This window comes from Ixodes scapularis, unplaced genomic scaffold, assembly GCF_016920785.2.
Source record: "Ixodes scapularis isolate PalLabHiFi unplaced genomic scaffold, ASM1692078v2 PGA_scaffold4__175_contigs__length_147842914, whole genome shotgun sequence".
Lineage (NCBI taxonomy): Eukaryota > Metazoa > Arthropoda > Arachnida > Ixodida > Ixodidae > Ixodes > Ixodes scapularis.
In genome coordinates this window covers 71,143,493-71,215,581 of record NW_024609879.1, presented here as the reverse complement: position 1 = coordinate 71,215,581, position 72,089 = coordinate 71,143,493, and the positions used below count along the sequence as shown (strand labels likewise).

General features: G+C 44.7%; 1 protein-coding gene across 1 annotated transcript; it reads right to left on the bottom strand.

Annotated features, from left to right (window-relative positions):
• Positions 1 to 15,729: 15,729 nt before the first annotated feature.
• LOC120846288 (venom metalloproteinase antarease-like TpachMP_A) lies at positions 15,730 to 54,811 on the bottom strand. Its single transcript, XM_040218001.1, has 9 exons — positions 54,766 to 54,811; positions 49,056 to 49,130; positions 46,653 to 46,774; positions 43,104 to 43,178; positions 42,893 to 43,038; positions 37,471 to 37,559; positions 37,249 to 37,360; positions 18,780 to 18,950; positions 15,730 to 15,799 (listed from the first exon to the last, which is right to left on the bottom strand). Exons 1-9 carry the CDS (start codon positions 54,809 to 54,811, stop codon positions 15,730 to 15,732), a joined length of 906 nt encoding a protein of 301 aa, XP_040073935.1.
• Between the last annotated feature and the right edge of the window lie 17,278 nt (positions 54,812 to 72,089).

Genomic DNA, 72,089 nt, shown 5'->3' with positions numbered 1-72,089 from the left:
ATCGAATAGTAATCAGCAAGGATACATTTCTACATTACCCTTTTTATGTATAAGGAGTATTCACTGGGCGCCATATTTGTGGGTGCTGTCTAGAGCGCATGCTCAGAACGAACCCCCTTTAATAGGCTGCTAAGACCGACCATTTTGACGGTGTGGAATGCACGTTGCAAAAGAACCTCAGAAGCTAGCTATTAGCACGCGGTCAGCAGTCGCCCACACAGCTATGGCCGCCAGTGAATACTTCCAATCGGAAGGAGCAGACACAAAAAAAACGACCTTACTCTTGCCGTACTGGTATTTTGGCCTTTTCATTTTTTTCCAAAAGACAATTGAAGAGTGGAACAAATTGTCGAAGGGTGTATTTTTGCCTAAAAAAAAAGAATGTCTGATGGTAAAATAGGTTTTTTGTGTTTGTGTACTTTTAGCATGAAGTGAGTTTTGCCTTACATTTTATTTTTATTTGTGATAAATAAAATACTTTTTGTGATAGTTTTGACAGCGAGAGAATTTATCTACACAACGTTCCCTGTAATAACGCCAAAACGAGATTGCAGGTTTCCATGTAAATAAATAAAAAAGCAAAGGCTTCTATCAGAAGTGCTCTGTACTATCGGGGAAAAATGAAATGCGAACAGAGGAGCGCCTGGCTCGCGGTACAGGCTGCGCCGCGTGGAAGTGAGCCTAGGAGCGAGGGTGCGTGGCCCACTCCGATGCGTTCACGCCCCTCCCTCTGCGCTCCCCAAGCTTCAGCAGTCCGCCCCTTAGTGCGCTGAAAGCTATCACCGCTATCTTTGCTGGCTCAGCGCGTGCGGTGCAAAGAAGCTCGCCGCACTCGCGGAGAAGGCAATGATAGCGGTGACAGCTTTCAGCGCACTGAAAGGCGCACTGCCGAAGCTGGGGGAGCGCCAATCGAGGGGCGTGAACACATCGAAGTAGGCCACGCATCCTCACCCCTAGGTTCACTTCCAGGCGGCGCAGCCTGTACCGCGAGTCACGCGCTCCTCTGTTCGCATTTCATTTTTCCCCGATAGTACATGCGCTTGAAAGGATGCGGATGTCCATATAAAGGCCTTTTTACTTATCGTCTGCTAAGCTCTGATGAATGTGAGGTCGCAAACGACTCTACATTCACCCTCTGCGATCCCTGTCTCATTGAATTACGTCGCAGTTCACTCCCTACAAACTTCAGGGATGTCCTCGACCCTTAACCACAAAAGGTTTCTTAAGAAAAATAAAGATTGGTATTAGAACGCGTTTGATGATTGCGCCAAGAATATCAACTGTCATTCCCGAAAACACGATAAAAGGTTTATCGTCGAGAACAACCTACAAAGGTAAAAAAATTTTTTTCCCCCGTCTCTCCCATGGAGTCCCATGGACTTCCACGTCTCAAGCGATGGGTGTCGGTGGAGCTCTGGAGCCCAACAAGCCAAGCCTCAATCTGTAATCCAGCAGACTACTATAGAAAAATTTAAACTAGCCCGTAGTATTTCCCGCACTTTTGACAAGACGGGATCTCGATCCGCGGCTTTGCGACTTCAAGAGAAAGACATTTGTAGTCATGTTTAAGCGTAAAATCTACTGCAGGCTTGGGCACTGTAAATTTTCTAGTTGACAGTGGCAGTCGACTCAGTACATCTGCATGGGCGAGGCTTTATTCAGGACGGTAGGACAAGCCGTAGCTGTAGCTTGCAAATTTCGAGGCCCCCTTTGGGTTCTTGGAGAGCACTGCGGGGGAATTTCTTTGTCACCTCGTAACAGTCCTAACATTGGCTTGTTGTGTGTGACTGCCTGAAATTGTCAACCACATAAGCATTGCTGAAAATTATTTATTACAAACATTCTGGCAAGGGCTTCTTTCTCAAGGTGGCTGTAGTTTTGTTCAGCCGCCATTAGCGACTTGATGAGAATGCAATGGGCTTCTCCTCGCCCGTTGAATTCCTGTGCTCCAGCGCAGCTCCAATCCCGTAGGGTGAAGCATCGCAGCTGAATACGAGGTACTTCACGGAGTCGTAATGCACGAGGACACTAGCAGAATTCAGCAGTTTCTTTTTTTGCGCGGAAGAACCTTTCCTTTTCGACCAATTGCAGCATGTTCCTTTTCTAAGCAAATGATGCAAAGGCTCTATCCAGCGCGCTTGAGAGTTTGGGCAGGTACCGTTTATAAAAGTTGATGAAGCCCAAAAAGCTCTGTAGCTCTTTCGTGTCTCGTAAACTTGGTGCCTTTACGATTGCATCTAGCGTATTTTGGAAAGGGTGAAGACCAGTGTGGTCGATCAAGTGCCCTTGGTCGGTTCTCCACCTTTGAAGTAAAAAAAACTCGCAGTTTTAAACTTCAACTTCACTGCTGAATCCGTCGTCACTGAAGTGCCTTTTCAAGGTTTCTCGTGTGTCCAAGCACTCCAATTCCGTTGTTTAGATGTCGTGAAAGTAGATGACCACGCGCTTTAGGTCGCCAAGCAGTTATTCCATTTCTCTTTGGAAAATTGAAGGCGCAGATGATACGCCAAGAGGTAGCCTGGTGTACTTAAACAATCATTTATGTGTGTTGAATGTTACATACTTTCTTGAGGCTGGAGATAGTATTATCTACTGGTATGCATCTTTGAGATCAAGTTTGCTGACTTGATGCCTCCGGACAGCTTTATCCACAGCTCTTCGACTCTCAGGATCGAATACGTCACTACTCAGGCTGCTGCATTTACGGTAACTTTGAAATCTCCGCAAAGTCCCACTCGACCATTTTTTAGCACCGATGCAATCGTTGTCGCCCAGTCTGACGTCTTCACTTGCTGCATAATTTCTTCCTGCTCAAGTCGTTCAAGCTCCTGGGTCACCAAATCTTGCAATGCAAAGGAAACTTGTCGCATTAAAAAAAAGCGTGGTGGTTATCCATTCCAAACACAGATCTTGGCTTCCGCATTGTCCAACAGCCCCTGTCCCTCAAACAGTATATCTGGGAAGTTGCTAAGGAGACCTTTCACCGTGGTGTTATTGATGTTGACAATGTCAGCAACTGGAATTCCCAATCCATTGGTCCATTTTTTTTTTCCTAGCAAGGTCGGGAAGGTTCTACTCACACGAACAGAGGAAGGAGAGCTTAAGGATTTTTCTACTTTACAGTGACCCCGGCTCATCCTTGAACAGGATTCAGGTGAACAGAGCATTCTCTCAGGGCGACATCCAAAGGAAAAGCTTGCACTTTTGGAAATTTCTCTCGGAAATGTCTTGCCTCCATTACGGAGACGCCGGTCCTAGTGTTTAGCTCTAAGCCAACGAATTTGCCATGAGCATGAGTTAAGAAAATCGGTGGGACATGTGCCGCTTTCAGATACCATATGTTGTACGTCAGTTGGTCATCTTAACAGTCCTGATTGTTGGGGTCATCGGAGCTGTAAACTAGAACTGCCGATGCAGCTTTCATTGGTCTTCGTCCTGATTAATCCTGGTTGTCCTGCTTGGCTTTCCTGTTTCTGTTGACGCAACTTGAGTTTCAACATGGCCTTTCTTTACCCACCGCAGCTGAGTGACAATTTTCTAGTATTTGTTGCATGTCATATTAGTATAACGGCATCTGGTCGAATTATCTGATATCTGCAGCGGAAGCATCGTGGCTTGGTAACCTGCGCTGACGTTCGGCATGTCTCGACAGCTGGTGTCGTTTTAGTTGGACCGGTAATTTGTTTGGAGTATTTTCTCGTAGCTTCTATGGCTAGGACAACTTTGATTGCTTCTCAGAAGTCACTTCCCATCATCTGAAACTCGGGACTGCATTATGTCATTATTGATTCCACAGACTAGCTGACAGCGAAGGATGTTGTTGAGGACAGCGTTGAAGTCGAAGGAATTTTTTTTTCGAAAGGACGCTATAAAATTGCTTACTGACTCTCTTCGCTGACGAATTTTTGAGTGGAACATGACGCGCTTGACTATTTGGAGGGCTTAGGAGCGTAACTTCCATTTGAAACCAGAATTATGGTCGTAAGGACAACCTCCCTAGGTCTCTAGTTCGGGGCCAGGAAATTCATGAAACGTTTGTAGCTTTGTTTGCCTCGATTTGAAAAAAATACAGTACGTTTTTTGCTTTCGTGAGGTATATTGGTAATAAAGTACTGCTCCAGTACCTCAACATACTCCTCCCATTCGGCTTGCTCTTTCTGGTTCCAGCGTAGGCATCGCTCGACCGCAGAAAATCCAGAAACACTTGCCTTCTCATATATATGTAATGCAATATATAAAATGCAATATATTATTGCATATCATTATATTGAGCACAAGGATCATTCTTATTCATTACATTCTTAATAATTATCTGCATGTATTAAAACATATGGTCAAATAATTACAAATTTAGAAAGAGTAAATCCGCACAAAATTCAAACTTAAAGAGTAAATCCGCACAAAATTCAAACTTCAAACAAAACTTACACCACTTATTAGGCATTAAAACTTGGGTTTGGATTTTTGGCCCATGCAAAATAAAACGTTAAAAGTGCGAACAAAACGGAGACAATGAAGATGCACATGAGACAGGACAGGCGCTTTAATCCCAACTGTTTTAATTCGAAAGCATTAAGTGCCTCATAGAGCGAGCCGACGTCATCAGTCTTGAAATCACACCAAGCGGCTCTTAAATCCTTCTCCAAGTCAAGCCAGCTCCCATTCGCCAGTTAGCCACGGCACCTTTTACACCGCTTCGATCCCATTGGCTAGCTCGCGTCGTCCAGGCTCCCATTCGCTGGACACGAACCGTCATACAGTGGCAAATTGTTGAAACTGACGCTGCACGTCAGTTTAAACGGCCGGCCACCTCATAGAGCTACGTCTCCGTCAGCGCCAGGTCAGCACCAGTCAGCCCGTCAACACGCGTTGAGCAAGAATGATGTGCATGCTTTCGCATTAACAACTCATCAGAAGTGCTTAGGTGTACCCCGATCCCTTTTTCAAATCATTATCGTCACCTATATACACTCAATATTTTCCTAATCCGCATCGCACCTAACCTCACACGCAGACACCCATCCAGAAACGCCATTTCACTGTAAAGCAGATAACCAGACGGAGCGCTCACACACTTTTCTTATCTCGTTTTTGTGTGGAACACCTCTATAATCTCTCTTTCCGTCTTATATTTTTTCCTATCTTAGAGAAATCGTAGTATTCAGGTCAGATTTGCTCGACATAGCCCACAATGGTCAGGAAGATACCCTGCCCCCCCCCCCCCACCCCTCCCCGGTTGTTGCGCGCACACAGATTAGGTTCACGTGCTCTATGATGGAAGCAGCACCCAGTCTCCCCAATGTAAGCCTTGCCACAACAAAACAGAATCTCGTAAACCAAGTTGTTTAGACAATCGATATATTGCACCGGGTGTTTCTCGGAACACTGAGCTTGACGAGGCAGAAAAAAATTATCGTGTTCGAAGAACCACGCGGTTCAATATACTGGTTCTGTAACCAACTTGTTGTACGAGATTCTCTTTAGTTGTGGCAATGTATGCATTGGGCAGACTGGGCGCTGCTTCAATGATAGAGCAGGTGAGGATAATCTGTGTGAGCGCAACAACGCGTTGAGGGAGGGTGGATCTTTCTGATCACTGTAGGCAATGTGGGAGGACACCTGACCTAAATTACATGACTTTTGTTTAAAAAAGGCAGACGATAAAATTAAAAGAGATTACAGAGGTGTTTTGTAGATGCTTTCAGGCAGCTGTGCATGGGAGCCGCCATAATTGACCTTCAGTTCTTGATTCCTCTTATTCCGTTCGCTTCACTTCATCATTGCCACAGCAGGGCTGGTTATTGCCACTTTAGATGCCACTGTGTCCTTCTCCCCAGCAAAGGCGCTTGTGGAGACATGTCAACGCCCGCTTCAGTGGCTCGGCATCTCGGTAAGAAAAGAGAAGGTCGGCTATGGCGGCTCAATCTGGCGGGCGCTGAAGCAGATAGGCTTCAGCGCGCGCCAGATTAATTTGAAGCAGATAGGCAGCTCCGTCTTCCTATTTGCTTCAAATTAAAAGGCGTTTTTGGATGGCTGTCTTCGAGTATGGCGATGAGTGTGATGCGGATTTGGAAATAATGCGTGTATATAGAGGTGACGATTCTGCAAATAAAAAACTAATTGAGAGTAAATCACCTGTCTTGCCGTGTGTGCATCTTTACTGTGCCCGTTTTGTTTCCGCTTTTAACCTTTAATTCACTTATTAGAAGGTGTTCCCGGGGAAATGCAACCGTGCTATTGGCTCGGGTAGAAAACAACGCATCGTGGATGCGTTCAAAGTGTCTGTTAATTTTTACAATATTAGGCTTAGGTGGAAGCAGACTTGCCTTCGTTACTTGAAAAATGTAATGGATTAGAATTACAAATTGCCGAACCTCAAATGTAATGGATTACCGTTACAAATTACTTTCGCTGAAGAGTACCGGATTACTTTACTTGTTACGTTATAAATTACTTTCACGTTACTTTTTCCGCACACTTATCTAGAAAACAATAGAAAAAAGTTTGAAGGTTTTTTTTCAGAAATGTTCTTCAGCACCATTTTTTTTAATTTTTCATACGCCCGTAATAGTAGTCCTTGTACAAATAAAACATTGTATTTAAGAGAAAGAGTCTAGGTGGACTCCATTCACCTGTAAGCCGACAAGGCACCAAAAGCTGCACCCAGACCCGCCATCCCGCTAGCTTACAGCCTCCGGAAATGAACCCTGGAAAGGTGCAGACAAAGGTAGCGGTGCGCATGCTCAGTAGCAGCGTCTGCCTCGGCTTCGAGATTCGGAGCTAAAGAAGCGGTCTACGAAATCTGTCTTTTGAGTCGGGTGTTTCGCCTGTTATTCGCAACGAAATAAAAAGGTAGTTATAACGCTACGATGCAAGGGCCCTAAAAAAGTCAAACATAAAGTTTGAGCCGAAAGTTCGTGGAGCCCGACGATTGGGCACCGGCGTAAAAAGCACAAAGTCATCGTCATGATAGACTAATCGGTGCGCTCTGTGAAGTTCGACCCCAACTTTGTGTTTGGCGAGTTTAGAGCTCTAGAACGCAGGTGTCGCAGCTTACCTTGATGTGTTTCCGTAGATTAGAGTTTGTAGTTCTTGCTGATGACAATGTGTGTGTTTTTGGCAAGCAAAGTGTGCACTGAAACTCTAGGTTTCGGTTCTCCTTATTGCTCTGAATTTTGAACATCTAATTAAGAGATGGCCATGGAGATGACGGACACTCCATGACCGAAAACTCAACCAGTCAGAGAAAAAGTGGCGGTTACGGATTATAGATCGTTCAACGGTTCTCACTTTCATATCAATATTCATGGAGGCCAGGAGAGGGAAGGGCATCGAGAGCGAGTGATGCGGTGGCCATCGGTCTCACAAAACAATAGAGGATCACACACGTTTACGCGATCTCTCTCTCTCTCTCTCTGTCAGCACTCCTTAGATAGTCTAACCCCCCCCCCTCCATTTCATGTTGACAATTCGCTGTAAAGTGAGCAGTGGACTCGACCGCCATGCCCAGACAAGTAAACCAAACGAAGTATCGTCCGTGCCCTCGAAAACGATGCTCTTAGCCTCGTGCTGGGAGCTTATGAGCCATGCCTCAAGAGCGTGTCAAACACAAAGAGCGCATGTCAAACACAAAGAGAATTCGACGCCCTGCGCGAGGCCACATCGTCTTTTAAGCGAGTTGTGAACCAGCGAATCGAATGGGTACAGACCCGCGTTTGATGTCGGTGCAGGTGGCGGGAGACATGGAAGAAGTTGGAAGGGGTGAAACGGTGTAAAAGACAAAAAACAAATGAACGCGAAGAGCTTTCTCCTGCCCGGGAGACGAAGAAAAACACGATCGAAGTCGATGGAGAGCCTACTCGGCGTTGCCTTACTTAATTTTTGGCTTTCGTATATTTGTACATGCCTTGCCTCTTTTTTTTTTAGTGGCTCTACTGTCCGGTCATACAAAAAAATCGTGTTTTCTTTTTGGCTATTCTCCCCTTCCTGACGTTTTCTATTGTGTTGAACTTGATCTCTTTATGCTGCTGATGGTTCTGCTCGTATTGCTCCAAGTACTGTATCGTGCTCATATTTTTTAAAAAGTAACGAGTAATTGAAGTAATACGTTACCAATATTTTGTCAAGGAGTCCCACTACAAATTACTTCCGAAAGAAAGTAACGTGGTAATTAAACAATTACTCAAAGAAGTAACGAATTACAAGTAATCCGTTACTTGTAACGGATTACTTTTAAGTTTGGGTGGAAGTCGGATAGTAGAAAAATGTCGTCTTCCTCAATTATATTTTTTGATCCCGGCAGCAGCTCGGACACTATGCCTAACAGGCTGTTGTATTTCTTTGTTCAGATTCTCCTGCTGCCATATGAAACGACAATCTTCAGATCTGGGAACGATCTTCACTGCAAGATCACCGTCGGCAGCGTGGGTGAAGATGTCAGCATGACCAAGGGAAACCCGTCATCCTTCTGCAACTTCACGACGGTCAGTCCCACGCTCGACTACGAGAATTCCTGGGGCGCTGGTGAACCACGTGGGACATCTACATCACCATCCAGGGCTGTAAAAGCAAGCCGCATCGGCGACCTTGTCAGTGGGCAGTTCGGCAGCAGCGCGGGCACTATGCCTAACAGGCTGTTGTATTTCTTTGTTCAGGTACAGTGCTAATCCCACTTGTCTATAACGCGGAGCGTGCGGCTTTCTCCGGGGAGCGCTAGACTGGTGGCATTCGCGAAAACTAACTTAGTCACGTCGCGCAACATGAAACGGCCCACTCCAGGGGTGTCCTGCCCACTCTATCAGCTGGCGGCGAACGCGGAAGGCTGCTCGCACGCTTTTTACAAACATCATTGCTCGAACAATAAACAAACTATAGCATGAAGGCGTATCAACGATGTCGTCATCAAAAAAAAAAAAAAATATATATATATTATAGATCACTTTACTTTTATCGCTTATCAAGCTGATAGAGCGGGCAGGACACCCCTCGAGCGGGCCGTTCCATGTTGCGCCACGTGACTAGCTTACTTTCCGCGAATGCCACCAGTCTAGCGCTCCCCGAAGAAAGCCGCTCGCTCGCGCGTTATACAGGGTGTCACAAAAGAAAATTTACACGGTATTTTTTACCGCAAAAATAAACTAGGCATCGCCGAACGCTCATTCTCCGCCCAAAGGTAGAACTAGACGTTACAACCATATGCCAAAGTTTCAGCCCGATCCGATAACTTAATCAAAAGTTATAACTGATTTTCTAAAAATCTCAATGCGAAAATGGAGCCCATTTTTGCCCGTTTTCGGTTTCTGTTGCCATAGTTCCCCATGCATCTCAAAACTCCGTTGGCCGCCATTTTCCCATTGAAATTTTCAGAAAATAGCTTATCACTCCTTTGTCAAACGGGTCGCTCGTTGGGCAAATGGGTCGCTGGTCTGGGCAAATGGGCGACTCGTTTGGGCAAAGTTGTCGCACGTTTGCTCAAACCGGTGACCATGTTGCAAACTGTACCGGTTTAATCAAACGGCTCTTAGGAGCCCGTTTGATACTGCGTAAAGATCGGCGGCGTGGACACGCCTAGCGTTTCATTCGTGGCAGCCAATGTTTCCGGAAGGCTGGGAGCGCCGGTTCATCGATTTCAGATCGTCCGCGTAATGCAAGTAACTATATTTATATTTCAATTGCGCTGATGTTCGCTTATATTGCAACTAAAAATAACACCTTTTTTGTTGCTGTTGTTTTACGTAAACGCGAGGCGTCGGTGAGCCGATATTTTTGACAGAACTTTAAAACTTTGTCCACCTTTGTTGCCTCGATTTACTTACTCAGCTCGAATCTCCCTCGCAGAAGACGCGACCGCGTGAAAGAATGTACGTCTGGACTCCGTTTAGCTTTAATTCAAGACGCAGCGAAGGTAGCACGCGTACACGCGGTTGCAAGAACATCGAGCATTGCGAGAGCACGCCCGCCGTTGCAGCAGTCAAACTAGTACTTTCTTCGCTCGGGCGCAAGCCGGGCTTCTGGCCGGCCCGGCGCCATTTCCAAGGTTCGAGCGTGCTAAAACGCGCGCGCGCGTTTTTTTTTTTTTTTTTTTTCGAGGTTACAAACACACATCTCATTGGAATGCCTGGGGAGAGGGAGAGGGGCCATCCCTGTAGTCCTCGCCCCCTCCCTCCTCTCTTGTCACCCGTCACGTGACCTGCAGCCGCGCGCGAGCTACACGCTGATAAGCACCGAGATCCGGAAGGGTGCGCCTAGCAGCCCCTTTTTTCTTTGTCTGCCTGTTGTCAGTTCCAGCTCGACCTTCGCGCGTCCACCTGCTTCGACCTGTCGCCTAACCCCGCGGTCTTATTAGGATGTCTCTCGACAACGTATTGGATGTGCCCGAAAGCTATCAGTGTTCGAAAAGTCCTACGCCTATATCGGCAACAAGCGATTCTTCAAAGAAGTCAGGAAATCTTGCGGTTTGGTTGGGTTCGGCAACTGACAGCTTGTGCGCCACATCGTGTTGAAACTTCCAAGAAGCCGTTCCCTCTCATTTGTGTTTGTGTGGTTGTCCTGCTTTGACCGTGTCGACAAATATCGCGGATTACATCTTTCAAGTCCGCTATTTTTATGGTAAGTGCACTGCAACCTTACTTCTTGGCAACGATTGACCGTTCTTCTGCTCGTACTCTTCCAGATTATCTATATAAGTATGCAGCGACTATTCTCGCGGCAGCCGGGCGAATAATTTCCCGAAAGTCTACCTTTATAGTCTAGAATTACCTCGGTTCTTGTTTGGTTTGCTATCTTCTCAGTTGTATAAAAGCTTAGAGTGCCTCTCACATTTCACAGATCGCTTGCACTTTTGTACTTGTCTACAGAAGACGTAATAAACTTTGAGGAGAATTGAAAACAATCTTTTTGTCTGTTTTCCTGTCCATTTGCAAGCACCTACGTGAGCACATTTGTTCTACGTGTTTCCTTCATGTTATAAATAAGTTTATGAGTTTCGGAACGTCTTAAATAAGTTTAAGATAACCAACCTACCAGACGATCCCCGTTTAGGGCTAGCGCATAATTTCCCGATTCAAAAAGCACGTTCAAACGTGTGGTCACGTGCAAGGTCGAACGGGCACCTGTATCAAACGGGCACCCGTTTCAAGCTGGCACCTGTATCAAATGGGTACCGTTTCGAGCGGGTACCGTTTCAAACGGCTACCCGTATCCCATAATCACGTTTGATCCAAACGGGTCGACAAGTTTGCACCCGTTTGATTTACCAGTTTGCCACCCGTTTGAATTTCAAATGGTATTTTTCAGTAGGGGTACCCGATGGATCAGTAGAAGCATGGGGTCAAGCTGAAGAAAAATTAAGAAAACTTTTATCGGACTGTTTTGATGGGGGGAAGGGGGGGAAGAACTGACTCATGGTCGGGTTTTACTATCAAGCGTGCTCATAAGCTGGGTCAGTTTGCCGCAAACAAGTGCAGGCCGATCATTGTGAAGTTTGCTTTTTTTAAAACAAAGGCACAAGTGCTGCAATTTAGGGAGACACTTGTTAATATAAGCGTTGGTGAGGATTTCTCTTTTACGACACGTTTGGCGCGGCAAAACTTAATTGAGTTTAGTGAATCGCAAGGTTCAACTTTCAAACTTAACTATGACAAATTGTTCATGAACGACAAGTGCTATATCTATGATCACGAACTGGGCCGCGTCTCGGAACTAGCCCGTCCGCATGCCTCTCTTGATGCAGAGCGTCACGTTTCAAAACCTGAGGGTACAACTACCTTTGATTAGCAGTTATTGAGGGGCAGTGGTCATCATGATGCTCTACGTAACGTGTCCGTCCTCTTTACAAACATACGAAGCCTAATAAAAAACCGTGATGAATTATGTTCCACGATCGATATTTGTGACGCCAGCATTGTTGTGCTGACCGAGACATGGCTTTTGGCAAAGATAAGAGACGCAGAGTTGTTTCTTGGTCAAAATCACTTTAATACGTTTCGCCATGATAGGGATGAACGAAGTGGCGGTGGTGTGTTAATCGGCGTTAGAGACTGCATCTCGTCATTCATCGTGGATACTAACAGATCTCTTGAAATCATTTTTGTTTGTGCTACCATTCAACACCAAAGGATAATTCTAGGATGCTGTTATCGCGCGCCTTCATGTTCAGCTGACTTCGCTGATAAATCGTATGACATATTGAATGCAGTTTTAACACGTTTTCCTACCACACCACTACTGCTATTAGGTGATTTTAACTTCCCAAACATTCTATGGGGATCGAGTTGTCCTTACAGTGTGTGTGCTAATTTTGTGGGTGTTGCATCCGAATTTCATTTGTCTCAGCTAGTCAACACGCCTACTAGAATAATGCCTACTACGTCAAATATTTTAGATCTCATTCTGACTACTGTGCCTAGTATGATTGGTCCAATCTCTTATCTTCCTGGTTTTAGCAATCACTCCCTGCTACATTTTGTGCTGACTATTCCTTTAAATTGTGCTAGTAATAAGAAGAAATTGTTTCTCGACTACAGCAAAGCGAAATTTGATTCTATTAACGATGATTTATGTTCTTTCTTAGATACACACTTTGAAAGGTTTTCGGAGCGCTCCGTTGAGACAAACTGGTCAATTTTTAAAGAAATGATTAACACACTTACTGAAAAGTATATTCCTTTAAAAACTATCATTGTTAATGCCAGTTCACCATGGTTTAACAGAGTACTCCTCAGACTTTCTAACAAAATGAAACGCCTATTCAGAGCCGCCCAAGGTACGCTCTGTCCTGTTCGCTGGCAGAAATACGCAGACGCTGCTGCGTGTTATCAGAATGCGATTAGTGATGCGAGGTCTAAGTTCTTTAACCAAGTCCTGCTATCTATGCTTCAAAATAACCCTCGTCAATTTTGGCATGTTATGTCCTGCCGTGATAGGCAGCCTGTTATTTCCCTTAAAGACGGTGATAACTCTGCTCAGGTCGATGAATCTTTATGTGCCTCTATTTTTAACGAAGTTTTCTCTAAATCTTTTTCTGACCCTATCAGCAACACTGATCCGTCTTTTGTGCAAGCAATTTTTCATTAATGGATCATGTCATCATTAATCCCGATGGTGTTGCAAAAATTACAAATGGCCTTAAGTTGTCTTCAGCTACTGGCACAGACGATATCAACTCCAAATTTCCCCCTCAAAGCAGCTAATCAGTACTCTTCCCTCATGCTCACGAGAATATTTCAACAGTCATTTGATATCGGGGTTTTACCAAGGGACTGGAAAATTGGGAAAGTAATTCCTCTCCAGAAGGCTCGTGACAAGCACTCCCCATACAACTACAGGCCTATCTCACTAACAAGCATTCCTTGTGAAGTTTTCGAGCACATCATATATACGCAACTTGTTAACTTCCTTGAATCTAACTCCTTCTTCACCTCAGCTCAACATGGGTATAGGAGAATGTTCTCATGTGAAACACAGCTACTGTCCATTACTAATAATTTTCATGTTGCTTTTTATCAGGGATCTCAGGTGGACTGCATATTTCTTGATTTTTCAAAAGCTTTCGATAAGGTATCCCATAGACTTTTACTCCATAAATTAAGCAAACTTAACATCGACCCTAACGTGTTTAATTGGCTGATAGCATTCTTAACGAATCGTTCACAATTTGTAACCTGTAACGGTATTAACTCTACCCTCACATCTGTTTCTTCTGGAGTACCTCAATGGTCTGTTTTAGGTAAATTACCTTTCCTGATTTACATTAACGACCTGCCCAATGTTGTATCCTCCTCTGTAAGACTATTTGCTGACGATTGTGCCATCTACCGTATAATGTCTAATGACTCGGATTCCCGACATTTACAGCATGATTTGGACTCTATTTTGAAATGGGGCGAGCTTTGGTCAATGGAACTTAACAATAAAAAATGTAAATTAATGCGCGTAACCCGTAAAGTTTCTTTTCCTACTACTTACAAACTCAATAACATACCATTATAACCTGTTGACTCTTACAAGTATCTGGGTGTAATCCTTAGCTCTGATCTTTCCTGGAATCTGCATGCTACTTACGTGACTAATAACGCTAACCGCGTGCTTGGTTATCTTAAACGGAACTTTTTTCTAGCCCGTTCATCCTTAGAGATTTTTTTTTATAAAACTCTAGTACGCTCTAAACTTGAATATGCAGCTTCCATCTGGGATCCCGATATGACCTACCTTAGTGACCTAACCGACCCCATTCAGAATAAATCCGCACGTTTTATACTAACTAATTATAACCGTACCACAGGTGTGACGTCACTGAAGAACATTTTACTTTTACCCAGCCTCGCACATCGCCGTAAAATTTCTATCATTTGTCTTTTTCACAAAATATTCCACCACAACACAGTATTCAGAAATCAGCTATTAACCCACCATCCTTCGTTTCAGCACGTCTAGATCATCAGCACAAAGTTGGAGTTCCATCTTGCCGTTATAACAAATATTTTAACTCGTTTATCCCGAGAGTCACAAAAGAATGGAACCAGTTACCTCCATCTCTTGCATCTATTGTTGATTGTGATCTTTGCGGCACAAGTGTTAGTAGCAATGTTCTTCCTATTACTTAACTCATGTTTCACTGTTGTTTCATGCTGTTTTTGTTTTGTTTGTTTTTCCCACTCCTCTTTGTAATGCCTCTGGCCCTAAAGGCAAAATAAATAAATAAATAAATAAATACGCATTATAATTTCGATCTTTATCGTTCTATCCCAGCTGCTCTCGTCACATTATCCGGAAGTTATTTACGCAGGCCTAAAATAGGATTTTTTTTTCTCAAAAAGCCAGGTAGATCGCCTGGCTTTATTGAAGGGGAAAACAGCAAAACAATAATTTATGACTCGGCGAATGCACCCAATTGGCACCCGCCTTATTGGAGAACGTTTAGAGCCTTAAGTGTCCTCTTTTCTTCTGGAATAAGTTTCGTAAACACGACGCACTCCGCAATATTAGTCTAGTCGCAAAATACCTAGGTTCTATTTGTCGGCAGTTAAATTCGACCCTTGTTTCCTTGGTGAAACTTGAGGATGTACCGCAAGGTATCATCGTAATCACCTAAATTTCTCGTAGCTATTGTAACGATGCGACTCAAGCGCGTGCCCACGGATTTACCGAGGACGACGAAGATGCGCGCGAAGGCGGCACGCCACCGGAACTTCTACTCTGTTCCAATACATCCAAGAATATCGCCTATGCCATAAGATTACAATATTATTCTGAATCTCCGCTAAACAAGCCACTCAATTGGCTGTGATTAGTTCTTTACCGGGAGCTCAGTGCGCAGCTTCTGCTAAAACCATTCGGGGCGAAACGTCGTCATTTTCGTGCAGCCTGAACCTGTTGCTTAACGCCGTCGGATTTGAGAAATTTGATTTCTTTGTGTGTGCGAATTTAAGTGGCCGTGCAACAGCGGCTCAAGAGTGGGGTCTAAACCGAAACGGTAACCTCGGGGGCGGCTGTCGCCGAACCGATCGAACTTGTATTTTATTGTGAGATATAACTGAGAGTCAGTTTACATATAAAATAGCGCCAAATTTTATGAATATTTAAGTTTAACAATCAATTCGAGTAATTCGGAAATGTAACAACACCTCTTTCACTGTTAGCGTTTTGGGGCTACAAAATGCAAACTTTCTGTTAGTTATTTTTCTTTCATTTTTTTAAGAATCTTTTTATTAGTGTGCTTTCTTGCAAATATTATTCCACGATTACGTTGTCCAAAAATCCGCTGCGTGGGGTGCTGTCGTAACATCCGGGTCCATGTTGCCTGTAATAAAGGGATAGTTTTATTTTAAATTGAACGTGCGTGTGGTGATAGGTATTTAGAGATGCCTCAAATATATATATAATGGCCACACTTCAGTAATAAAAAACCGCTCTTTACAAGTTTATATAAAATATATTTTCTTCCGCTGAAATTTTTAAGTCGGGTAAGCAAGCAGCAACCCAGTTGTTTGAGTTTTTGTATAGAAAGGTAATGTAACAAGAAAGATCAGAATCATTTTTTCTAATAAACTTAAAATGCACGGTCTTTTTGTTCTTGTCTGAACTAATCATTTTCGGCATTTTAATGCCAGAAATAAGCAATAACAAGCATCGTACCTTTGACGCTTTGGTGACATGCAAAGAACTTTGTACCTTCCGAATAATAAAATATATTGCTTACTAAATACTCCAAACCTACACTCCTATAAATGTGATATCGACTGGCACTACTTTCGTTTAATTTGAGTTATTTTCACGACAAAAAAAAATTCTAATTTTCATTAAAAAATAAAATTTAGCCAGCTTTTGAGAAAGGTTCATTAATAAAAAGCATTTTTATTTCTTCTTATTTTTTTGTTATTTCAATGATGTTAACTTTCTATTAACTTAATCAAACTTTCCCCTTGTTCTCATATTTCCTGTAGCTTTATGTTGTTTTTCGTACTGACATACTACCGTCTTGTCGATTTGGTTGCATTGTTTGATCGCTTGATCAAACATTAAACCCAAATAATAGAAGGGAAAAAAAGGTTTTCGCGCAAGTTGGTTTTACTGTAAGGCATTTAGGCTTGATATGCTACGGGCAGTGTAGTTGCAAGCGTTCGGCTTGGGAAGGGAAGGGGCGGTGGGAGCTGGCTTTGATGGGAGGCAGGAAGAGAAGAGGGTGTTGCGAACATTAGAAAAAAGGTCTGCTCTTTTTACACCATGGCTAAGCGTACTTTTGTTTTCCTTTAATTTCAATGCAGGCCTTCAAGTCAGGGGCAAATCCTATATGTACACTACTCGATAGAGAAAAAACACTACACACTGAAAACATACAAAATAAGTGATTCGCCAAAATGATATATATTGAAGCGAAATGAAGCACACAATTCACCGGACTCAAGTCTGCCCATTCAAGTGAAAGGGAAAAAAAAGCACGCGATTGCCAGTGAATTTAGCCGGATTAGCGGAGGGCTGGAGGCAGTCATTCAATTCTGATACTGGTACGTTCACAAATTCCTTTCCCCTCCCTAGCCCCTTCAAAGTCAGCTCCCGCCATCCCTTCACCTCCCAAACGCTTGCGACGCCACTGCCCTTGGAATGGGAACCTTACAAAAAAAAAAAAACCTAGCTTCAAGTAAATCCGACCAGCGAAACTACCGTTTCGTCGATTCGCACCCATTCTCCACTTCTCAAAAAAAAAAAAAAAAAAACTTTGATTAGGGCAATACAAAGTTAACATAATTGGGAATGTTAAAAATATACTAAATATACAAAAATGCTTTTAAAAACGCGGGCTCAAAAATAGCAAAAATATATTTTATATGAATAAAAATGTAGTTGTTTTCGTGAAAATGAATTTGCGTAAATTAGAACCGGTATATAGCGCATGTAAAAGACTGCAGGTTTACCGTATTTAGTAAACGACATGTGTGATTAATCCTAAGATACAAGGGTCCAAATATGTCACTAAAACCTGAAAAGTACGATGTTTGTCATTTTCGGTCTTGTACACGTTACTGGAAAAGAAGTAATCGCTTACTATAGCAATTACTTTTTGTTGAAAATATTCAGTTATATTACTTGATTACCCAATAAGAAGCGTAATTGAACGTTGCTTGAAAATATAACCGTTACTTTTCCGATTACTTCAGATTTTCAAAGGGAAGCATTTTTCGGCCGCTTTGAAATTGTGTCTTTCGTACCTTATATTCTTTGATAAGAATCATCGAATTGTAAACTACTCATCTTCCTAATCCTCCAATTTTGGTAAACCGTTCTCCTGTCGGAGACATGGTCTGAGGATTCATTGGTCGGAAACTTGTACATTCAAAGCGCGCCATTAAAAAAGGTAAGGGAAAAATAGGTACAGTTACGAGCAAATTTAGTACCTCTAAAGGTAATTTATTTAATTACCTCTAAAGGCCCACAGGGGTAGTACATAGAGAGGGGGTACAAAAAGCATCGTCATAGTCGTACAATGATGTAATTGTATGAACATATAAAAGGAAACATAATCACGCTAATACAGCTCAATAACGCGTTACATGATGCATGGGCACGCCCACCGGAATGTGATAAGCCCTAAGTGATTAAAAAGCAATAAAGAAGAAATATACAAGTGCTACCAAAAAGAGTGTACACAGAAAACCTTATAGAAAAGACTTAATAAGCGATGATGACACATACGATTACTGCCTTATAATTGCAAAGTAATCATTACCAGATTACTGTATATGGTAAAATTTTATTACTTATAATAAGTTGCATACAAGTTCAGTCATCGTGCTTTTGACCTTTGATAAAAAAAAGGGGGGGGGGGGGCTGCCGGCTTGGATTTTCTGAGACCCCTTTGACAAATCCATTTCGGGACCCGAGGCACAGGCCCACTTACAATATTACATCATCTATAGCCCCCCCCCCCCCCTCCCATTTCCACACTATGGTTCAATGTTGTGATGTTTTCAGTGGAGGAAGAGAGATAGAGTGAGAAGACAACATGGTTGGTGTTGTTATTTGCGTCCCCATGTTCTTTTATTGAGATATATTAGTATTTAAATAGTTATCAAATACTCAGTGGTCTATTAAGAATACTGGCCAAGTGTAAACATTACTGCTTATTGTTATTTTGAAACATCGGAATGCATTTATAACTTAATATCTCTATTAGCACTGAGTTGTTTTCGTTCAACTAATAGCAACACACTTGCGTTCTACAAACCCAAAAGATGAGCAAGGGAGTGTGGAGGATTCAAATTAATATGCGCAGGTTCACATACCTTATACCCATTATGAACGAGTTCGCAGAGCACTCGGACAGCCTTTCGCTGTTCTCCCCATCCGGCTTCCCCATAAGATAGCCTTCATTGTACGGGCACCATGATGCCCCATCACTTCCTTGAACATACTCCCAACCAGGAGGGCCTTGACCGTCTTCCACGGCGCCCATACTAGAAGGACAAAAATATAAATGTTTCTCATGAAGTCCGCGCACTGATGGAAACAAAGAAACAGATTATGAACGAGGCCGACTTCCAAACACAACAATCACAATGTTTATTATACATTTTTTGCTAAGTTATTTTGTTAAATTGCAGTTATGAGTCAGATGATAGCTTAAAATAAATTATATGTTTATCCGTTTGACTTATGGAACCCTGAAAAACTATGTAGCAGCCAGGCAGAAATAACATGAAAGGAGCAGGTTGTGAGTGTCGGGGCGTACTCCGTCCAGAGATAAGGCGTAACGCCTTTCAGACCAATGGCAGGGGCGAAGCGACCAGTTGGAAAGAGAGGAACAGGAGAGAGCTTTTTTTCGAAAGGATTCAATGTATGCACAGTTTCCGAAATAGTGTTAGCAACCTGCGTACGGCACTAGCGTCCGCTATATGTTCCTCCTGAGACCCTACTACTGTTAGAAAGAGAGAGCTATGCTTTGAACTGAGTAAAAAGAAAAAAAAAATGAATCTGAATTGAATATCCCAAGTTTTCTTTTGGGAGGAATCACTTGTCTCCCGGAACGAGAGGTGTACCTCGGTCCCGCGCCGACTCAACTAGCTCTTTTATTTAAATATTTATTTATTTATTTACCCTCAAAGTCCATAGTACATTTCAGAGAGGAGTGGACACACAAAAGGGATGGCAACGAAATCGATCTACGAAGGGGTCTGTTACTAAGTGTTTGTTTGAAAAAGAAACGTCAGTGATGGAGGCAATTGAAGCGGGAAGGCGGTTCCAATGTGTTGACGTGCGAGTTATGATTGACACACTGAATGCGTTAGATTTGGAACTTGGTATGCCAACGTTATGAACGTGATCGTAAACGAAAATCGTGCCATGAATGGCAGCGACGGCACGGACGGCGAAGGCACTGCACGACAGGGCAAGACAGCAAGACCGACGGTGTCCGAACCACCACGGGATGTTGAACCTCGACCGACGGGGGAGCCTGGAACCGGCGTGGTCGGTAGCGGTGAACTTTTACGCTGGCGGTAGGGCACCAAACTTCGCCGGTCGCAATAAAGAACCGCTCCAGTGCCCATCTCAACCACGTACGGCCTTTTATGCTGTGCCGGACTTAGAACAGTTGCCTACTGTCGATCCGGCTGCGTCCAGACGGGTGCCCCCCTGAAGCTCTGGAAGTTCTCGGTCCCGGTGACGGTTACTGAAGTTGGCAGGCTGCTTCTTGCAGTAGCTGGAATCCCTTGCAACCACGACGTCTCTCCTCAAACCAAGGAGCTGAAGCTGCTCCTCCGTCTTCGATAGCCGCCATCTGATTTGGCGTCGATCAGCAGTTGCATAGGGCTGAAGCTTGTGACGCCTGGCATGTCGCGACAGCCTAGGAATGCCAAGTAAGGGTCTTTCTCCTTATGGAAGAGGCTTTTGATGGTACGAAGCATCTTTTCTAACTCTCCATTTGACTGGGGGAACTTTGGGCTGCTGATTACGTGAGCGAAGCAGTACGACTTTGCGAACACAGCAAACTCCTGCGACGAAAACAGAGGGCCGTCATCAGATCACGCGGTCTTGGGAATTCCGTAGCGAGCAAACGTGCGTTTCAGATTCTCGATTACTTTTCCTGCAGGAATGTTTTCAAACTTCACCTTCTTTTGGTAGCGGGAGTAGTAGTCGACCAGCAGGATGAAGGTTTGGCTGTTTAAGTGGAAGCTAGGTCAACGCAAATGACTTCCTATGAATTGCCCAGGAAACTTATGCTGAAAAGGTATTCCGCCAAATCGACTCGGGATGACACACACCTCTCTGAGTTTGCCCACGAGTGAGTTGATACTGGCATATATCGGGGGCCACCAGACCAACGTAGCGATTGATCCCTTGATGATTGTCGTAAACCAATGCGGATATCATCGGGCGAAGCTAAGCTTGGATGACTGCCCTGGTTCTCTTTAGCAGGAGACCGTTGCAGACGGAATGTTCTTCTAGCACTAGTGCATATTAGGTCACATGAAACGGTAACTTCGCCTTCGAGGGCGTACCACCTTGACAAAGGAAAAATGAGAGCACTCCTTACGCCAGGCGACACTTCAGCCATATTGAGATCATCCAACGGGACAGGAAGCACATAAGAGAAGCCCTTCACGATTTCAGCTGCAAACAGCTTAAGGGAGTCCAACCCTCCAATCGCACGAGATGTCTTCCATGGAATCCGAGACAGCCTGACAGCCGTTGCTAGAAGCTTCCCAGGGACGTGAAGCATCCTGAGCTGGTCCCGCATGAGGTTCAGAAGCAACCGCTGAATCCGGGGTGGCCAGATGTCGAGCTCCATCTAGCCGAAAAGAAAGAGAAGAGGCCTGTGGTCCGTCTCGGCTTTAAACGAGATTTCCCCTCATGTTCTCGTCGAACCTCTGTCACCCACGTGGCCGCCAGAGCCCCCTTTTGTGTTTGGCAGTAACGCTGCTCCGTTACTGCCAGATCTTTCCATGCGGCGAAGGCAACAGGTCGTCGGTACCAGGTCGGCTAAGTCTAGAGTAATACTCCACACAGCCCGAGGAACTTGCATCTGAGGAGATGAAGGTTGAGTAGGACGGGTGGTATTCCAAGATGCAGTGGTCCGACGTGGGAATCTCCTTCAGGGCAATAAAAGCGGCGTCTTGCTCGGATGTTAAGGTACACTGTGCGTTCTTGCTGAGGAGTGCCCTGATTACCTCGATAACTTGGACCCCGTGGGGAAGAAAGCGGCCAGACCGGTTGCCCATGCCGAGAAGCCATCGCACCCCCGCGACACCCGTCGGTGGGTTCGTGTTCTTCAGCTCCCAGAACTTGCCGGGGTCAGGTATTGTCCCGTCAGCAGAGACGACGACACTAAGAAAGGACACAAGGAAGACGCCGAAGCGGCACTTGTCCTTATTGACAGTGACACCCACATTTAAGAGACGCGACAGGACTATCTGAGGCCCTGGTCATGCTATTTCATCAATCTGCCGAAGACACGGATGCTGTCAATCATGTTAAATGTTTCTTCGAGGCCTCCCAAGATCTGAGCTATCTGTCTTTGGAAGAACTCGCGGATTGACATGATGCCGAACGGGACCCGGCCGAATCAAAACCGGCCAAACGTTGTTATAAACGTGGTAAGCTCCGGCAAGCCTTCGGGCAGCTTCACCTGGTAAACACTGGACGATCCAACTTCGAGAATAGAGCAGTGTCAGACAAATTGATTTAGCTTCGTCACGTCGACACAAAGCCGAGAGCCTCCAGAGGGCGTCGGAGCCACGACCAGTACAGCACACTATGGAGCTGGATTGGAGACTCGCTGAATGAACCCTTCGCGTTTCAGCTGGCTCAGCTCCGTTCGCACAACCTATCGCAGGGGCATGGGTATTCGGCGTGGAACGCTGAGTGAAAAAGGCTCCGTATCAGGATGTAGCTTAGTCGTGTACTCTTCCATGAGCGTACCGAGGCCTTCGAAAAGACATTGCGGTGCCGGTATCTCTACGTCGTCCATAAACTTCACGACACCCAAGGCTTGGATGACTGGAATTCCCAGCAGTGGCACCGAGAGAGACTTGAAACATACAGACGCTGACACTTGCACTGGCCCCGCTAAACGAATGTGGCTATGAAGGAGCCCAAGATTTGCAGCGACTGGTCTCCCGGTCTTGTCAGCAAGTCGTCGACCGCGTCCAGTTGGAGGGGAAAGTTCGGAAATCCTTCCGATACGGTACACACCTCAGCGCCGGAGTCTACCTTGAACGTTTCAGTCTTTTTAGGGAGTTTTAGTAGACCGTGTTTCCCCTTCCGCGAACTCTCCGCTACGAAGAGACCGCCATTGCGCCTACGCGCCGATGGCCTTGGCTGTAGATTTCCGGGTAGCGGAGGGGCTTAGCGGAGGGGGAAACACGGTCTACTAAAACTCGCCATAGACCCTTTCTTGCTTACTCTCGTCCCCCCGCCGAGCCGCCTCAGTGGCTCCAAGGCGAAAACGCCGGCCTACGGATCCCCAGGTGGCGGGTTGGAGTCCCGACCGAGGTGCCCGCAATATGACGGAGGCTTATTGCGGAGAAGGCGCCGTGTAACCGAGCTTTCGGTTGCACGTCAAAAGATCCCCAGGTGGTCCAAATTAATCCTCAGTCCTCCGCTGGGGCGTGCCAGATGCCCGTCGTAGGTTTGGCACGTAAAACCCCCAAATTTGACTTTGACTTTTCGTCCCCCCGCCGCCAAGTAGGCATATCCGGTATGGGCTACAAAACATTATAAAACATTTCAACCTGCAAATGGTAAAAAAATAGAGCGGACACAAAATGAGAGTGTGTGACGATTACGCTTATATCCGAAATGCATTATATAGGCGTGGAGACGGCAGAGCGATGTTTTTGCCCATACTGAAAATGACGATATTTTAAGATGGCGGCGCCCTTGTGAAAAAGGTCTATTGTCGACTGTCACCTCAACGTGCTTGGCCTTCCCAGGTTTGAGGACTGCGTGAAGCTGTAGGATCGGCCATAATCTTGCTCTGCTACCGCTTGCGAGCGTGACAGACGTCCAGCGAAGCGGCCTTTCTTCTTGGAGTAGTTGCACAGCAACTGTTGAGCGGTACAGTTCGAACGCACGTAAACAGCTCGGTCGCAGTAATCGCAGAATCCACTTGGTCATCTGGAAGGATTGCAGACGCTGACGGATCTTCCGAAAGCTTTGTTCCCTTACACTGGCGCGACGGGCCACGACGAGACTTTGCTGCGTCATCGTTTATGTCTGCAACGTGTGCTTGACTTTAGCAAGTTTTTTTTTCCTTGGCATCTTTAGCCTGCTTCGCCTGCGCCCACGCTTCTTTTTGGCTGAGTTTAACGTTTCGGCAGAGCTGATAAGAGACGCGCCATCCCGAAGGACAGCAACCAATATGTCAAGGAGAAGACCCTCTGCGACGTCGGGCGACGGAAGGTTTGATCGTTTGACAAGCCGACACAGCTCAGCGTAGTGGCGGTATATTCTCTATCCTGGCTATTGACCCTTCTTGTTAAATCTTCAGGATTCGCAAACCTCATTGACGAGGCACACGAAGAGCACCGAAAAAGGCGTTACGACAAGGTCGTAGTCTGTCAGCGCCGCGTCCTCCAGGCCGAGAGGGCTGTGGAGGGGATCGGGCCTTTGTTCCCATGCTGCAGGGTCAGCACCTGTCAATCACGTTGCGCTTGGCGAAGACCCGAAGCGTACGAGCAGTCCACGAGAAGGTTGAGTCAGATAAGCCAGGGGGCTGTGTTCTCATAGTAAAAATGGTCTGACTGCTGGAGGGGAACGCTCACCCATGCAGTGGCGTAGCCAGGAATTTCTTCGGAGGGGGGGGGGGGGGGGGGGGGTCAAAATGCATGTGCATACCTATAGAGTCGGCTGAATTAAAGGGGGGGGGGGGGGCGGGCTAAGGCCGCATAACCCTCTTTCCTGGTTATGCCCCTGCACCTACGTCAATCTCGAGGCGGGCGAAATGGCCGAAGCTTCCTCGCCGTAGGTCGTGACCACGTAAAAATGCAGGTGTTTAAAACGGTTAAAAAAATGTTTTTTTTTAACAGTTTATATGGGACACGTGTGTCAAACATTAAGTTTTACGCGAAACACAAGAAAATGTAATTATGTCGTATTACACCTGAGACTGCGGTGGAAGAAATCGGAAGAACTTTCAGTACTTTTGAACGAACGCATTCGGTTCACGAGGGAAGGGGGAAGAGACAATGTATATGTATACTCTCTAAATCTTTTTTTTTTTTTTTTTATGTGCTGGTAATCACGGTTTCGAGATCACTTGGGTGTGTTTTCAAAAAAAAAAAGGTGTTCTCTTTGTGGTCTCTTTATGTCTGGGTGCGTCGCCACGGTTTAGAGGCCACCCGTGTGTGTGCGTTTTTTTTTGTTTTTTTTGTGTGTTCGCTTTGACGCGACTGTTAAGATAATTCGGGACATATCTCTCTCAAGGTCACTGCGATGTTCCGCAGTGTCCCATTGTTAAGTCTTCGTCTCATGTGTGGGTTGTTCTGTATCTTTTGCGCGTGTTCCATCCGGTTCGGAGTGTCTGCAACAAAGGAGTTTATCTGTATAGTGTGGTTGGGAAAAAGTTCCGTGGGTACTTAAAGGCTGTTTGAGAAATAAACCACTTAGCTGAGTTTGAGACGTTCTCTGTGTCTGTTCCTTCTACTGAAAGTTCTTCCGATTTCTTCCCCCAAAGTCTCAGGTGTAATTCGACATGATTAGCTACCACCAGCTCGCCTGCACACTCACCGTCTTTTCACAAAAAAAATGTAGGGCAATATATTGACGATGACAAATATATTTGAAATTCTGAGCGCAAAATCCGTGACGTAACGGAATGGTCATTTGCTCTTTCGACCTCAACGTGATGGTAATTCGCTCTTTCCACCTCAACATGAAGGGGAAGACGATCCACCTCACCTCAACACGCTCGAAATGCCGGGAGACAAAACAAGCGGAAAAGACGGGACTACCGTCTCGCGCCTTCAATATTGCTCTATTTTTTTTCTGTAAAATATTATTTTTGACACGCGATTCCAACTAGATTTCTTAGAAAAACATCTTTGTTCTTATCAGGGGATATGTAAAGGAAAACAGTTTTAAACTGCCTGGACGGTAAAAAAAAAGTGTCATAAAACAAATTTACACCGAAAAAAATATTTTTAAAACTATATTTATGGCGCGAAACTAATTTGTGGTCTGCGCCCGAAGGAGCCCCCATTAGTTACGCTGTAGTCTTGTGTGCCACCGCACTGCGCCGCCGCCGCCGCAAGTTACGTTGTAGCCGTCAGTGCCGCCGCTGAAGTAACCGGATCCCCCACTCTGCCGCCGCACGCTAAACGTGGCGCACCGCGGGCTGAACGCGTTTCTCCACGCCGCCGCCGTCATGCCTCATTCACACTTGCGAACCGGTGACCGGATCCGCGAGAATTTTGACGCCCGGCGACGAAAGCAGGCAGAATTTCTGGCGGAGAGGAAGATCGCTCTGGGACCAATTTTGAACGCCGGAAAAAAGTGTTTTCTTGCCGCTAGCTAATCAGAACGCAAGGGGGAAGTGGCGCTTGCTGACGTGTGATCCACGCTGACGAGCTGGCGGGGATGGCGACGAGAAGCGGGCTGGCAAGGAGGAGGTTTGGGAGCTCTTGTCTGTTCGAGAAATCGCGAGACGCTCGCGCCGCGCACTTCGATGGCGGCAAGAAATGTGAACGGCCCGATCTTTTCTCGGCGAGCGTATCCAGACGGCGGCGAGTGCGTATTTCGTAAGTGTGAACGAGCCATTAATTTCTTACCGACGCACCGGTCTATCACGTGGTGCATGCGCTCTTTCGGGGGCTACTTACGGAGTCTAAAAGTTGCCAATCTTCCCTTTTTGTGCACCTAAAGCGAGGAGTAATACGTAACTTTTATGATCCATAGGAAGCTTCTTAAAGAGGGCAAGCACCTCGTGAGTATAGAGGCCAGTCACGTGACTATTGGACAGGATATTCAACAACAGGGGCGCTTTGACGAGCTTCTTGTCCTCAAAGCCCTGCGTTTAGTAGCGCAGCATAACAAAGAAATTGAACCTCTCCTAGCACCGTCTGTGTACGAGCGCTTCGCTCTGACTACAAATTCGTTTCGCGCAGTATATATAGATCTAATTTTTTTTTCGTTGTAAATTTGTTGTATGACATTATTAATTTTCAGACTGTTTAAATAAAATCTGTTTTCCTTTTGCATACATGTCTTTTTTAAAAAGCTTTTTTTTTGTTCCGGAAAAATGCAATTTATTTTTGTAGATATCCTGCTTTGAATTGCTGGAATTTACATAAAACTCATGTAGGATAAAGAAAAGAATTGTGAAAAAACGGTTGCGTACCGCACACATTTACTTGGCGACGTACTACTTAATAACTTTACACTAAAAGAATTAAAAGTCGTCATTTTGAGTATAAATAAGAGCTTCAAAAAGTAGTCTTTATAAAATTGTAATATTTTTTTAGTCAACTTGGAGTTTGGTGTTTTACAACTCCCTGTAATGCCGAATTAGAGCGCAGCTCTTGAGGAGGAGTAGGGAAGGGTACTGAGGGGGGGGGGGGGTCACGTGACCTTGTGGGCAGGTCACGTTACCTCGTGGACGTGACCTCGTGGGAGGGTCACGTGACATCGTGGGGGTCACGTGACCTCGGGGGGTACGTGACCTCGGTGGGGGGGCACGTGACATGGGGGTGTCACATGACCTCGGGGTTACCGAAGGTACCCGAGGTCCTCCCGAAGAAACCCAAGGTCCTCCCGAGGTCTCGGGGGGGGGGGGGGGGAGAGGGGGGGGGGTCACAGTTATGCCGACGGCGCCGGCGACGCCGACGCCGCTCAAGCCGGAAACAGGCGCCTACGAGCTGCGCTCTCAAAAACAAAGCAATATAATGAATTAAGAGCCTAAGTAGGTTCTCCTGCTCCGCGGATTTTAATTTACAAATGTCTACTCATTCATACCGCGTGTGGTTATCCAACCAGTGGGAGGGACAGTGAGCATATGTTTAGACGTAATTACGTAGCCACTGACACCGTAAGAAACGCAGGCCTTATCGCTACGCAGTCAATGGGATTGCTGAATCAGCCAAACAAAACTCCGAAGAACGAGTGAGAAAGTAAAAAGAGCGAAATAATAAGCCGCGCCATGCATTTTTTGAACTATCGGAGACTATGCGGCGTGCAAGATCGTCTGCTCCTTGCGCACCTCGTGCGTTTGCTAACCTCCCAGACGCGCCCATGTGCTTTCGTTTTCCCCGGTCCGCAATCAATGATGGCCCACACTTGGCTTCCTCGTCATCGCGCCTTCCCCACGCCTTATCTATGTTGCCCTTTGATTGGCGTGCCCCTCCTTGCGTTCCGATGTGCCGAAGACGCTTTTTGAAACACTGGCCCTTCCTATAGTCTCCTATAGCTCCGGTTGTGTTTTAATGCGAAATCGTTATGCACCCGATTACGCGAAAATCCGGCGTCGTCGTAAGCGTGACCGCCGACGACGACGAGTAAAAACGCATGCAGAGTGCACATCGAATTTCTCAGCGAGGTTCCTGTTAACGAAGCAAATTAATGGCGTCGAAAAAACAAGATCTGTATATTTCGGTCTGGGTAGGAATTGAACCTGGGCCGCCGGGTTGCGAGAGGAGCACGTTTTCCCGTCGTCGGGGGCCTCCTGGGTTTGGCTGACTAAAGGTACCTGCGTCATTGCACACGTCGCGCCGCAGCCATCGTTCTTTCTGGAGCAAAATGGTCCGAATGTTTCCGGTCCGCAGGCAACGTATACGTAAACACACGCACGCACACACCGATGCATCTCACCGAATCACCAAATTAGTTCACCAAAGGGACTATAATGCCTTTCGCATTTTCACACGTAAGCACCCTACTGAAAAAAACGATTTGGCGCCAATATGAAAACAAACGGGTCCATACCGGTAACAGTTTAACCATACCGGTCACCAGTTTGTCAAAGGGGTCGCCCGTATGGCTCAAAGGGGTCCCCCGTATGAGCCATAACGGTCACCTATTTGGACAAACGGGTCACTCCTTTGGCAAACGGGTCACTCCTTTGGCAAACGGGTCGCTCGTCTGGGCAAATGGGTCGCCCGTCTGGGCAAATGGGCGACTCGTTTGGGCAAAGTTGTCGCACGTTTGCTCAAACCGGTGACCATGTAGCAAACTGCACCGGTTTAATCAAACGGCTCTCCGGAGCCCGTTTGATACTGAACGTACAGATCGGCGGCGTAGGCACGCCTAGCGTTTCAGCCGTGGCAGCCAATGTTTTCGGAAGGCTGGGAGCGCCGCCTCATCGATTTCAGATCGTCCGCGTAATGCAAGTAATTATATTTATATTTCAATTGCGCTGATGTTCGCTTATACTGCAACTAAAACTAACACTTTTTTTTTTACGTGAACGCGCGACGTTGGTGAGCCGATATTTTTAACAGAACTTTAAAGCTTTGTAAAACTTTGTTGCCGCAATTTACTTATTCAGCTCGAATCTGTCTCGCAGAAGACGCGACCGCGTGAAAGAATGTACGTCTAGACTCCGTTTCACTTTAATTCAAGACGCAGCGAAGGTAGAACGCATACACGCGGCTGCAAGAACATCGAGCATTGCGAGAGCACGTCCGCCGTTGCAGCAGTAAAACTACGAGCTCGCGCTGAGTACTTTCTTCGCTCGGGCGCAAACCGAACTTCTGGCCGCCCCGCCGCCATTTCCAAGATTCAAACGCGCTAAAATGCGCGCGCGTGTTTTATGTTTTTTTTTTTTCCGAGGTTACAAAAACGCATTTTTCTGGAATGCCTAGGGAGAGGGAGAGGGCTGTCCCTGTGGTTCTCGCCCCTCCCTCCTCTCTTGTCACCCGAAAAGCCGCGCGCGAGCTACACGCTGATAAGCATCGAGATCCGGAAGGGTGCGCCTAGCAGCCGCTTTTTTCTTTGTCTGCTTGTTGTCAGTTCTAGCTCGAACTTCGCGCGTCCACCTGCTTCGATCTGTCGCCTAACCCTGCGGTCTTAATAGGATGTCTCTCGACAACGTATTGGATGTGCACCGAAGCTATCAGTGTTCGAAAAGTCCTACGTCTATATCAGCAACAAGCAATTCTTCAAAGAAGTCAGGAATTCTTGCGGTTTGGTTGGGTTCGGCAAATGACAGCTTGTGCGCCACATCGTGTTGAAACTTCCAAGAAGCCGTTCCCTCTCATTTGTGTTTGTGTGGTTGTCCTGCTTTGACCGTGTCGACACATACCACGGATTACATCTTTCAAGTCCGCTATTTTTATGGTAAGTGCACTGCAACCTACTTCTTGGCAACGATTGACCGTTCTTCTACTCGTACTCTTCCAAATTATCTATATAATTATGCAGCCACTATTCTCGCGGCAGCCGGGCGAATAATTTCCCGAAAGTCTACCTTCATAGTCTAGAATTACCTCGGTTCTTGTTTGGTTTGCTATCTTCTCAGTTGTATAAAAGCTTAGAGTGCCTCTCACATTTCACAGATCGCTTGCACGTTTGTACTTGTCTACAGAAGACGTAATAAACTTTGAGGAGAATTGAAAACAATCTTTTGTGTCTGTTTTCCTGTTCATTTGCAAGCACCTACGTGAGTACATTTGTTCTACGTGTTTCCTCCATGTTATAAATAGTTTTATGAGTTTCGGAACGTCTTAAATAAGTTTAAGATAACCAACCTACCAGACGATCCCCGTTTAGGGATAGTGCATAATTTCCCGATTCGAATGGCACGTTCAAACGTGTGGTCACGTGCAAGGTCGAACGGGCACCTGTATCAAACGGGCACCGGTATCAAACGGGCACCTGTATCAAATGGGTACCGTTTCGAGCGAGTACCGTTTCAAACGGCTACCCGTATCCCATAATCACGTTTGATCCAAACGGGTCGACAAGTTTGCACCCGTTTGATTTACCAGTTTGCCACCCGTTTGAATTTCAAATGGTTTTTTTCAGTAGGGCAGTCTTAAGAGTATCTGCCGATTTTTAAGTAGAAATGCTTTCGTAAATTGCGTCCTAGCTAGGCTCTCGCCATAGATTGTGATGATTGGTTATTCAAATATGAGCGGAATTCAAGCTCGAAGGTCTTATAACTTATTTATAAAAAGGTGACATCAACAGAAGGCCGACACTTTGTCACTTTTCTACAGAGTCACCCTCTTTTTCAATACAATTTGTGCAACGACTGCATTTGCTCTGTGAAAACCTCTTTGGGGGTCTGCCAAAACCAGTGAAATTTGCTGTGGCCAATATTACTGACGCCATAAAAAACACTCGACAGCGGAGAGATATCCATCATTATTGAATATAACCAAAACATTCTGAGGACAATTTCAGGGGACTAGGCGACAAGAGGAAGTGGTTCTTGCGATTAAAATGTTTTCAACCATCTCCGATCCTTTGTCATTATGAAGAATCGCAACTGGTGCCTTTCCTGGTCGCTTTTCATCTGATACGGAAATAAGTTTACTTAAAGCATGCAATGATTTTTAACAAAACTCCTCCCACCACCAAATCTAAAAATTTGTCCATCCATAGATTTCTGTACATTTCCCGCCAAATTTAGCGGGGGAACTTGACGTCATTGACGCCACATGACCAGACGTCACGTGATTGATGCACCAATTCAGTTTATCTAATAAATTGAGCGGAAAAATTGATGTCATGTGACCAATGCACCAAGGCAGTTTCCCGTAAATTCATAAAAGATTGGGTCTTAACCCCTACAAAAATGGTCTACGGTCTTCTATCGAAAATTGTATGGCAGGCTATCACCCCTATGGCCCTTTATGGTCGGCCATAGAAATCTATAAATACAGCTTCAGCCGGCTATAGAAAAACCTATGGCCCTGTGTCTAAAGACTGGGAACCAATAAAGTGTTTTTACCCGTCTATTGTAAAATTATGGCCCCGAGTCTAAAGACTAGAAGCCAGTAAAATTTCTTTACCCGCCTACAGAGAACTATATGGCCCTTGTCTAAAGACTGGGAACCGATAAATGCTCTTTATTCGAATATAGAAAATTTTATGGCCCCAAGTCTAAAAACTAAGAACCAATCAATTTTCTTTACACGCCTATAGAAAATCAATACCGGCACTTACTTTATGAGGAAAAACGCCTCAGGTTAGAAAATTAAAGCAAGAATAAATATCTGCAATACCGGTGACAAAACATGAATCAAGGTATGTTAATTAGGGTACGTTGTTGGGCTAGGTTCATCTAAGTTAAACATATAAAATAGCGCAAAAAAGAGAAGCTCAAGAAGTACACAGGACAAGCGCTAACCAAAACTCAGTAGTCTGCGTGGTAAGACGTCCAAATGAATGAAAGTTCCCCTCAACTACACAATACCGTGGAAGTATCTACTTTCTTTGGATTTGTCAGACCGTCCTTTGGCCACGTCAAGCGGATTTCTAAGATACTGAGGTCTGAACGCCGGCGCCAAGTCCAGCTCTTTTATGACCTGTTGCGTGTCCTGTACTACACGTATTGCACTGACTGTGTGGCTGAGGGGAACTTTTGTTCATTTCGACATCTTGCCGCGCAGACTACTGAGTTTTGGTTAGCGCTTGTCTTGTATACTTCTTGTCCTTGTCATTTTTGCGCTATTTTATATGTTTAACCAGCATATGTTCTCTGCCGTTGCAACGAGTCATAAAAGCAAGTAATATTGTTTGTTTGAAAAATATATTGAAGTATTTGTGCAACGATTAAAATTATTTATTACCCCCGAAAAGTGAAAATAGATTACACTGGCACCGAACACTGCAATCTAGCAATAGCGCTTGAGTGAAATCTTCAGCACCAGTGGACTGCATTTCATCACTGCATTGTCAGCATGATTCATCAAACTTGTTCTGCTTGTGTTCTGTGAATTTTGTGTGTTGAGTGATGTATGTGTATCTACCATGTAGCGGTAAAAATTCGGGGAAACTTAAAAAAAATATTTTTTATAGTGTGCTGGCTGAAGAGAGCCATAGAAGAACCGATACAGCCTTCTTTAGCACTGCAGTCTATATAAATGGCTAAAGACATCAGAGGAAACGCCATAGGTTGCTATAGCATGCTGGCTATAGAGAGCCAGCCATTAGAAAAGCTAACGATCGCTATATAGCCGGACAGTGATAGGACCATAGACAAAGCTAAAGAGGCATATAAGACGACTATAAAAATGCTAAAGAGAGCCATACAAATTTTTTTTAGCTAATTGGGCCAAAGAGCTCAAGCCGACCATACAAAGAAATTTCTATAGCCGACCATAGTACATTTTTATATGGGTTCATCGCTCCTCGAAGCGGCTGTGTAATCTTTTTTTTTAAAACAAATTTAAACGAATGCTCTTAAATGGTGCATTTCATGCATTACAGTACTTTGGGGGTAATTATTACTGCTAATGTGTATCTATTGACATCTCTATAGGAGCTATTCGTCACCTTGGTACCCTTCCAGATTCAGTGGGCTAGGAGGATGCCTTCATCGTTCCAAGGTAAGGACATCATCATCTTCTTTGCACGGGCGGTAACGAGAAATGTCTTTGGTAGCGGGGAGTCGCAGTGTTTACATTACTGCGACATGCGTTTCGATTCCGGTTTGGTACCAGCCTCCCTACCTTGTGTCAGGCACGTAGCCAGGGGGGGGGGGGGATTTGGCCCTGGCCCCCCACCCCGAAATATTTTATTTTCGCTCGGGCCGCCTCTCCCCCCTCCCCCCCCCCCCCCCTTCAAAACGAAATCCCGGCTACGTGCCTGTCTTGTATATTAAAACAATTGATGGAAGAAAACCATCACTCATGCCGTCATCATGTACTAAAAACGCCCCTAATCGATGTAAAAATCAGGACATTGGATTCTGTCTTCTGAATATGCCCGTCACCTCCCTATTGGAAAGACCAGTTTGAAAATCTAACTGGTCATACTGGTATTTAAACTGGTCAAACTGGTATTTGGACTGGTCAGACTGGTCCAACTGGAAATCAAACTGGTGGAACTGGTAGTCAGACTGGTCTAACTGGTAACCATTTTGATCTAACAGGTCACCAGATTGCCTTCGAACTGGTCACCAGATTGGCCTGACTGGTCACCATATTGACCTAACTGGTCACCACACTGGCTGAAATGGTAACCAGATTGACCAAACTGGTCACCAGATTGGCCAAACTGGTCCCCAGACTGGCCGAACTGGTCCAACTGGTAACCAGATTGACCAAACTGGTCACCACACTGGCCAAACTGGTCCAACTGGTAACCAGATTGACCAAACTGGTCACCAGATTGGCCTAACTGGTTACCAGATTGACCTCTCTTTTTCACTTTATTTGTAGGGGTGTGCGAATTGGATAGCGCAGAGTCATTCGTAACCTTCACTGTGCAAAATAAAGTCGCAACAAAAGGTTGTGTTAACAGTGTTGAAGCTATTTATTTGTCATATATGTTCTACCATCTCGCGATTGTCACAGGGCGACATGGTACTACAAATAATTAATTTATTTGGAACTGAATTCATGGCATATTAATGCCCACACGAAAGGTCAGCTTTATTTATTTAGCTAGAGAACACTTCTTCAATCCAAAAAAGAGCATACATACTTAGATATTCCTAAAGAGTTTTTTTTTAATCTTTTCTTCCCAAAAATAGGTTAAACCAGTTTAAATTCTACAAAACTTGAGATAAAAACGTTAATAACTGCTGCACCATGATTTATGTGGGTGATGGGACAAGTTTACTCGAATATAACGCGCCCTCGATTGTAACGTGTGCACCCTTTTCTCGCGGTCCGAAAAATGAAAAAAGCGCCATGACTTCGATTGTTACTCGCGCCCGATTTTGTAGGTTAAATACAGAAATAAAACTTTTCTCACTTGAAACAACAAAGGTTTATTCCGAATGCTTCAATCTTGCGATGAAATGAACGGCGCTGTCTCTCGCCGGTAAGGTCGTCATCATGGCGAAGGTCCGGTGCAGCGGTCGTGGGGCAGTATGCATCACTCGTCATGGTTGTCGGGCGACTCCTTATCGCTGTCAACGGCCCAAAGCATTCCATCTTCGGTGCCGACCATAGCGTTAGGAATTTCGCACTTCTTGAAGGCCTTGATAACCACGGCAGACGGGATCGTGCGCAATGCATCTTTCGCTCATCGCACGTGATGCGGCCCAATTTTCATCGCTCTCTGCGCACAATATCCATTTTCTTTTGAATCCAGTATCATTGGCCTTTTTCATTTGGATCAAGTTGGTTTTAATGTTTCTAATTTTAACTCCCAAGCGGGAGAACCGCATTAATGACCATTTTTTTCTACATGAGCGAATTGGGCTTTTACACTCCACATAACTCACAATAAATAAAAAATTGGCAGAACAAGATTTATTCTAAAGGCAAATATGTGTTTCTAGAATGAACCTTGCCACAGCAGAGAATATGTCTGGCTTTTACAGAACATTTTCTTTATGCAGATGTCGCATAACAGACTAGTAGACCAAATAAAAGCCTTATTTTGACGATGTACAGCTAGCTTGCAACAATAGTTCGTGACAGGTCAAGAATTCTGTGATGCAATCGTCTCATAGAAGTTCATTACCCTCTGCCGGCCAATCGTTCCCACTTGGACTTTATAATTTTCCCGCTTTTTACCACGGCCTTTATCCACCCTCGCCTGCACCGAGAAGCCGCTTCCAGGCTCCAGAGCAATTGCCCGAGGCCGAGGCAGGGAGCCTCTCATGTGATGTTTCAGAAGCGCGGGAAAATGTGGCAGTATGAGTCAGGCCCTTGGAATGCGCCGGTGCCCTGGGTGCCTTGCAAGGGAGAGGTGCTCACGTGCCAGGACAGGGAGCGCGCGGGCCAATCAGCGCGGCCCTCGCGCCCGCTCGAAGCGCCAGTCGGCGTCAACGACAGCTCCGGCAACCAAAAAAAAAAAAACGGATCTGGCGCGACGGTTGGGCCCACGTTGGGCCGGTTGGATCTTTGTTGTTTGGGGCCGCTGTTCTGCTTGGGGAGGTTACAAGTTGTCTTCAAGCTGTGTTTGTATAAGATAGTTAGCAGGAGCCTTGAGCGCTGCCTCTGCCGATGGTTCTTGTGACTGACGACGTCCTCCACCTGAGTTCCACTCGCTCGCGGGCGAAATGGCTGAGTCCCAGAACGGCGTTTTTGGAATTAGCTCCGTCCTCATTGCGGCGCTGGCAATGGCTGCCTCTGCCTCCGCGCCAGCGAGCCATGGTGAGCAGGCTCGACCATTTGGATTCATGTTCATAATCAGGTGCATGTGAAACTGAACGTTTCAGCAACCCGATTTGGAACAACTATAGTAATACAACCGCCAGTGTGTATGCAGCTTCAGAGATATTCTACCGTAGTGGTTGCGAGTTGCGTAGCGGACGACAGACTGGGGAGGCAGGAAGGGGGTAACAACAGGATCTTTTCGCTCCTGGGCGTTGCTTTGCGTAAAGGCTGAACCGCATCTAAGCAATTAAGCGAACGACGGTGACAGTGACGAGAATCAGCGACGAGCGACGGAGATTTCCCGCGGTCGGTCGTCGCGTCGCTCGGTTTTTGGATTTCTAGAAATCGTCGCTCATCGCCTTGGTCGCTTGCTGCCGTCGCTTTTATGCGGTTTGTCTCGTCGCGAGAGTGACCGAGCAACAGCGAAGCGGATCGTCGTCACTTCTCTTGTCGCTCGCCAAATCGCTTACATGCGGTTTATACTTAATTGCCGCTAGACTGGCACCACATGTACGGTTGGCGCACGCTTCCAAATTCCCTCTCATACTGTTCATGATAGTGCATATTTTTTATTCGTGGCATTAGTTACATACCGTTTTAGAACAGACGGGCGCGAATAAATCTGCCATGGCTCTAATTTCTTATCTTTATTCTTATTTCAGATGCCTTGATGTACTATGTTGCCCACCACCGGAACCCCGACACTCCAGAAGATGTGGAATATCTCGCCGACCGGCTCGGACTATAATGAATAATATCATGACAATTGTTTTTAATTGTAAATATGTTTTTATATTCAAATTTGTGGTCTGAAGTATGTGTATTTTTTTGTGGAAAAAAGTGAATTTTATCCGTTTACGACCTGTGTTGTCAATTTTACCAGTTTAACTGGTTTAACTGCTTGGAGTGAACCAGTATACGCAGTGGTACAGTATTACCGGTATACATATTTTCACAGTCAGACCTGTATGCACAGTTTCACAGTAAGACCAGTATGCACAGTTTGTTTGTCCAGTTCAACCAATTTAACCAGTGGCAATAAGCCGCTGGTTACCAGTTAAACCACCATGACCAGTTCAACCAGTATGACCAGTTCAACCACCATGACCAGTCAACCAGTGTGACCTGTTCAACCAGTATCAGACTGGAGCAAAATCCAAGTTTGAACCTGGTACCAGTTTGAACTGGTTACCAGTTTAAACTGGTCTTTCCAATAGGGCTATTTTAATGTTTGAAACGTTTGGTCGGACCAGGTATCGCAAAGATCTTTCGATGACATTCACAATGTTGCTCGGCCTCACACTCATTTCCCTTAAAATATTGCATATATTGAACCTTGTCATGCTGCAATTTGCTAACTTTTCTGGAAAAATCAATTACGAGACACTACTACTTGAATGCCCTAGTACTAGACGGAAAGAGCAGACGTTTGTCTTAAGCGTTCGTCTCATGCCATAAACTGGAATGCCTAGACATTCGCCTGTTATACATTCAAGGGCTTCTTAAACGTGCAGTTGATGTACGAAATTTGCTGACTTACAGAAAAGACAGCTGGCGAGCGGCGCCTTTAACACCTTGGAATTTGCCACCATCCGTCGCGGCTGCGACAAAATGTTCCTTCAGACAAATACCTCCGATTCGTCCTACAACGCCTGAGAGATGTAAATAGAAACGTAAGATATTCGGGTGCCACATGTAGGTCACAAAATAAATCAATGAGATGATTAACATCAGTTGTAGAACGTAAAATGTATCTGGATACCTGTCAGAACGTCGTACCCTTTACTGGTTCCAATATCGTTGCGGTTGGTGTTTTCAGTCTCACTCACAGACACATTTCTAATGTGTGACCTGCAAGACATAAAAAGACGAAAAACTAATACATTTAAAACTATGCCAAACGTTTTTAACGGTTTACCTAGTTTTGTTTTATTACAACTTATTAGATGCCCGTCAATGGTATTACACAAATAAAAGAATGATATTCAGTGTACACACAAAATTGAGGCTGTATAAGCACAAGTAAAAACGAAATACTCTGAGACAATTAATCCAACTTCAATATCAAGCGAATAGTATATTACAAAAACACGAATCCCGTAACATGCGTCAAATTCGGATGAGTTCAAAATAGCGAGAGGGGAGGGCGGTAGATCACCCCAGTCACTCACGGCTCGTGAAAGAATATGATAGATTCAAAACGTTTCATTGCTTTTTATAAATAAATAAATAAATAAATAAATAAATAAATAAATAAATAAATATATATAAAAGATAAAAGTGTTCATTCAAAAGTTTTTAAAGAAAAATGAATATATGAAAAGACGTTATTTTTTACGGCTTCTTTATATTAAAAAAATATTTAAGATCATTAGACAAGACATCTACCAAAGAGTGTTGCGTAGTTGCCACTTTGGACTTGGAGTGATTCCGGAATAATTCCGCACTTGCACGACTCGAAATGGAATTGGAATGGACTGGGTGGCAGCGGCTAGGGGGAACGGAGTGGGTTCGGTTCTTACGCGAGCTGTGTCGATTTTTATCTACGGCCTACCGGCTGATGGCGCAATTCGCTATCGCGTGGTAAGTAGCTCTTAAAACAGCATCATTGCAATAGTGGTATTGAAGGATTCATTGTTTTACTGGCTTATGCTCTTTCGATGGTGAAATTGTAGTGCCTTCGGTGGAGCATGCAACCAAACTGTAGAGAGACAAGGTGTCGTTTATGGTGCCGCGAGACGCGACAAAGCGGTTGTTGTAATTATGCGCGATCAACATGCAGCGTTTAACCAGGGTGTCGAACCGAACCCGAACCGAACACCAGAGCAAATTTAATTTCTAACTGAACCGGAAGGTAACTGGAAGCTAAATCAAACATTGGATATTGAGCCCGAGCAGAAACAGAACCGTAATTTTGTGTGGAGGTTACCAGTTTATTGGAAAACGGTTCGGCGGTAATAAAATGTTAGCCGCATTTTCTTGTTGGTGGCGGCGCGAAGTCGAATAAATATTGGCAACGGTGGCAATCACGTATCCAGGATTTTGTTTCAGGGGGGGTCAACCTATGACAAAATGCTGTATGAGGGGGAGGGGGAAAGGAGGACCCATGGAAAATGGAAGATTTCGGGAGGGCCCCGGGCCCCATGGCCTCCCCCCTGGCTACGTGCCTGAACGGTGGCGTCAGCGGCTCAATTTTGACTAAACAAACGGCTACGACGACTAATACGTTTATGTGGGTAGCTTTCGATTACGGTGCGTACTGCCGTCACGGTTTCACTGTACGTGCTGTCTGATTGACTTCCCATGCGAATACTGTGCTTTGGTACTGTATCCAATCGCCTGTATAACCACGTAATTTGTTTAGAAAGGTGTTTGGGTAAATATTCAAGATCACGAAATGAACTGAAGCATATAATATTTGTTTTGCTGTCCTCATTTTTGCACAACGGCTTCTGACGACCTAATTTTTTTGTCAATGAAGGTGAAGTTATATTAAACTTCTTTTTTTACTCAATGACCGGGAGCTGTGTACTTTTCTTCCAAAAGCCGCTTTGTGCTGCTTCGCGCTTGGTGGAATTGGTAACCGAACCGTTATTTCAAAAGCCTTCCTGAAGGAGAACCGAACCGGAACAAAATTTAACGCAACTCGAACCCGAACCGAACCCGAGCCAAACCCAAACCGAACCCGAACCGAACCCGAACCGAACCCGAACCGAACCCGCACCGAACCCGAACCAAACCCGAACCGAACGCGAACCGAACCCGAACCGAACCCGAACCGAACCCGATCCGAACCCGAACCGAACCCGAACCGAACCCTAACCGAACCCGAACCGAACCCTAATAATGACCAGTTCGACTCCCTGCTTTTAACCCTGCCGATCTTCTCGTATTTGTGCGGAACACAAATAAGAAAAAAATGAACTGAATGCGCAGCAAACGTAAAATTTTACGTTTCAAGGCAGGTTTTATAATATGATGGTACAGCCCCTTGTGCTGGCGCCGTGAACCGATTCTACTTAGTCAGTGGTCGACCCTTTGGCTTAAGAGAATGAGTGCTCTGAGGATGCTTGGGCACACATCTTCATTTGATGACGTTAACAGCTTTATACTGCTTTTTTTAGTAACATAACGTTACTCTCACTGGCCTTTTTTTTACCTTTAGGAACTAGAGGAATGGAGCAGTGAAGTTCAACCATTCTAGGAGTGGGAATGGGCCCAGTGTCTCCATTCCGAGGAGTTGAATGGAATGGAAGTGTCGGAAGCTCTAATTCCCCAGAATGAAATGGAATTGGAATGGAATGGGGATGTCCATTTCGAAACACTGCTACCAAACACAGGATAATATTTTCAAGCAAATAAAAAACTTGTATACTGGATCCGGAATCTAAAATAAACTAAGTTAGTTAAGTTTGCTATTACCAATCTTTGTTAAACAGTTCAAATAAAATTAACTAATCAACGCGGGGCTTAAATAGTAGGCACCTGTCACTGCCTCACAGTTTTTTTTTTTCACTTTAGCCTTGAATCGACGTCTTCCTGGCTTCGTTACGAAATTGTTGACATGGTGGCACAAATATGTGTTGAGCTCATTTCTTTGATTTCTGAAAACTATATATTTAATGCGAATGTATTAACTGTCCCATGTAGCAAAGCCGGCGTTTTCTGTAACCGTCTGTAGGAGAAAAACAGCACCAAAATTCCCATTCCCAATAAAACACACACAAAAACGACACAGCAACACAGATGCCTCGTCACGGAAGCGGGCGAGCGCGCTCAAGGTCAAAGCAGACGCGCTCCAAAAATAAGACACAAAGAAAAGCACAGCAACGAATGCTTCGTCATGGAAGCCCTCGTGAAGCAGACAGGGTTCGCAGCGCCTGCGCAGTGGGGGAGCGTGATGTCACCGCTGGAGCGCCGTGTGCTAAGGGAAGACGTAGCGAGCTGCTTGTATGAATACGCTGCGTGTAGGAATGATTTCGCATTCCTGCACGTGAGCAGTCTTAAGTGCCTCTGCCGAAGTTTTTGTTCCTTGTTATGTACATGTATGTCTGAGGTTTGCAGTGATGTGTCTTCCTGCATAATTCCTAAACGGTGCGCAAGTATAGATATAAATAGTCAAAATGAATAAATATTGCTAAAATAAACAAAATTAGTTGTATCAAGGTAAAATTATATTTTTCTGTATAAAATGGGCAGTTATCATCTTAATATTAGAGTAAAGGTCACGAGCTAACCCGTTTTAAATCTTATATTTATTTTAGAGCGCATCTCTTAGGCGCCCGTTTCCGGCTTGAGCGGCGTTGGCGTAACCGCTCGTTGCATTATGGGAAAGGTCCCATAATCCAACGCGCGGGTCTCATTCGTGACCCGCGCGTCGCGTTATAGGACGTTTCCGATAATGACGTCACTTATGATGTGACGTATGACATCACGAGGGTCACGAGTGACGTCACGAGGGTCCCACGCGTTGCATTATGAGGAATATACCATGATGCAACGCACGGGTCACGAGTGAGACCCGATTGTTCATCACGGGACGTTCCCGATAATTTCGTCACACGTGACGTCACAAGGGTCACGAGGATCACGCACGTTGCATCTTGAGACTTTTCCCATAATGATGTAGCAAGTGGCGTTACGAGAATCACGAGTGACATCGCGAGGGTCACAAGTGACGTCACGAGGGTTACCGGTTACGTCAACAGTGTCGTCACCAGTGGCGTCACCAAGTACACTCGTGAAGGTCACGAGAAGGGTCACGACCACTGATCTCTGTGTCTATTTGCAGGATCTCGTTTGACCAGCTTCGCCTATGGGGAAATGCGGCCACGGTTAGCCATCTTTTTGGTAGAGTTATATTATCTCTAGCCATCATAGTAATATGGCGGACGGCGCAATGGCGGCAGGCTGCCATAAAATAGTAGTGGATCTAATACACTGTACCATGGGTGATATTTCGTGCTTGATTAAAGTTGTTCGACGAAGCAGATTCTTAAACCCGGCGTGGACGGGTGCCTCATTCTTGAGGACCCGGCGAAAGTTCTACGAAAGCGCAACACCGGGGGAAAGCAGCGCAGCTCGCATCGAAAGCAGACTCCGTATCGGCGTCTGCTTTCGATGCTTCTTTCGATGCTTCTTTTGATGCGACTTTCGATGTGTGCTGTGCTGCTTTTCCCCGGTGCTGCGATTTCGTGAAACTTTCACCGGGTCCTCAAAGATCGGGCTACCGTTCACGCCGGGTTTCAGAAATATTTTTCGTCAAAAAATTTCAATCAAGCACGAAATATCACCCACGCAATTTTGATGGCAGCCTGTCACCACTCTCCCACAATACTTTCATGAGAGCCAATCACTACAATCAATAAATAGAGTTGTCAAATACCGGAGCTAAAAATATATTTAGTCGTAATAAATGTAGTCTGCTCTGTGGTACTGCATGACATATCACGTGGTTTAGTCGCGCAGAGTATCACATAGCAAAAATAATTTTTTTAATGAAACGCTTTTTTCTGAATTGCATACCGTCGAGCTCTCGCCGTAAGTAGAAATAATTAACTCTCCAACGAGATTCTTGTTGTAAGTATAAGTTTAGAAGTGTCTAACGCACGCCTGCTAATTTGTACTTTGTTAACAAATCTTATAAGGAACAAACATTAAAGTGATGACACGCGAATCTAATATACTCGCAATTTACAGAGTGGTCGAGCACACTGTCGAGCGCTTTGCTCAAGCCAAAATATACGATGATAGCCTGGGGTGGTTTGCCCAAAAGGAGTTAACGCTGTGTTTGGTGATTTGTGTTTGTCTTTTGTCCCTCTTGTTCCCCTTCTCCAGGGATTATTTTGGCCTTTCTTGTCCAGCTCGCTTGCACCTTTGCATTTAATTGCATTATAATCGTGACTGATATACACTATTGATTTAATTTTCATTGACATAAGAAATACACGTTTAACTTGCCACACCTTCTTATGGAGGAATTTGAGGAGCCCATTTATCTCCCAAAATGTTTTGACAATGATAGCAAGAAAGAATCTGGGCAGAATTTTGGCGTTCACAGATAATAAAATCAGGTGCAGTGCATAACTAAAAAGTGGAAGGGTTTATTTTACTGTGTTGTAGAATTACTGCATCGCCTTTTTTTTTTTTTTGCTGCCAATTGAAAAACAGAAATCACAACTCACGTGGTAAGAAACAGCACAGCATCTATATTTAGTTTTTGCTTCTTGTGCAGCCGTGTCGCAAGCCTCTTCCCATACACCTCAAGTATCGCAATCAAAAGTTGGGCATCTAGGGCTTTTCTGTCTTCAGTGAGGGCTCTGCGATCCTCCTGCGAAAGCAAGATATTAAGAACAGTTTCTGCATTGAAGAACAATTATAGAAAACGTAACTTACATTCCATTGACTGGCTCCCAGAAGACTGAATTGCACAGTTAGTGTTGGTTCCGCAGTTTTCAGAATTTTATTTACCTGGAAACAAACAAGCCAACAAAAGTTGGTGACATGACTCAACATTTTCGTGGAGTCAAAAGAATACATAAATGAATAGTTGGAGATTTAAGAACCTTAACTTATTTATAAATGTTTTATCTTTATTTCGGGAACAAACTATCAGCCACGGCGGACATCCGGGATTTCACAAAACGTACTAATTAGACAACAAATTATAAAAAAACGTTACAAATGAACTTTTAGTTAGTGGAAAATATACATTAGGGTCCCGCCTAAATCAGTCCATTTTAGGAATGGTTAAACCACGTGTGAAGCGTGGGAGAGCCCTAAACTCCCACGCTCATGCTGCAGGCACAAGCCTGGGTACGCGAGAACGAGGATAATAAAAATATCATCCAGATTTTCGCAACCCTAGCTTCGTGGTGCTTGCTGCACCAGTAAAAACTGTTGCGCACACCAAACCCCCCCCCCCCCCCTCTCTTCCTAAATTGACTGACTTCGGCGTTTTTGATGACGCCAAGGAAGATTCAAACTGAAAGCATATTCTAATTTTGACCAACTAAAATGTAATGAATAAATTTGACAAAAATATTACACTAATTAGAAGGTTTGTTGCAACCCTGGTGTCTATCCTGGCAGGCAGTTTGTTACCGAAAATTGTTTTCTCAACCACTCAATTAGAAGGAAGTTGTTTTTAAATATTCGCTGAAACATCAGGTATAATTTTGTGCTTAAGAACAGTATAATACTGCGAGGGTGTGAACGGTACAAGCTAAAACTACAACAAAAGTATAATAACCAACCTATACGAGGCATCAAGTGTTTTCATCGTAGTCCTTAGTAAATAAAAGGGCACGCCAGAATAGGATGATGCTGTGTCCATGCTTATTTGGTAATAAGAAAAAAATATAAAACAGGTAGAAATGTTAACCGCCCTGTTAGGGGCGTGGAGGGTGGCGGTGGAAATGCTTAAGTGGAAGTTGAAAAACAAGCGGAAAAAAATAATGTGCACTGCTTCCTCGGCAAGACATAATAGGTGTATATGTTATAGAAGCTCTGAGTAGACGAGGAAAGGGCAACCCTTGCAAAAAGTTTGTGTTGCATTTTACAGGGCCTGCGCAGGTAAAAAAAAAACAAACATGGCAGACCTTCCGGGAGGAATATGTTGCTTCCGGGTGGCTATGATGTTTGCTTGTTTTTGACGACCCGCACTGAGTAGAGCGAACGTCAAAGGTCTCGCCTCCGAGCACTAACTGCAGTACCTCCCGAAATTCATTTATACGGGACCGACATGCCTTCCCGATCTCTTAAGTGAAAGGAAAGAGCCCTTGTTCTTAAAAGGAAATGATAACCCGCCGAAGGTTTCGTAGGCGCGTCTTCATGACTACATATTCGTGCCATCTGGTCTATATATATGAGAACGACTTAAAACCTACAAGTTCCTAAACGCTTTCGACTAATTCTTGAACGGAAAGGCATCGGCGTGGGCATCTATGTCCACCAGGGGCCGAAGATACGTGCCGAGCTTCCCCGCAGTGGTCGCCGACCTTTGTCTTGGTTTTGGCAGACATTCTTCCGAAAGTTTGTATTACGCTGCCCTCAGCACAACGCGAGTCTCTGTAATGCCCAATTATCTCGTGTTTTCTCCAGCTTGCTGTGATGTTCAAGGTTTCTTTCCCAGAGCACCGTGTCGGCTTCTATTTATACTTGCCGTAATGGCTCGGTTGGCACCTATCGTTTTGCGGAGATGGTTGGTCGAGGCGCCGCCGCGCCCCTGGTGCTACATGCATGAGTTTATCTCGTTGAGCCATCTGTCGGCAGTACATCGAAGTAAACTAGCACCGTACGCTTAGCTGTGATCACCGAAGCTCAGAGGCGTCGGCGGCGTCCCTCTTCTCGAGATAATTAAATAACTAATGAACCATAACTAATGAACCAAGAATCGTCCCGCAGCAACCTAAACACAAGGTAAACATAGGAAAACGAGAATTATTTCTCTCCTCTTGTCATGGCGGTCGGAGGTGGCGCGAACACCCTGAATATAAGTGAATGCGAAGGTAAACACACTCACAAAAGACAAACAAAACGAAGCATTCGTGGCTAAATTTTCTTCAACTAATTACACTCAAAAACACAACTTAGTTAGTTCGTTACCTATATATTTATGAATGCTGCCAATCTTACGAGCAGCTTTTAGCAGGCAGTTAACTGCTTAGTCCTGCTAATGTGGTTGGTTATACGTAGCTCTGCATACCCGCACTCTAACATTTCTGAAAGGCTCAGATTTTTAAGAATATACGTATTTAATATAAAGCAGCTTAATTTTGTGAGTAAGACATATAAACACTTTTTTTATTTATAATAAACGTGTGCTGCACTGCCGCAATGCCTACATTAATTAAAAAGTCCGATCTTTATTACACTGGTGCTACTTTCTAAAATCCTTCGCGATTCATTAGAATATGCAGTCATCGGCATGCAGCCTTGTTTTTACAGAAACGTTGGGCAGAAGTTTGTTAATGAAGAACAAAAATAAAGGGGTTCCAGAGCCAATCGTTGCGGTACCCGAAAATCAAAAATATATGATCAGTTCAAGCACCGCTAAAATCCATATTACCTGCTAGAAAAGTATGCAACTGTGCATTTCACGCGTGGCAACCATAATTTCCTTTTTTGCCTTTAGTTTTCAGTAATTATTTTTCGCGTTGCTTATTTCTTGAGCACTATCATTGTTGCAATACTCGACCTTACACAATAATGTTGCTTTAATTTCGGTTTTCAGAGGATAAAATAGTAAGAATTGATCTATGTAATCAAAGGCACTTTCATTCGCATCTTAAAGATGGATAGCTAACGTTTCTCAAATAAAAAGACTTCGAAATAAAGTGCGTCTTGGGATATATTTTTGTTATTAATTCATGGCCTAAATGTGCACTTAAAATTTTATGACCTGTTTTCAGCAATATTTTGATTAAACTTCCGTTTTTACCCAAAGTAACGAGGTTTATCCTTGAATAAAATCGATTGATGGGTGATTTATCTGCAACTTCAGTTTTTTCCCGATTCTTTGCTAGTTATGAAATTCGCAATGCTTAATTTATCATTCAGATAGGTATTTGGCACACGAAGCTACTCTGGTGAGCGAGCTTTACTCACAAGAAAGATGTACACCATAGTTCAAAGCCAGCGTGCAATAATGAATAAGCTCAGAAGCGAAGCTTCGAAAAAAGTAAGGAAATATTTTACGTATGAACCGTAACAATAATTACATTTTTTGTTTAACCTTGCAGGAAAAGTAGACTGAAATCTGATGCCAGAAAAAAACTGAGTAGAGCAAGGTGTTGGATGCCTGCAGCCGAAATTATGAAAATTCCGCAGGTCTATTTAACTTGCATTACTGCTCTTGATGTGGCCTTGTTCAGTTAGCCATCCCACAACAATATCTCTAAAGTTACACTTTAACCTTGTGCAAGGGCGCGTAAATTTACTTACCTTTTTTAAAAACTGTTTCAGATATTCTATCACCTTTTGTTTAGTGTCAAAACGTTTTTTTATGTGTTTATCATAATATATGTAAAGTTCCAGATACGCTGAACCTCCACTAGAGAGTGTGCCTGGAAAAGAATGACAAGTTTGAAATAGGCTTAATGACAGCGACCAGCTCGGTGAACGTTCACATTTAATAAATACGTGAACAACCGGTAAGACGCCAGATTTTGTTTAAACTTCATTACTGAGAAGTCATAATGTAATCTTCAAATACACACCACTAAACAATAAATGTGCAAAAATGAACGCCCAAATCGCTACGTACATTTCACTAAACTGGAGGTTTAGGATACCTCTGTATAATTGAATACACCCAATACGTTTCGCGGCCACTAGTTCAGGGAAGAGATAAAATATTATATACCTTCGGCGTGAATAAATATATTTATGTCCTTTGTATTATCTCGACAGCCCTAAGATGCAAGCTCGCGTTGCACACCTTAACACAGGGTCGATAAAAATATACACATGTTTTAATAGATTAAATAAAAATGTATTGCATTTACATCACATCATCCCAAGAATGGTGCTTTGTCGCCACTCTAGGCAGCTTTGAACATGGCACATTGATTCATCAACCTGCTTGATCTCTAAAAACAGTGTGGAAAAAGCCTCCACCATAAATTCAAATATATCGGAAAGTACAGTTTAATCAAGATAATTTCATTCCTTATCTAAATCCGTATATTATTGTTGTAACGAAAAGCCAATTTACGTTTTAGTTAGTAAGAAAATTTTATTCGCTGCAATATTCCCTAAAATGAAGACGCCAGTCGCCTTGTAATTTACAAACATGGAAACCTCATGAAAACATTATCCGCACATTGTTTATTCTGCTCTCCTAAAGGTCCCAGCCGATTTATTTTCTATCAACTTTGTAGAAACGGTGCCGCTGTTACCAAGACCTCTGCGGCCGGCTCCATATGGAATATAAGGGGTGCCTAGGCCATTCATTTCTGCTTTGAACTTTTAGCGCCAAGAAAAAAAAAATGTCCTTAATAATGTTCAATTGTGCCCTTTGAACTCAAGCACAGTTGGCGATTCACCTATTGAGAATTTTATAAGCGCTGAAGGCTTCGGTATGGTCTTATAATAAAGACAAAAAGTCTTAAAGACAAAAGGATGAAATATGAACCCTACATGTTCATCTCTATTTGTTGGCCTCTAACTCTCTATGTCGGTCTATGTGACTGTGCATGTACGCATAATTATCTTTATTTGACCAATGAAGTAGTAAGTAGTGGGTTCAACGCTCCAATTTGCTCAGAGCATGAACAGAACGTGCGAAATTATTTTAGTCGTGCGAAGTGCACTGTAGAAAACGCTACTATGAAAATATCCTGTTTTATTGGGAAAGTCATGTCTGATATAATAGGCGTCAACCACCTTAAGGTACAGTGGCTGTGAGGTTGAACTAACTAAGGCGCATACTTCTGCAGAAGGTAGATATACCGTTTTTCGCTCTGCTTAGCAATCTCCTTCTATGCCAACAAGACTGCAGAATAGCTGCATGCTGTTGATGTGTTGTTCCGGGGGTTATTCCACCGCGCCTGCGCCCGCTCGTAGACAAAATTAAGCATGGTCATCGCGTACCTTGAAAATTTCACGGTGTGTATTTTGCCCTCCACTATGTGCTTTTATTGCGAAAAGCTTTAACTGAACCGCGTAGCAAACCAGCGTTATGAGCTTTTGAAGCAGCACGAAACGGCACTTAAACTGCCCTGTCCCAATGCAGCGAACCCTATCATCTGTAGCAGCGATTTGGTAGATAGGCCTCCATTGGCTGTCGCGCGTCCTAGTTTCAAGGAACGAGGCTCCCATTGGCTGCCACACGGCGTAGTTCCAAGGAACGCCACCCCACAGAGATCCCTCTCCAAGGCGGCGCAGCGGCCCGGCCGCCGGTAAGAGGGACCGGTTGGTCGCAGAGCCAGCAGAGCCTGGCCGGGCAGACTACGGAGAGGCTGCACGGCCGAACTCAGCGCGGAGAGGCCACTTCACGAGAACGCGTGCTCGGTCGTCGGCCGCAGCCTCGGCAGTAGTGAAACGTTGCCGTCTACGCCAATATGCATGCCGCAGACGAGCTATGGGAGCGAAGACCGACATTCATGCAATCGCATTCACAGTTGATAAGAAGCGCTTTGATGTCCTCGCACTTTATTGCTCAAAATTCATGTTGTAAGACAAGAAGTCTTGAAAAACACATTCTTCTTTGGGTTTTTAATACCCGCACACCTCTATCTTCCTATATTTCGTAAACAGTGAATTAACATTAGTTAAACAATTATTACCCACGTCATTAACTATCAGTGACCAATAGAAAAATTGAGGTTTCAAATAAATGCATACCTGAGTCACGCGCCATAACTGCGCTTCCATCCGGGCTTTTTGAGTCTACTTCGGATTGTCCTTTCAGCGACGTAGCTGAAAAAATATTGGGGTGTCTCAGTAAATGACCCCTTGCTGCCAGTCATCCGCAAAAAAACAAATAATATTGAATATAAAACACAAACTTGAACAGCAAAACATCGTATTACACCAGAGAAAGCGCTATGTATTTCTTTTCTTTATTTCTTTTTCATTAATGAGGGGGAAAGTAAATTTAACATAGAATTTTTATGGGCCAGTTTTAAGGAAACGTGAGAAAATGTTTTAATTAAATATCGCATCTATCTTTTTATTAAGACAATGCGCGATATACAATACAACATGTTGGGGATGCCCCGCTTTGGAAGAGTACACCGCTTATAAACTGTGACAGCTTAAAGGTATACTACAGCGAAATTTCGGCGCTTAGTTTTTGGTCTATGCGTGTTCAAAGGAGCAGTATCCATCGGACACACCAAAATGTTGTTAAAAAAGACACGAACAGCAATTTTAAAACAAATTAACCGGTTAGAAAACAGCACCTGGTGAATGTCGCTAAAGCCTCCTTTGAAATGCCAGGTCTAGAACTATACATGCTTTGAACCTAACGTCCTCCCGACAGCTCTACGGCCAGCACAATAGAAAATAGGATGGAGGATCTCCCCACTAAACGGTACACTCTTTTGTGTGTCCCAGATATCTCTATTTTCTTTATACAAGATTAAAGAAGATTAACCCTTTACTCAAAGTTTACACAAAAGCAGCTTTGCGGTTAGTTGCGGTGGCCCGATTGCTGGCGTGCTTCGACCGCTTCGGTGGCTGGAACAGGTCCGCGAACCCTTTGGGGTCCGCGAAGGCACTCTAGGGGTCCACGAAGCCCAGCCTCATCAGTCAAGTCCGGCAACAAAAGTTGGTCTTTTCTTAGATTGAGACGAAACGTTGCAATTTTCGGGTGAGTTTTCTCGTGTATATGTCAATAAGAGAAGTCTACTTTACGCTACCACTTAGTTATATCCATTTATTAAATCACTGCCTTAATTAAGCTATACTTTCCCTTCCTCCCCACTTGTACCTTGCTACTAATAATAAATAAGGGAACTAACAAATACATTTTTCGACAAGTTCGATCCGGAATTTGCTAGATTTTCAATCCATTCCTTACTTCAAATGTGTGTAACATATTATATTAACATGCAATAATGACTATAAAATATTGCATTTGTATTAATTTGCCAAAAATCGTCAAGGTGACACAGTTCAACGTTATTAAAAATTATTGAAACCTATAAAATATTTTTTTTAATTTATTAAGACTAATAAACCCTATGTGATGATGTGACTCAATGTGGAAAAGAAGAAGTGCAAGTCAACCCATGGATCGGCCCAGAGGGTGAAAGGAAGATGACGAAGAAGGGAAGTTTTGAGAGTGCGTGCAGAGAGCGCGTGAAAGGACTGGCCGAAGAGAACGTGCAGAGAGCGGAACGACACCATCGGCCAGGGCAATCGGCGGCCTCCTACTGCCTGACCAGCAGCCTGTTCCAGCGAGGGCAGCGCATAGAAACCTACGCTGCCCGGCTTCCTACTGCGCGAGCACTGGTTGCGGTGACTCTTGGGGCCGCCGACGGAAGCCAACCGCTCCCGCTCCTGACTTCCAGCCACAACCGTGGGCCGACAACGACAGCACAAGACACACTGCTGCACAGGGACTCAAAGACATGGTGACTGATGCGTTTTCCTTTCTTTCATTTCTTTAACTAAGTTTTCCTTTTTTTTTGTATAAGCATATGAACTCTTTGATTTTTTTGTAAATACAAGCTTTTATGAAAAACGAAGGACATTGTATCTTGTCGAATATTAACCACAAAGAACCTCGCAACAATTAACTGGCGTCCGCGACAGGACAAGATATTCTGTTCCTTCGTTTTTCTACGTATCAATAATTAATCAGAATGGAGGTTAAAGAGTTAATGTCTTTGGGCACTGAGTTGGGACTGGCAGGAGCGGAGTTGAGGTCTTGGGTGGACGAGGAGCGAGCACGCCAACGAGAAGAGAGGGCTGCTGAGAGGGAAGCACAGCGCCTCAAGGCAGAAAGTGAGCAACGCATTATCGAATTAAAGATTCGTCTTGCAGAGGCTAGCGCAACCGAGATAGGACAAACAGATGGCAGTGAAGGGTCACGTCGCGCATCTATATCGCTATCTCCTAGTCCTCACAAGCTTATGCCTCCCTTCGATGACAAAAGGGACGATCTCGACTCGTATTTGAGGAGATTTGAGCGTGTAGCGCAGGGGCAAGATTGGCCGCAAGAGAAGTGGGCGACTGCTCTAAGCATGTGCCTGGTTGGCCCAGCTCTGGAAGTCATAAGTAGGATGTCGCCTGAAGACTTTTTGGATTATGATAGAGTGAAGAGGGCTTTGCTCCAGCGGTTCCGTTACACGGCAAAGGGGTACCGCGAGAAATTTAGAGAGAGCAAGCCGTTAGACGGAGAGACAGGGAGCCAGTTTGCTGCAAGACTAGAAGGGTTCTTCGACCGCTGAGTCAGTATGAACGCATGCCCAAAAACGTATGAGGGGATTCGGGACCAGATGGTCGGGAAGCAATTTCTTCAGAATTGTCATCCGAGGCTCGCGGTCTTCTTAAAGGAAAGAAGCTGTAAGACCGTCTCGGCGTTGGCTGAAATGGCGGACCACTTCCTGGAGGCGCAGAGCCAGCCTAATCTGGCCAATTTCAGGAGGGAGGCAAAAGTAGCCTTAGATTCTCTGAAGGAAGATGCGCAGGGCAGCAAACCCGCTCCAAAGATAAAATGTTTCTTGTGTGGTAAGTCGGGCCACAAGGCAGCAGATTGCCAATCGAAGCCAGAAACACGCGTATTCTGTCAAGTGTGTCAGAGGTCAGGCCACGAGTCCAGATCATGTCCACAAGGAAAAAACGGAAAGTCAGAAGTTTGATGTTTCGTAAAACCCGATGAGTAGCCTGTTGGTAAGACGGACGCGTTCTCACGGGGAAGGAAGAAAATCACAAGAAACGCCTTCAGAACGCCCACCATGAATATGACTGAAAAGGCGAGACCAATTCTGTCGGAATTTATGCCAATCACAGATGGGATTTTGAACGGCAAAGTAGTAAAGGTGTGGAGAGACACCGGGAGTAACACCGTGATAGTGCGCCGGGAACTGGTCGCATCTGAATATTTTACTGGCAAAGTCAGTCCCGTATTTTTAGTGGACGGGACGTGTCTGATGTTGCCAGAGGCAAACATTCGCCTTGTGTCGCCGTTCCTAACAGGACAGGTAACTGTCAAATGTATGAACCATCCTCTGTATGACGTTATTGTGGGGAATATTCATGGAGCAGAAGATTCGACCGAACAAACCCTGAAGGAGGTGTCTGACGCGGAAGGTGAAATCGTCGCTGCCGTCGACGGTAGTATGCCGAGTAGGTTAAACCAACTTAGTAACGGCGGGAGTGCCAGGGAACGGGGGGGACCTGCGGCTCTCGCAGTGGAGTGACATCGACGCCAAGGGGCACTTGAAAAGCAGGTCAACCACTCACGAACAGTACCTGGAGAAGGAGAAGCTGCTGCAGCAGGTCTTCGACATGAAGAAGCCGGTGTACCCCAAGCCCCGCAGAGTGCTCTACCCGAGGCCGCGCCTCAAAAAGAGGGACCCTGAGGCCCAAGCAGTGGTTTCGCCACTGGGCCCGACCGATAACTACCCCGTGCCGCAGATAGATCCTCATGACAGCGTCCCGACCGAGTTCATCATGGGCTACAGCCTGGCAGGAGCCGACCCTTCCGTCTCGCCCGGAGAGGACACCATAGAGCACGGAAATGGAAAGGCCAAGACGAAGTGTCAGGATGGACGGCAGGAGTTCCTTGAAAGGCAAGTGGACCGGGAACAAATGATCCAGGAAAAAGAACTGCACCTTGAGGAGCGAAGGCTCAAGCTCGACGAAGAGCAGCTAGCCTTTGAGAGGACCAAGTTTGAAGCAGAGATGACGGTCAAGGTCAAAAGGCTAGACATGGAGGAGGAGGAGCGCAGGATACGCGACGGCACAGACAAGATGCACCTGGAGCTCATGAAGAAGATGTTCGACGAACTGGTCCAGAAGGCCTTGTGATTGAGAACTGCCAGGAAATTCTTCGTCGCGTATGAGGTGCTTTGGTACGATGGTGGGCATTATCACCGAGCGTTAGAAGAAGCGTAGTGGATTCAAATGATTCTTCATTACGATTCATTCATTACGATTGAGAGGAGTGCAAAGTAGAATGAACTGCAATAATTTATCGTTAGAATTTGTTTCTAGTAATATACCTCGGGTTATGCATTTTTGGGAGCGTATTTGCAAGGAAATTGAAGAACGTATGGAGACATTAAAGCAGTTTTTTGAGAGAATGCGACAAGCCGGTATTACAGTAAACCCATGAAGTGCGAAGTCGGTATGAGGACAATAACATTCCTGGGTCATGGTCTGGGTAATAGAGAAGTTTCGTGTGTATTGATATGGAACGCATTTTGTTGTTCAGGCGACCCACCATCCTTTACAATATCGAAACAAGAAGAAACAACTTAACAGCCGAGTGTTACGCTGGGGTCTGATGCCTCAAGAGTACTCGTTTCGCGTGGAGTACATTTAAAGAAGTGAGAATGTGGGTGCGGGTTTTCTTATTAGGCTGCAATGGACTTGCGCACATCATCATGGTCTTTGTTTTTTTTGTGTATGTAATTTCTTTTGGTACTTAAAAAAACTTAAAGGGGGGATTCTTGTGATGATGTGACTCAATGTGGAAAAGAAGAAGTGCAAGTCAACCCATGGATCGGCCCAGAGGGAGAAAGGAAGATGACGAAGAAGGGAAGTTTTGAGAGTGCGTGCAGAGAGCGCGTGAAAGGACTGGCCGAAGAGAACGTGCAGAGAGCGGAACGACACCATCGGCCAGGGCAATCGGCGGCCTCCTACTGCCTGACCAGCAGCCTGTTCCAGCGAGGGCAGCGCATAGAAACCTACGCTGCCCGGCTTCCTACTGCGCGAGCACTGGTTGCGGTGACTCTTGGGGCCGCCGACGGAAGCCAACCGCTCCCGCTCCTGATTTCCAGCCACAACCGTGGGCCGACAACGACAGCACAAGACACACTGCTGCACAGGGACTCAAAGACATGGTGACTGATGCGTTTTACTTTCTTTCATTTCTTTAACAAAGTTTTCCTTTTTTTGTATAAGCATATGAACTCTTTGATTTTTTGTAAATACAAGCTTTTATGAAAAACGAAGGACATTGTATCTTGTCGATTATTAACCACAAAGAACCTCGCAACACCCTATTTCAGGAAAGTCGCAAATAAGTCCCAGTGCTTTGTTTTTTGCTCTGTCATTTCAATGGTTAATAACTCGAAAGCAAAAGAATAAGCAAAGCTTGCCGATCGCGCTCCCTTTTATTTCAAGAATGCTACCGAAAAATATAGTTTTCGGTGAAAATAAATATTTGACATAAAATTCGTGCATGAATTGAGATGAAAACTGCTTGTTATAGTCTTCAAGAGACAATAAGTTCTCAATACTGACTGTTGAAACCGGCGTACGCATCAGGTGACTCAAAAGGTTTCAGTTTTCTACTTGAGAAACCGGAGAGAAACCGGAGTAAGAAACAGATGGAAAAAAAAAGAAGTTAATAGTGTAGCTCGGGCAAAAGACTTACCGTACGCCACGAAGCAAAGTACGAGGAATACTTTCAGCAGAACCATGATCCCTGTTCTCTTCCCCTCAACGTTATAACCAAGACAGTTTTCGGGCCGTATTTATACTTATTTATTATTTGGCATCATTCGACTAAATAAAGAAAAGAAAGAAATGTTTCTGGCTCGTAATTTTCGATTATTGGCGCGGCCTTACACAGTTAAAGGTCACTGTTGCGTAGGTTTCTTATTTACTCCTTTTGGTGTGCCCTTTCCATGATAAGGTTGCAGGTTCTCTTGAGAGTGTAAGATCACACGATTGTTGTGCAAAGAACAGCCGGATCTTCGAAATACGGCAGAAAAATATTGATAAAGGTCAAAAATGAAAAGGACAGGCCTTTTATCTAGAAAATATAGAGGCAAGACATCTGAAAGCCGTAGGCGCCTCGTGTCTTATACGTGTGACAACTTTGTTTCCACTTGTTTACTCTTCAGAAGGTCACAATGGACGTGCAGCAGTTTGTTTTTCATTTAGATTTATAACATAAATGCTGCAAAAATTTCAGTCTTCAAAAAAAAAAAAAAAATTGCCCCGAGGGTACGTCAATTCTAAAAATCGAAATGTAATTTTGAAAAACAAACCGAAAATCGCGTGACATTTGGATAAAAAAAAATAGTTCCCTGCGGTTAAACAAACCAAGAGTAAGGCATTTATTCCGCAAAAAGCGCAAAAACAATAAAAAAAAAAACAGCTTATGGTTTTGTCAATTATTTTCCCTTTCTTTAAAAAAATGGCGTGGAACAAATTTGGCATGTTCCAGATTTTGCGCGATTTCGGTTGCTTATGTGCAAATGCGACTAAAGAGCTGAAACATGCACAAAACACGAATCAAGCAAAGCTTGTACCATGCTATACATGGCTTGGGCGTGACGTCAACGCACCCATGCTGGTATCCAGGCACGTAGCCAGGGGAGGGGGAAAAGGGCGGCCGTGGGGCCCGCCCCCCCCTCCCCCCCTCCCCTTCCCTCCCTCCCGAAACAAAGTCTTGGTTACGTGCCTGCTGGAATCATTTACACTTGTTCTTTTCAAGAAAACAGTTTTGACGGTGCAAATTGCATGCTGCAGGAAGAACGCTATCAGCAACAAGGCCACGCCAATGGCCGATATTGTGAGCTCGGTGCAAGTCATGTGTTACTTATTTGAAAAGAAGGGCGTCCGTCGTACCTAAACCCGACAAAGTTTTCGTTGAAAGCTTATTTGCAAATTCTGTGCATTATATATCCCCGCATGATATCTATGAAATAACCGTGCGGCCCATTATGTTCACCTGAGAAAAGAAATCTTGCATGCAGAATGCGTAGTCCTTAAGGTTTTGTGTTGTCGGTTTTTTTTTTTCAAATTTGAGGTATTTCGTGGTATATTTTAACACGATTAGCTTTTAAAGGGCACTTTTCGTTTATAGTTTTGATTTTGGGATAACGACACTTTTTAGCGCAGTCAGCGTCCATGAATTACAAGGTGTTTTTTTTTTTGTTTTTTCTGGGTACTGCGCGTAGTTTTAAGGCGCGTTCACATCGGCGATATGGAGCAGCAGCGGGATGCGATATAGCGATGAGCGAGTTGCGCATGGTTGTTTCCTGAAAACTCTCGCTCTGAAGTCCTCGGTTTAGCTCAGCCGCTCCGCGACTAGGTCGCATTGCAAAAGTTCGGGTCAACTAGCAGGCTGCTCGAATCGCGTCGCTTTTTTCCCGCGATGGTCGCTTTTGCGATGAAGGTTATCGCGCGACTACATTGCATCGCGGGTGTGAACGCGCCTTTAAAGACAGAGACGCCTCAAAGTTTTGTTTGGGGCGTGGTCGACAAAACCGAAACTGTCCACCCGAGGAGACGTCAACACTGGAAATCAGCCGCAAGGCGGACGTGACGTGGTGGCCGTTCTCGCCCATGCCTTGTTCCCGTGCAACGAGTACGCGATCCAAGCGGTACCTACCTCTGTTGCGCTAGCCGTTCTTGGGCAGTAGCTACTAGAAACGCAGGACCGGTAACTAGTTATGAATAAAATAGCGCAAAACAACAAGGAAGGAAGGGCGAGGTAGACAGGAAGGGCGCTGCCTCGTACTTCCTTCCTTGTTGTTTTGCGCCCATACACGTTTTGTGCACCTGACACCCGCCCGGTCGGTGTCGGGGGCACAAAAGTTGTATGGCCGCATGCCTTTCCCTGAATACCTGCGCACCGGACGGCACTGTGAAATAAAGTGCAATACAATACAACACAATACAATAGCCTTATCTTATTGCGTTAAGTAGTTACTTTTTTCAGTAACTTGTAGCTTAACTCATTACAGCTTAGTGAAAAGAACTTCTTAACTCTTAAAAAAAGGAGTAGTACATCGTTCTTTTGTTGGACAAAATTAATTTCGGTGAGAGTGACCCCCTAAAACGGCAAAACCCCGGTTTGGTCCCTTCCGTTTCTTTTAGTCCCTTTGCATCGATCCCTTTAGGTCGAAGTTATGAACCGTTAAAATGGGTGCTTTTCATCTCTACGGCAGGGCATCACGGACTAAGTTTTACTCTTCAGGGGATTAATTACGGTTCCCTTAGCGCCGTCGTGTCAACAATCGAGGGAGTGACTTTGATCTTTTTAAGGATCAACAGTGCTACCTTTGGGGATTCATTTTGTTACTTAAAGGGATGATACTTATAGTGACGGGGAAGTAACTTTCGTCCCTTTGAGAAACAATTATTGACACTTTTAGAGATAAGTTTTACAGAATTTATGGAGTAACCTTCGTCCCTTTAAAGATCATTGTTAACACTTTTAGAGATGAATATTACAGTAATAAGACAGTAACTTTCATCCCTTTGTGGACAAATTTTGACACATTGAGAGACGAAGTTTCTAGTGGCGAGACCCTTAAGCTGTGAATGGGAGTGAAAGGTTTGCGGCATTGAATGGCTTCCTGTTCTGAAAAGGCAGATTGTGCAAGTTCTCTGAAGAGCTATCTCTTCTGAAAAGTTGCGCGAACCGTCTTCTCAGAACGGGAAAGTATTCAACACCGCAGACCTTTCACTCCCGTTCATAGCTAAAAGGTGAATATATTGGAGTACATCTGAAAAGTCGCACGCCTTTATTTGCAGACAACAACGCTGTGTTTTCAAACAAGCAGCGTCATGTCCTACCCCGATCTAAATGGTAATGATGCCCGCGAACACTGAAAATATTCAGGCAACACTAGTAGAATTTAGAGACAGGTTTTAACAGCCAACATCACTGTTTTACGAAAAACGTTGCAGCAGCAATCTGTAGACAAAAGTTAGTACTTTCACTATGGAAATATATTTATTCTGGAACTACATAACAGAGGAAATAAAAACAATTTCACATAACAAGAAAGTATACAAAAGAAAATACTGCTCTTTGGCACTAAAGTGCTTGGCAATATTTAACAACATGACTTGCATATATAGGTGTGTTCAATGGTTCTTAGTGCTGCGGAAGGACCCCGACGAATTTGTGCCTGCACATTAAATGCTTAAGCTTTCACTGAATGCGCATGTTACCTGTTTAAATTGTATGGATTTCGCCTCCTTTCTGTAAAAAAATGAGACCAACTTGCCAGGGCCAGTGGTTGACCGTTTTGTAAACAACAGAGTAGGCAATGGTTATAAACTGTGACGTTATTTCTTCAAAGCACAGCTAGCAAAAAGCGCTTTTTAATCTGCTCGTTGCGTCTATCGTTAGTTGGAACCATTGCTAACTCTCGTCTGCATACATGACTGCAATTGACACAAGCCACTATGTTGGTCCTACTTTTCATGTAAAGGGAGCTACGCCATGAAATTTCTGCAGGAAAAATTCACAATCGGTGGAAAGTTGAGCTTTTTACGTGCAGAGCCAGATTTTTTTGGCACGTTTCAGAGCACTATAATTTATTGTAGGCATATCAAGTTAAGAATAAACAAACTTTAGGGCAAACCTACAAATAGACTGCTCTTTTCGATGTTTTTTTTTCCTTGTGTAATAAAAATAACACCTTAGTTAAAAACCTTTTATTCATAACATATGTGGCCGTAAAATGGCTAGTGTATTTATAAATTTAAAAAAAGAACCCTGGCATATGTTTTCCACATTCAAAGATTGCTCAAATTAAAATAATGCTCTATGAAATGCTAATGCACTCATTAAACATATTAATTAAACAGGCACAGGAGAAACACATTTTAGTAGCATTTGGAAAACAAATAGCTTCAATACTTTTTGGTCTCCTTCGAATTCAGGTTGACGAGCAGCCCTGTACCCATACAGCCCAGCTGTGTGTGCTTGACACCTGCAAGTCTCTCGAAACAAATGTGCGACGATATTTAACAAAATACTGCAGGTCCAAAACCCATGCCAGGCAGAAACAAAGTGCCACAGATTCTGAAGGGCCTTCTGCCTCATAGGCTTGATTTTTGGAGAGCGCACTGCAGCGCTCAGTTGATATCCCGGGACACAAAACGACGAGAAGACTGCGGGGCACGTCTGAAAAGAAATGTTGAAAATAACAAAAAATCATAAAGTCGAAGTCCTTCTAACAAAAAAAGAGGACTACCCTGTACAGAAGGCGCAGATAACCGATGGACTGGCTGAAACAGGTACAGCAGGTACTCTCTAAACCTAACCCCGTAAACCAGTTACTTAAATATTGGTTTTGACAAATAGAAGCTAAGTTGGGCATTTCAGCGGCTGGAATACCTTCAAAGGGACTGATCATAATCGGTTACTAAAGTTAACCACGTGGTTTGACTGGTAGGCCAAGGAGTAGCACAAACAACACAAAAAATGGACCATATCCGGGCGGTGCATTTTTCACAAGAGGCATCAAACAGATCGCGGGCACCTTAGCCAGAATTTGAATCCGTCATTTGGGGATCCGCAGACCGGCGCTTTACCTCGGAGCCACCGAGGCAGCATGTGCTAAGTAAAGCAAAATATTTAAAACGTTGATTATCGGAGTTTAGGCCATTAATTTGCTCAATATTACTTCAAACTCTATGACGTCCACTCTAGAAGATAAATTGTTCCAAGAAAATTAGTTCGCCATTTCCAGTGTCCTTTTTTTATTATTATTTGCCGTCTTAGAAACAAGAGTCTGTTTAATAGCTAAAAGAACACATTTCCTAGCCGCGCAGACAGCCCAGAATGAGAGCATCAGACTACTGGACGGAAGTTTGCTGGATCGATTCCCGCCAAGGGACACAGTGATTTTTGCGAAGAAACCTGGCCATGTTTTCCGTTGCAGCCTCTCGTAATGCTCGAGACCTAGAAGCCAGTCCTGAAATGCATTGTGCGTTTATAATCAAAAAGAAGCCTTGGATTCACTGTTGCATCATGCAGACTTTTGATGGTCTTAAACAAGATATTCTTCAAAGATGTCGATGATTGAGAGGGCCGAGCTGATAAGCTCCCTCTATGCCTGGAAGGTCCTTCCTGTAGCGTCTTCCCCTACTTCATTGTCAGGAACTGTTTTCTTCATTTCTCTTCATTGCGTCTATGAGGCCAGCAACGCTGTGCCGATCCTGTGAGATGACCGGAGATGCTCCAAACTGCGCAAGCTTGCAAGCAAGAATCAACCATGTTCAAAGAGATCTGCTTATCACCCCCAGCTGAATTTTCTTTCCACACAGCAACACTTTTTAATGCACTAAAAATAGTGGGCTTCCACACATGAAACCAATAATGTAACATGTTCACTACGTCGTGGGTCACCGGTTGGCGACGTCACATATGTCAGCCCACGGCTACAAGGTGCCACCCACTCTTATGTCTCAAGCACTATGTGTTGTGTAGGGGTCTCATGCCGTCGATTCATTTCCGCTTGAAACGCAACTCTGCTCTTATAATGTGTTCATGTAATTTACACGATTCTTTATTTTTTTAGTACAGTTTCATCTGTTTTTCCTAATGCTACTTGTCTGTGCCACAGTTCTACTACTAGGTTACACGCCACCAGCCTCTTTGCTCAAAAACACACCTCAGCAGCACCAAATCTCGCTCAGCAGGACGAACATAAATAACAAACAAAAAAGAAAGCAATTTTCTCGGCTTGCTAGCCGTCCAAAAATATAACTAAAATGCGAGTATTTTTTTATGGTGCAGCTTTAAAAAGGCAAGCAAGAGCTGCCTACGAACAGATTTCTTTTTTTCAATACATGTTGAACTTGAGTAATCCCCACTGAACTGAGCAACAGGGCAAGGACAGTGCGCTTGCTCTCCTGTTCTGTTAAAAACGTCCAGCAGGTTGGCAGGGCAGTGCCACTTTAAACATTGTTATCACGTCGGGTGTGCTCTCAGATCCAGTGAGCTGTCGGTCATAACACTGGAGACCATGCTTTCTGCGCATACTCATGTGCATGAGGGCAGGGTCAAGTAATAAAATACTTTTCCAGAGAGCTCATAGTTTTTGCCAATCCGTAAGCTGAGCCCTTAACAGAAAATAATAGCAAAACACGAGCAACAGCTTCATTGACTGCAATTGTGCCGAAAAAGACAAGTGTAATACGAGAAACGCTAAAATGCAAATTTTTTTTTTCTATCTTCTGCATCATGTAGCCTCACGATGATCTCGCAGAACAGACGCGGTCTTGGTTTTCCCTCAGTCACCAAGAGAACAGTTGGCAGGTTTTCCGAGGCAACGTGGATAATTCGCTCCCTTGCCTTGACGCCAGTAGCAGTACTATACGAAAACACTCAGCAAATATCTGTAAGAGAAATTATTCTCACATATTCAGTTTACTTGAAGATATTTGTAAACTGCTCTTTCAAATAGAGAAAATGCAAAAAAAAAAAAATCAGGATTAGTTTTAACAAAATCATAATTGATATCAGTGGGATAAAAAGGAGGCCTATCATGGTGCCAGGCTTCACCGTGTCAGGACTAACAGCGCGTTTATACCAGGAGTGAAGCCGCAACCGCAAAGCAAATCTGCGTGTTGTGGAACATTTTGCACAACCGCGTCGTCTTTTGCCAATGGGATCTCCCTGCTGGAGCCCCCCTTCTCTAGCAGTGGAAATGCGCCGTAATGCGGGTGGTGGTGATCTTATCAGGGTGCTTACTCTCCTAAAAACACGAGCAACATCATTACACACAGGTGGAGTTTTAATGGTAGCAAGGAACATACTACCTGGTCTGTGAGCTTTAGGGCTGGATAGTCGTCTACAATATTGGGGATTTCTGGGGCGCGTGCTGATGTATTCTCTTTGCCCGAAAATTCTTCTCCATGGCATCTTTCACCATCCCCATATCCATAGCGTTCCCTTCCTTTCTCTTCTCATTGCGTCCATGAGGCCGGCCCTGCAATGTCGATCTTCAGTCGTGGGCAAGGATGCTTGCAGCTTCCGAAAATTAAAAGGAACGAACTGAAGGAACTTGAACATGGTAAAGACAGCGCCCGGTCTGCGCGACGTAGTGGCTGCCACAGGATAACGGAATGCGATAAACCACACCATCTGTACATGCGAGAAATTTCGTTCTGTGCTTCTTTTCACATCCGTGTTTGGCACGCACGCCACGCGTGCCAAACACTTTGCACAGGTCCATGAGATTATTGGGCGCAGAAAACACTACCTTTACATTTGATCGCATTGCTACTTTCTTTAAATTGTGCGACACTCGGTGTATATATATGGAATCACAACAACGTTTGTTCGATTATTTGGGCGCTGCCTAAATGATCGGCTTCCGAGCACAATAACAACGTGCAAAAAAATAACGGTAGCTTTCTTGACTTGCATTGGAGGACATGCGGTTGTACCCCACTGTTGGATAGATGCGTAAAAATTGGGAAATGCAAGTCAGCGTTAACACGCGAAATCATAGAAGCCGAGCATATTGATTATTTGGGAGACACGTGTTTTGCTATGCCGTCGATTGCATTATCGGAGAAGGAATTGTTTTTCCCGAAAACGAAATAGTGTTATTTTCCAATTAGGCTGTGCGATGGTTGTTTTTCTTTGCTTTTGTCGTTTTGCTGTCATTGTGACGTTGTTTGTGAGACTATAAATACCGAAACACGTATTAAATAAAATTCAGTCGAAAGCTGCGCCTTGCTGTGTCCTGTTCTCTTCTCTTCTTCTTTTGTCCTGGTCCCTGCTGCGCACAAGAATGTATAAGATGCCAAACAAACGCCCCAACAACCACTCTTCGTGAGCCGTTTGAAGTACCCGTGGGGTGACGAGCGTGTGGCTGGCCCAAGAAGTATGTAGCCTCCACAGCACTGTCCGCTTAGGGGTGAACGAAGTGGGAAAAGCAACTTTTGGCAAAATTTAATGAGCGATGTGCTAATCTTCTAGAAAAAAGAATGGCTGTGTCCGGGTACACATACCAGAGTTCGAGCAAGAGGGAGTCCCTTTTTTCTGTCTTCTTGAACTGTTTGGTACAGTGTGCGATTTGTGCATCTGTTGAGGAGGAAAGCTATGAAGGAAAATGTTGAATTCCAAAAAGTGGCGCTGCTCCGATAGAACTTGCTACGTCATGACTACGTGGCGAATTCCCCAACACCGCTGGATTACCTCCCAAATACGCTCGACAAGCATCAACCAGGTGCTCATTGAAATATCGTTTATTTAGCTTGAAAATTAGTTTTCTTGTGCCTTTCAGCGAAAGACCGGTATTTTTGAGGTTATGGCGCAACATGCGACATATTAAAGCTAAAAAAATGAACGCTGGAATTTCGTTTCTACACCCCTTTAAAAGGTGCGGAATGAGCCTTGAGATCAAGTATCAATAGTGCGGACACGTCACTTTGTTTATCCATTATTTCCGATGGGTCATGTAGAATCCCGCACTGACATTATGGACCGAAAACAGCGCTAGAAGCGCAAACCATTGGCTTGAGACGATGCTTCAAGCGGCCGAGCTAACACACTGAATCAGAGGGTTTCAGAGCTACAATCACGCGCCTGTAGCCTTCACTGCGCTCCTAGTAAGCACAGAGGGGATCATAGTTCCGCTTTTCACCGCGCAGTATGCGTGGCGGTTAGATTTCCCGGCAATATTATCGCGTTTCAGACGCCCGACGTCCACGTCTGCTCATGCCACCCGTCGATTAGGCAACGCGTTTTGGAGTGTGAGGAGCCGCCCTCGAGTGCGAAGGGCACAATGGGCCTGCTATGGGTACGCACTCCGATTACTACACGATGCCCGCCGTTTCTCCTCTTGCAGCAGGAAGGACGCACAAGGGGAAGTGGCAGCAAACTCCCTTCTCTCTTTGGACCTTATCGTGTAAGCTATCGTCGCAGGTGGCGTGCTCTGCGGCGAAGACTTGGACCACCTCAGACTGAAATAAACGAATGTTTGTGCGTCAAAACACTTTTTTGCAACTTCAGGACTTTTTTTTTCTTTTTTTACTGCAAGAAGTTCAATTGAAGGGTTTTAAGCATTTTTTTATGGTTAATATACCTACAGAGCAGCAACGAAAAGTTCTCTTAAGTTCCACGAGCAATGAGATATTTCCTAATAAAAAAAAAAAATTAAAATTTCCCAAAACTTTGTGTATTTTACAAACTATTTAAATTAAACTAAATTGCACAAGACCAACCACATTGTAAGACGAAACACGTGATAAAAATATTTTCCCCAAATATATTTTAGGGCAGGGTTACAAACCGTGTGGCAAAAAAAAACATGTTTTTTTTTTTTTTAGAAATTGGGGATGGTTGAACGCAACGTCTGGGACGTTTGACATTGAATAACCTTCATACCAACAAATTTTGTCGACAATAAGTTTCATCTATTCGATATATATTTACATAAGGTAAAAGAAATTACAACGTTTGCTTTGATTTTGCTGATTTATTTTAAGTTGGCGGTTAGATACGTACTAAAGATTGCCATTCAATTGTTTCTTGCAGAAAACAAAGGTAAATTAGTGCTTCAGAACTAGCTCAATTTCCAATTCCTATTCCTCATTACTTTTTTGTTTTTCCCGTATTTACTGAGTTATATTTCATTCTCCTTCCCCCCCCCCCCCCTTCCCCCCTTGCGCGTGTTGTCGTTTAGTAAGCAACGCAATCTCCGCCCTCGGTTATAATCGCAAACCACTATCTTTTCTGCATGTTTTTTCCCCGCATAAAATTCGCTGAGTCAATCACCGCAGTCGACAGACGACACCTATGCAATTGACGAGGAAGAAAAAATCGCTTGTCGCTTAATATAGATTCTACTGTCATAAGAAAAAAAAAATGAATGACGTCTACAATCCCCTGTAACGAAGAGGTAGAGCGCAGCTCTTGAGGAGGAGGAGGGGAAGGTACGTAGAGGAGGGTATGTCCCTCCTCCTCATCCGTACCCTCCACTCCAATTTAGCGGGAAGTTTTCGCTATATGTCCATCTAAATTTACCTCAAAACGTTTTTCGCTAAATTTAGCGGGGAAATTTTTTCGGTAAATTTAGCGGGATTTTTCAACTAAATTTAGCGGGAAATTCACCCTTAATGCAACGCGCGGTGACATTATGATTGACGTCACTCGTTACACTCGTAACGTCACACGTGACGTTACAGGTTACTTCATTATGGTGAACGTCCCATAATGCAACGCGCGGTTACGCCGACGGCAATGACGACGGCGACGCCGCTCAAGCCGTAAACGGGCGCCTAAGGGCTGCGCTCTAAAACTATAGTAAATGACAGCTTAGTAAAGGCGGGGCTTGCCTTATTATCTTTGCGCTTCTTGTTCTGCGATTCGCACTGTGTGTTGTTATCGCAAAATATCATAGTCTTGTGCGAAGCGCAGCGATACTGAATTACTTGTGACTAGCCACTTCCTGCGTTTGATAGATTGGCGGTAACTACAGGGGCATCTACATTTCGAGATGGCAAGATATGTTTGGCGGCCATGACTGGTGTGACGAACCACACAAAGATACATATTCTTCGGAGGAAACAGCGCGCAAAACAGGCGAGGACGAAGAAGAACCAGATGTGACGAGTGCTCCACCCGTGTGTATCTTCTTCATCCTCGTCTGTTTAGCGCGCTGTTTCCCACGATGAATTCCCACCAACTCGGCCAACTATCCATTCTTCTAAATTTGAATACATCTTCAACGTGGCTGGTGACGGGACTGATGTTGTTTGTTCGAGATCGTTTCACTGTTTCTATATCCGTATATTTATTATAGAATATGGACCAAATAATGCTGAATATTGCCCACTGAATAGGTTTTGGCGAATTCGGTTTTCACTGGAAAATGCGAGAATGAAGAACGTCAGAAGCGTCCAAATTAACAAAATTAAAAATTAATATTTTCAACACTTAGCGGAGACTGCAGCGATGTTTTGACCTCGAATGAAAAAGCCTGCCGCAGAAAAAGGATGTACGATGACGTAGAAGTAGTTTGTGAAAAGGCGTTGGCCAAATGTCAGGATGCCGTGTTTCATGAATGAATGTATCAAATAGATGTTACAAACTAACGCGCCTCTTCAAAACTTCTGCTCTTTTCACCGCCAACATCCGGTAATTTCTGTATAACCGAAAGAGTTTTCGTGCCTGACATTTATTTCTTGCTCAATTGTTTTGTTGTTGCTTCTATGAAAGAAAGCCGAAATGCTTGTTATTGAACTGGAGCTTGGTTGAAAAGCAAGGAACGCTGCAGTATCCTGGAACTGTTTATTGTTCCGCACCCTCATGGTTGGTTGGGAAACGCTACATTTCATGCAAGATAAACTTTAAGGATGATTCAAGCGCTTTCTTGTTTACACATTATTGTACAGAACGATGGTACTCTACGGATCTTTGAGAAAGAATTAATTCGTTAATTTCTTAATTTACTTTCTTCGCCGAAGCATTAGAGATCGTTGTGTTAAAGGAATTAGACGTTCCAATGGGCGTCAAATGTCTACGATGTACACTGTTAGCAAGTCTCGTGTATTATTTGGTGGATATTTGGGGTAAAAAACACGTCAGACGCCCGAAGGGGCGTCTAATGTCTCAGATGTACACTGTTACCAAGTCTCGTGTATTTAATGAATATTTGGGCTGAAAAACACGCTATTTACACAATCCAGCATACATTTACACGTTGCGCAATAAATAATTCGTTCAAAAATTATGCGAGTTTGTGAAAACGTGTTTTGGTTCGGTCTTACACGCATAATCGCGTAGCCAACCTCGAAAACACGTTTAACCCCGGCGACGACCGCAGCATTGCCGGCTATCGAAGCACCGGAATGCTAGTGGACACACCAAGACAGGACCGTGGAGACAAATGCCGCGGAAAGAAACACGTCTCCGAGAGAGATACGCAGCAAAAGCAAGTACGCCATGTCGCGGGACGGGACGAAGCGCGCGCTCCTCGGTCGCTGCCATTGATTTGGTCGATGGCAATACGGCGTCCCTCTTGTCGCCCATGTTTGTATTTATTTTAGGGGTCTTAATAATAGTTCCTTACGCACCACAAATAAAATTATGGTCTAAATACTCGCTCCAACCTGTTAAAATGGATATAAAACCGTGTACTTGATCTGAACACGTGACATTGCAGTTCTTTTCGTTTGGGCTTCAACCATTCAACTGCAAGCGAAATGGCCGTGTAACACCATCTCGGTTCAGAGTGGTTAAACCACGGTTAGCGGCCGCTAACTGCCGTTTGCCTAACCACAGTTGAAACGGCCCGTATAACTAGGAGATTAGACGAGACGCGGCGTCGATGGTTTTTGCTTCATGCATATCAGGTCTCAGTGCTATGAGGCTTCTCCTTGCCGCTGCTGTGATTGGCCGCCCAGACTGCAGCACAGCGCGCAGCCAGTGCACCAGCGCCTACCAGCCAGCTGGTTTCGGTTCCTGGCATAGCCAAATCCAGCCGACTTTCGCGGGGTCGACGCGACCCTCGTTTTTAATTAGCACCGTATGAGGGAGCAATCTCGAACGAGATTAAGCAGGTTGAGTACGTCACGGGGTACGTAGGGGAGACGGTGCACACTGTTTAAACGCTTGCAGTATCCACGACTGGTACCAGGAAAACGACGTCAACAGAGAAAGAGCTCGCGATTCAACATAATGCAGTGCCACGGGCCTGTGAATCTTAAGATCTTTTTTTTTTTTTTTTTTTTTTTGGGGGGGGGGGGGGTGGCGTGTGACGTGACGGTATGAAAAGAATTTAAAAAAAACGCATCACCCCCGCACCAGTGATCACGTATAACACTGGTCACAAACGCCCAAGCCCCGCCGCTCTACTCGACACCGACACGACATACGACAACAAACAACATCAAACACCCCAAAAGTGAAGGCGTCTGCTCTCGTGCTAGCGGAAGTGAAGTGCTGGGCGGATGTCCTTCGCAAGAATATAATAAAAAAAATGCTTTGCGCTAGGATCATCTCCATTTATTTTTGAATACATAATGATAAAACCCCAATAATTTCTTTTTCTATCTGATTCCAGCTAGTCGGACTGGTCATATCGCTGGTCAAGTAGGAAAATATAAAAATAATTAACTTTTTCATGACCGGTTTAATATTTATTGTTAATACATCATTATTTTCCGCAACGGACTTACATTATAGATCTTTCGTTCATATCTTTTAAATGCAAACAGTTCTTACACACGGTTTCCTTTGCGCCGTGCTTTGCGTCTTCTATAAATCTGTACCGGTCCGCGGACAATTAACGAGCTCACGCGCAGATGTCAAGCTTATCTACGCCGCGGGGAGAAGAGGATATCAGTGAGTATATCGATTAGGACGTGTTGGGCGCAGTGTCGTTGTAGTGCTTGTGCGTATGTATATGTTGGTGCCACCGATCTCTATGACAATTTCTGGATGGCGCTTTCCCAATCCTTCGCTGCAGCGCGTGTGAAGCTACCGGACGGTCATCTTGCTCGTAGACAATTTGCGGTATTGATGGCGCTGCAGAGGCTGGCGGCAGCGTGCTGTAGACACGCTTTCTACTCCTTTGTCGTCATTCACCGAAGACGGTTTTTAAGACCCTGTGTAACCATTGAGACTTGTGGTTGTGCACACGTGGAAAATTTTACGAAAGCATAGTGCCTCAGAAGCAAGGCATATCTCATCGAAAGCACGTTTTGCCGGTCTCGCGGCGGGATCAAAGCTTCCTTGGCATGCCAAAGTGCTGCGTCTCTGTGCCTTCGCACTCTTGGATACCGATCAAGAATCAACGCCGTGTGGATGTGCTTTGGGAGTGAAATGTACGTGAAGCCGTATGTAAGCTAACAACTCGTCGAAAGCAAGTTTCGCCGGTCTCGCGGCCTGATCAAAGCTTCCTTGGCATGCCAAAGTGCTGCGTCTCGGTGCCTTCTCACGCTTGGATACCGATAAAGATTCGTTTGTGCGCCGTGTGGATGTGTTTTACGGGTGCAATGTGCGTGAAGCCGCATGTACCTTTGGAGCAGCGTTTTACTTTTACTCTAACTACAGTATTTGTAACTTGCGGCACTCGCGCTTTATGAACGAGCTTGATCCGGTGTCCAGTGGCGACGGTGGAGGGGGGAAGAGAGGGAAAGGGAACGGCATCAGTGGCACGTTTTTTTTTTTTTGTTTACTAGAGGCTTATGGAAATCAAATAAGTTTACAAAATCAGTAGTACACAACCTTACAGAGACCCAGTCCTTCTGTGTACCAAGGAAGCTTTGATCGCGCCGCGAGACCAGCGAATCTTGCTTTCAACGAGTTGTGGCTTTTTCCTGCTGCATTGCGCTTTAGTAAAAATTTCTAAGTATTCTTAACGGCAATTCTGAACCCTGTCACAGGGACTCAAAATCTTCTTCGACGAATCTCGACGAATGAGTAGAAAACGTGTCTTCAGCACGCTGCCACCAGCCTTTGTGCGGCTAGCAAGACCGCAAATCGTCTACAAGCAAAATGGCCGTCCGGTGGCTTTACTCGCGGCAGCGGGAAGTGCGATCCAGCGATTGTCATTGAGATCAGTGGTCGGTGCTGTGTAATATGTGGTGCTCGTGTTGCCTGCGATGCATGAAGGGTTGTGATCTACTCGTGGTCGTTCGCAGCGTACTGACAAATTCATTTTTTTTATTAGCTGCTAGCAATCGTACTAGGTGGCGCAAGTTCCCGGCCGATTCCAAATATTTTGCTCGAGTTATTTATCCATCTAAGTTCGGCAATAGTTTGTCTGTCTAGCAGTCCCGTAGTAGCCAGTCGCAGCGAATGTTGGTCGTTGTACCCACGCCGCCGATTCACGTACGTACTACATGTGCACGTAGCTACGTCGGCGGGCCTAGCGCAGCGACGCAGTTTGTATAGGCCCGATGTTAGCGCTTGAAGACTGTATTTAATGTTTATAAAAGATATCGAACAAGAGCAAGCGTGGCCTGTATGTTTTCATTTCGGCGGAAGGGCGCGCGGCTCGCTGGGCTCGTCTCGCCTGTTCTCGACTGCTGGCCGCCATGTTTTATGAGGAACACGCTCAGTCGTGTTTCGCGGAAGGCAGACACGGTGTATCATGTTAAAGTTTACATGGCATCTCATGTGTAGACAAATAACACGTACGCTTGGAAGAAGAGCGTGTTGGTTCAAGTGGTGGATGAAGTAAGAATAAACAATGGGCCTTTTCCGCAAATGTTGGGTGCCATCTATCGGCAAGCAGAAGAGGGGTTTTTGATGGCCTGCCTTGCTTCCGGTTCTGCCCTCTCCAAGCTTCTCCAAGCTATGTTGGCTGTCTCAACGCGGACGGGAAATGCGCTCACTGCTCAGCGTTGGTGACGAGCAGATTTGTTTTCAATTAATACGTTAAGTACGGACGACTTCGTCCCTTTGTACATTTCTTTTTCCCAATGAATGGACGACTGGCTTTGCCGTGGCGGCCGTTGTGACTGACGACACTGTTGAAGCTCTCTTCGACCTATGAGAGAGTACAAACGGTTACATTAAACTAGGATTCATGTCATATGCAGTACCGGCAGTAAATTCAAAAAATATTCGAGACTAAGTTGCAGTTAAGGAAAGCCTTTTTTTTTATTGCAGGCTATTTGTTTAATTTTCTCGAAAATTTTAATTGGCAAGATGTATTCTCATAAATGTGAAAGCTAACTCTAAACCGTCCGAAAAACACCGGCGCCTGAACGTACCAATGTAATTCTCATCAAAGGTGTATTTTAGTGGTGGATTTCAACTTGTGAAATTTCAAAGCGTAGCTCCATTTCTAATATAAAATGAGACCAACAAACTTGGCCGGGTCAACGGTGGACTTGTTCAGCGACTATACTAAATGTCGTTTGCAAGCGCCGCTGACCCTGGCGAGATTGTTGGTCTCGTTTTTTACTGGAAAAAAAGACCACTTTGAAATTTTACAAGGTCAAATTCCCCACTAAAATACATATTTAATAGATATCTATGGTTGATACGTGCAGCCACCGATTTCTGAGCGAGCCTCGTCGTTGATATCACCCTACTTCAGGCTACAGCTGTGTGTAACTGTTGGTCCTGAAGAAAAAACACAAAATCGGCCACACTGTTTTCATTTTTTCTTTTCTTTATTTTTAGTTGAGCACCTGTAGACAATGTTGAAAACATATTTTTGTTTACTATCGATACATACATGAGGACAACACATTACGTTGATTGTTTCCTCTTTCTTATTTAACCACAGGACCAGCAGATGCGGTCGTGGTAGCGATAGATCTGCTCTTATTTCACTTTCTGGGTGTGCACGTAGCAACGAACTTGCAGCATAGCCACTTTACCTCAATGATTTATAAATATTTGGAAACTGTGGGTTATTCCAATATTTACAACAACCAAAACGCAGACAGGCAGTTTGCGTAGGAACGCGAGACCGTCACAATGGTAAACAAAAAAGTGTGCCAATGAAACGCACTATCCCAGAAACGCCAAATCCGACGCGCTCGCTCTGCGTGGCACATAAGTGACACGACAGCATACGTAACCTATCCGCTGACTTGTGTTCACACACAAATAAAAAATGAAGCAACAAAAACATGAACCTTCCCTGAAGTATCAACTGCAAGCACGGGAGGGCTTTGAAGGCTGTCTTTAAGAGCCGTCCGCATTGTATCGCTGGATCGCCCGAATCCAGAGCTGCCGCTTCGTCGAGGGCAGGCTAGTAGAAGGAAACCTAAAGAAGCTTAAACCGCGACAACGCTTGCTGTCGTTGCTGCAGCCAACAAGGAAACAGTGCTAGGACCTGTCTGAAAGCTCCGAAACGCGCGACGACCGCTGCCTCCTGCAGCCCCGAGCAGGACGTACCACGCCACCAAAAATGGCGGACTCCTGTCTGCTGCTGCCGCGCATTCGCCGTGGAAACCCCGGAAAAGGCCCATTAACACTGGGACAACACAACCACATCTTCCTCATGAACCACATCTTGAAAGATG

Coding starts and splice junctions, on each gene's coding strand:
- LOC120846288 (XM_040218001.1), bottom strand. CDS start 54,811: ATGGTTCTGCTGAAAGTATTCCTCGTACTTTGCTTCGTGGCGTACG. Junction 43,179..46,652: donor TGAAACAGTTTTTAAAAAAG/GTAAGTAAATTT, acceptor GTTTGTTTCCAG/GTAAATAAAATTCTGAAAAC. Junction 18,951..37,248: donor GCTCGCCAGCTGTCTTTTCT/GTAAGTCAGCAA, acceptor TTGTCCTTCTAG/TATGGGCGCCGTGGAAGACG.